Source organism: Pseudophryne corroboree, chromosome 6, assembly GCF_028390025.1.
Source record: "Pseudophryne corroboree isolate aPseCor3 chromosome 6, aPseCor3.hap2, whole genome shotgun sequence".
Lineage (NCBI taxonomy): Eukaryota > Metazoa > Chordata > Amphibia > Anura > Myobatrachidae > Pseudophryne > Pseudophryne corroboree.
The window spans coordinates 129,840,912-129,913,000 of NC_086449.1; positions in this window are offsets into that span (position 1 = coordinate 129,840,912).

The following is a 72,089-nucleotide window of genomic DNA, read 5'->3' on the forward strand; positions in this document are numbered from 1 at the left end:
TACCCTTTGAAGAAGTCTGATGAGATGAAACGCGTTGGATTTTCTGCACTAACCCCCTGCTTTTTACAAGCTAAGTTGATCTCCTTATCCTTTTATATATTTTTTGGTCCATACTCTAGTCTTTTAAAAAAAAGTTTTTTATGTCTTCTTTCATGTCCATTTTTTAATTTTCAATTTTATTTGTATAACTTTTTACTATCATATATAATTAAAGTATTTTTATAAACTAAGATTTTTATACATTTTTTGACTTCTAAAATAACCGTTTCTTAACAACACTGTGCGCCGATTCCCTATCCCTCCATATTTCCGTACGTTCAGCAGTACTATACCGGCACTGCATTTTTAGGGTTTGGCTGACACCTTTAATGAGGTTATGTGTATTTTGTTCATGGTGATTTTAAACTCTTTTTAGATTATTTTATATAAACAATTACTGAGGTCATACCTCACAAGTGGCGCTGTCCCCCCCCCCCTTTTTTGAACAATGCAGGTTTGTCAAAAACACATTTGTTTCCTACAAACATGTACAATAACATTTGCAAGCAATTTTTTTTGTTTGTTTGGTTAATGGCTTTTTGTTTAAAAGATGAGTTTTTTATGATTTAAAGCAACAATCAATTACATTAAAAAATCATACCCACTTACCCATTTAATTTTTTCCCCCCTTGACAAAGAAACATATGTTCAATAACATCACCACAATAATTGTGTTTTTGTGGACATTTTAATTATGCACTACTTTTTTTATATTTTCACATTAAACAATAACATAAGGAATGTTAATAATTATAAAGAAACATTAATATGTCATGTATGTAAACTTTCAACATAAAAAAAACTATTTTTTTTCCTTTTTCCGCCGGCATTTGTGGATTCACCAGCGGAAGTAGCTCGTCTTGTTGTTCGATGCATCCTGTCAGTAGGCATGGTTGGCTCAATGTTATGTGTGGCTGACATTAAATTGTGACATCAGAAACATTTACGTAAAAAATGCGACTAACTAAGTTTTTTTGCAAAAACTGCGGATTTTTAAATCTCATCGCAAAATTTGCAAATTTGACAAGTCCACCTTTTTTGGTAACATTAAATTAGTGTTGCAGATTTTACGTTTGGGCATGCTTTTGCAATTTTTCAATTGGTTGCAGTTTTTGAAAATTTGTACTTTTTACAATCTTTACTGAATTAACCCCTTAATTAGCACCTTAGACAATTTGATTTAATCTACTGTGCTGAGCCATGGATATACCTAAAACCTCGGCTGTTGGGGTGCCTTGAGGACTACGTCTAAGAACCTCTGGTATAGTGTGTACCTAGCTTAAATCTTTCTGTATATTTTAAATCTGCCCTACCTGCATTGCAACAAGGTTTCACAATATAGTGACATCATGTGGAAATCATATATTTACATTAATTTAAGATTTGCACTTACATGCTTAGAATTAAGTATGCTTGTTTGTAGTATTAATCATAGTCCAACTGCTATATGAATTGTCTTCCATTCATTTCATAATCTACTCTATGCAAACATGATTTTTCCACAATTTAGATGCAAAGGAAAAGCTTAATTAATATATTGCGTCAATATAACCATTAAAATACTAATTGTTCAGGTTCTGCACTAGCTTTTTAAGTGTGTTACAATAAAACATACAGTACAGGTTGAGTATCCCATATCCAAATATTCCGAAATACGGAATATTCCGAAATACGGACTTTTTTGAGTGAGAGTGAGATAGTGAAACCTTTGTTTTCTGATGGCTCAATGTACACAAACTTTGTTTAATACACAAAGTTATTAAAAATATTGTATTAAATGACCCTCAGGCTGTGTGTATAAGGTATATATGAAACATAAATGAATTGTGTGAATGTAGACATACTTTGTTTAATGCACAAAGTTAAAAAAAATATTGGCTAAAATTACCTTCAGGCTGTGTGTATAAGGTGTATATGAAACATAAATGCATTCTGTGCTTAGACTTAGGTCCCATCACCATGATATCTCATTATGGTATGCAATTATTCCAAAATACGGAAAAATCCCATATCCAAAATACCTCTGGTCCCAAGCGTTTTGGATAAGGGATACTCAACCTGTATAACATGTATGTAATCTTTGCTGGTGAAGCTACTCAGATCAATTGATGAACAGCAGTCACTACCAGATTTTATGATAAATACCCTTTAAAGTCTATGTTCATAAAGTATGAATAGGAGGACTGTCCTTATAATAGTTAAACCAATCTAACATAGCAACATAGTAACATAGTGGGTGAGGTTGAAAAATTACATTAGTCCATCAAGTTTAACCTACAGTATATTTGAGCTCCAGCGGTGCTCAGCTTATGCTTATAAATGACCTTGATAAAGTTACTTCCTATCTGTTTTAAACCAGTATTCACAATGTCCCAAATGGCCTTCCTATTTCTCTCTGGGTCCACTATTATACATACTAATTGCTATAACCCTTCATACTTTTTTCTGGTAAAAAAAATCTCCAACCCTTTTTTAAACATATCAATTGAGTCTGCCATCACAAACATCTCTGACAGAGTATTCTATATCTTAACTGCCTTTACTGTAAAGAAACCCTTCCTTTACAGTAAGGGCATGTGTTTTAACTATAAAACTCTTTGTCAAAGCTGTGACTTCATGCTAACTCTTTGATCCTTTTTTGTCTTTGGTGCCCACTTCTTCCTCTTCAGAGCTCTTCTTGCTAGATATAGTCTTAAATTCCCTAATAATGTTATGATTTTATTCTGTATTTTTATATTTTTTTAGTTCTTAATGTATTTCTACTCAATTCCTTTTCTAAGTCATTGGAAGCAGATGCAGACACAACAGGTTCCACATTACACAGTCTCTAGTGCTCATCTAGAGCATTGTTTGGAATTTAGAACTCTGAATGAGCAACTGTACCTGGGAAGCTATCAGAGGAAAACCTTTTCTGCTTGCATCATACATTTCCTGACTAGATTGTGCATGCATGGCCAAGTGACAGCATATATATATATATTTCCCAGCTCATCTCCATTCTGCTCATTTATCATCCTTCCCTCATCAAAAATTAACATTACTCTTTATGCTATTGTATTACAAAATACGTGACAATTGGATGGGGGATGGAGGTAATATGTTATTGTGGGGTAATAAATGTAAGGTGGTGTAAATGTGTAAAAGGGGAGATGAGGCATATTGTATGTGAAAAGGGATATGTGCTTGGAGCATAACAGGACAACTCTTTATTACAGATAGCTTGCATATGAGGTGGCCCCCCAGCGGAAAAGGTGGGACATAGAGGTGGGCGAAGCTCTAGATAATGTGAGTGGAGCTACAGTGGGAGAGGGACATCAATTGGTGTGTAAAAAAAGGCTTCCCTGAGGCAATAGCTGACAGGGAAAGGAAATGGGTGAAGGCAGAGGAAGAGAGTGGTAGGCAGTGCGAGAGGGTGATGGGGAGAGAGGCAGAGTGTGACAAGGAGTTGGTGACAGGGAAAGGATAAGAGTCACAGGTAAGAGGCAGAGGAAGAGGGTGACAGAGAGAGAATGACAGGGAGAGGAAGAAGGTCACTGGGAGAGGAAGATGGTGATAGGCAGAGAGTCACTGGGAGAGGCAGAGTATGACAGAAGGAGGAAGAGGATCACAATGAGAGGTATAGGGTAAAAGGAAGAAGAAAAGTGTGACAGGGAGAGGCAGAACTGACATGGAGATGATGAGGATGTTGGGATGAAGGTGACAAGCAGAGGATGATGGGGAGAGAAAGAGAGTTAAGAGGAGAAGAAGAGGGTGACAGGGAGAGGAAGAGGGTCACAAGGAGAGACAAAGGATGACTGGGAGTGGGTGTTATGGAGAAATAGAGAGGGAGAGGCAGAGAGGGACAGGGATTATTACAAATACTTCCTTGGGCCCATGGTAGAGAGGGTCTGAGAGGACAGAGTACTTTTGTATGCAGGAGTGGATGCAGGAGGTGTTGCCTGTCCCACTTTACCGGAACACCTGGCAAATGTTCAGTAAAGGCCTCTACTCTGTTAGGGAGATAGGATTAGCACTGCCAGGCCCCTCTCCAAGTTCTACTATTGGCAGCAGAAATTACCTTTTCCAAAAATAGTGGAGTAAAAACAATGTGTGAGATAGAAAATTGCAGAAAACTTGCATTTTAAAACAGTAACTGTAAATTATAGAAATAGTATATGGGCCCATTGTCAGATAGCCAACACAAAAACACAAAGGAAAGACATGTAACATGATAACTGGTCCAGAAATGTAAGGTAGAATCAGCCCTCTTCAGCTGAAACATGGTTTATACTTTTTGCCTTTATATGGTCACTAATGTATTTAATTCTAGCTATACTAATTTAATGTAGCTAAATGTAAATATATATACAATGCCTTCAGAAAACATTATTATTGCTAAGTATTCCTCCTTATAGTTTAGCAGGCTTCAGTTTATTTTAAGCAAAAATATAGTATTACAATCCCATATATAAAGCCATCATAGTACTCTTCAGAGCTGTAAATAATCCATTATAATAAATAATAGGTTCCATAGCCTTATAGTGAGAGGTATTATTATTTAGCTGTGTGAGACTACAGACAGATTTCTTGCATGCTATTTCTTCCATAACCATGCCTTGTATATGATTACTGCTTTAAAAAAAAGTCTGAGTTCATCTGGCATTCCGCACATCAGGTGAACTCGAACTTCATTACATCCCGCCCCTAGTTTGCATTCATCACAGGGTTGGAATATCACATTTGCCACCATTCTGCTATATTAATATACATATGAGAAATAAAAAGATTTTACTTACCGATAAATCTATTTCTTGTAGTCCGTAGTGGATGCTGGGGACTCCGTCAGGACCATGGGGATTAGCGGCTCCGCAGGAGACAGGGCACAAAAATAAAGCTTTAGGATCAGGTGGTGTGCACTGGCTCCTCCCCCTATGACCCTCCTCCAAGCCTCAGTTAGGATACTGTGCCCGGACGAGCGTACACAATAAGGAAGGATTTTGAATCCCGGGTAAGACTCATACCAGCCACACCAATCACACCGTACAACTTGTGATCTGAACCCAGTTAACAGTATGACAACGTAGGAGCCTCTGAACAGACGGCTCACAACAAGAACAACCCGATTTTTTTGTAACAATAACTATGTACAAGTATTGCAGACAATCCGCACTTGGGATGGGCGCCCAGCATCCACTACGGACTACGAGAAATAGATTTATCGGTAAGTAAAATCTTATTTTCTCTAACGTCCTAGTGGATGCTGGGGACTCCGTCAGGACCATGGGGATTATACCAAAGCTCCCAAACGGGCGGGAAAGTGCGGATGACTCTGCAGCACCGAATGAGAGAACTCCAGGTCCTCTTTAGCCAGGGTATCAAATTTGTAGAATTTTACAAACGTGTTCTCCCCCGACCACGTAGCTGCTCGGCAGAGTTGTAATGCCGAGACCCCTCGGGCAGCCGCCCAAGATGAGCCCACCTTCCTTGTGGAATGGGCCTTGACAGATTTAGGCTGTGGCAGGCCTGCCACAGAATGTGCAAGTTGAATTGTGCTACAAATCCAACGAGCATTCGTCTGCTTAGAAGCAGGAGCACCCAGCTTGTTGGGTGCATACAGTATAAACAGCGAGTCAGATTTTCTGACTCCAGCCGTCCTTGAAATATATATTTTCAATGCCCTGACAACGTCCAGCAACTTGGAATCCTCCAAATCGCTAGTAGCCGCAGGCACCACAATAGGCTGGTTCAGGTGAAACGCTGACACCACCTTAGGCAGAAAATGAGGACGCGTTCGCAGTTCTGCCCTGTCCGAATGGAAAATCAGATATGGGCTTTTATACGATAAAGCCGCCAATTCTGACACTCTCCTGGCTGAAGCCAGAGCCAGTAGCATGGTTACTTTCCATGTAAGATATTTCAAATCCGCCGATTTGAGTGGCTCAAACCAATGGGATTTGAGAAAATCCAAAACTACATTAAGGTCCCACAGAGCCACTGGGGGCACAACCGGGGGCTGTATATGTAGTACTCCTTTTACAAAAGTCTGGACTTCAGGAACTGAAGCCAATTCTTTCTGGAAGAAAATCGACAGGGCCGAAATTTGAACCTTAATGGACCCCAACTTGAGGCCCATAGACAATCCTGTTTGCAGGAAATGTAGGAATCGACCCAATTGAAATTCCTCCGTGGGGGCCTTCCTGGCCTCACACCACGCAACATATTTTCTCCAAATGCGGTGATAATGTTGTGCAGTCACCTCCTTCCTGGCTTTAACCAGTGTAGGAATGACCTCTTCCGGAATGCCTTTTTCCCTTAGAATTTGGCGTTCAACCGCCACGCCGTCAAACGCAGCCGCGGTAAGTCTTGGAATAGACACGGTCTCTGCTGAATCAGGTCCCGTCTTAGAGGTAGAGGCCACGGATTTTCCGTGAGCATCTCCTGAAGTTCCGGGTACCAAGTTCTTCTTGGCCAATCCGGAGCCACGAGTATCGTTCTTACTCCCCTTTGCCGTATAATTCTCAGTACTTTGGGTATGAGAGGCAGAGGAGGAAACACATACACTGACTGGAACACCCACGGTGTTACCAGAGCGTCCACAGCTATTGCCTGAGGGTCTCTTGACCTGGCGCAATACCTGTCCAGTTTTTTGTTGAGGCGAGACGCCATCATATCCACCTTTGGTTTTTCCCAACGGTTCACAATCATGTGGAAGACTTCTGGATGAAGTCCCCACTCTCCCGGGTGTAGATCGTGTCTGCTGAGGAAGTCTGCTTCCCAGTTGTCCACTCCCGGAATGAACACTGCTGACAGTGCTATCACATGATCTTCCGCCCAGCGAAGAATCCTTGCAGCTTCTGCCATTGCTCTCCTGCTTCTTGTGCCGCCCTGTCTGTTTACGTGGGCGACTGCCGTGATGTTGTCTGACTGGATCAACACCGGCTGACCCCGAAGCAGGGGTTTTGCCAGGCTTAGAGCATTGTAAATCGCTCTTAGCTCCAGTATATTTATGTGAAGAGACATCTCCAGGCTTGACCATACTCCCTGGAAGTTTCTTCCCTGTGTGACCGCTCCCCAGCCTCTCAGACTGGCATCCGTGGTCACCAGGACCCAGTCCTGTATGCCGAATCTGCGGCCTTCTAACAGATGAGCACTCTGCAACCACCACAGAAGAGACACCCTTGTCCGTGGCGATAAGGTTATCCGCTGATGCATCTGCAGATGCAATCCGGACCATTTGTCCAGCAGATCCCACTGAAAAGTTCGTGCGTGGAATCTGCCGAATGGGATTGCTTCGTAAGAAGCCACCATCTTTCCCAGGACTCTTGTGCATTGATGCACAGACACTTTTCCTGGTTTTAGGAGGTTCCTGACAAGTTCGGATAACTCCTTGGCTTTCTCCTCCGGAAGAAACACCTTTTTCTGAACTGTGTCCAGAATCATTCCCAGGAACAGCAGACGTGTTGTCGGGGTCAACTGAGATTTTGGGAAATTCAGAATCCACCCGTGTTGTTGCAGCACTACTTGGGTTAGTGCTACTCCGTCCTCCAGCTGTTCTCTGGACCTTGCCCTTATCAGGAGATCGTCCAAGTAAGGGATAATTAATACGCCTCTTCTTCGCAGAAGAATCATCATTTCGGCCATTACCTTGGTAAAGACCCGAGGTGCCGTGGACAATCCAAACGGCAGCGTCTGAAACTGATAATGACAGTTTTGCACCACGAACCTGAGGTACCCTTGATGTGAAGGGCAAATTGGGACATGCAGGTAAGCATCTTTTATGTCCAGGGACACCATAAAGTCCCCTTCTTCCAGATTCGCTATCACTGCTCTGAGTGATTCCATCTTGAACTTGAATTTTTGTATGTACAGGTTCAAAGATTTCAGATTTAGAATAGGTCTTACCGAGCCGTCCGGCTTCGGTACCACAAATAGCGTGGAGTAATACCCCTTTCCCTGTTGTAGGAGGGGTACCTTGACTATCACCTGCTGAGAAAACAGCTTGTGAATGGCTTCCAATACCGTCGCCCTGTCTGAGGGAGACGTTGGCAAAGCAGACTTTAGGAACCGGCGAGGGGGAGACTTCTCGAATTCCAACCTGTAACCCTGAGATACTACCTGCAGGATCCAGGGGTCCACCTGTGAGCAAGCCCACTGCGCGCTGAAATTCTTGAGTCGACCCCCCACCGCTCCTGAGTCCGCTTGTAAAGCCCCAGCGTCATGCTGAGGGCTTTGCAGAACCCGCGGAGGGCTTCTGTTCCTGGGAAGGGGCTGCTTGCTGCCCTCTCTTACCCTTTCCTCTGCCTCGGGGCAGATATGACTGTCCTTTTGCCCGCTTGTTCTTATAGGACCGAAAGGACTGCGGTTGAAAAGACGGTGTCTTTTTCTGTTGGGAGGGGGTCTGAGGTAAAAAGGTGGATTTCCCGGCAGTTGCCGTGGCCACCAAATCCGATAGACCGACGCCAAATAATTCCTCCCCTTTATACGGCAATACTTCCATATGCCGTTTGGAATCCGCATCACCTGACCACTGTCGTGTCCATAAACTTCTTCTGGCAGATATGGACATCGCACTTACTCTCGATGCCAGAGTGCAAATATCCCTCTGAGCATCTCGCATATAAAGAAAAGCATCCTTTAATTGCTCTAAAGTCTGTAAAATACTGTCCCTATCCAGGGTATCAATATTTTCAGTCAGGGAATCCGACCAGACCACTCCAGCACTGCACATCCAGGCTGAGGCGATGGCTGGTCGCAGTATAACACCAGTATGTGTGTATATACTTTTTAGAGTAGTTTCCAGCCTCCTATCAGCTGGATCCTTGAGGGCGGCCGTATCAGGAGACGGTAACGCCACTTGTTTTGATAAGCGTGTGAGCGCCTTATCCACCTTAGGGGGTGTTTCCCAGCGCGCCCTAACCTCTGGCGGGAAAGGGTATAATGCCAATAACTTTTTAGAAATTAGCCCTTTTCTATCTGGGTTAACCCACGCTTCATCACATACATCATTCAATTCCTCTGATTCAGGAAAAACTACAGGTAGTTTTTTCACCCCCCACATAATACCCCTTTTTGTGGTACTTGTAGTATCAGAGATATGCAAAGTCTCCTTCATTGCCGTGATCATATAATGTGTGGCCCTACTGGAAAATACGTTTGTTTCTTCACCGTCGACACTAGATTCAGTGTCCGTGTCTGGGTCTGTATCGACCGACTGAGGTAAAGGGCGTTTTACAGCCCCTGACGGTGTCTGAGACGCCTGGGCAGGTACCAACTGGTTTGACGGCCGTCTCATGTCGTCAACTGATTTTTGTAATGTGCTGACATTATCACGTAATTCCATAAACAAAGCCATCCATTCCGGTGTCGACTCCCTAGGGGGTGACATCACCATTACCGGCAATTGCTCTGCCTCCACACCAACATCGTCCTCATACATGTCGACACACACGTACCGACACACAGCAGACACACAGGGAATGCTCTATTGAAGACAGGACCCCACTAGCCCTTTGGGGAGACAGAGGGAGAGTTTGCCAGCACACACCCAAGCGCTATAATATATATGGGAACAACCCTATATAAGTGTTGTATCCTTATAGCAGCTTAAATATATTAATATCGCCAAAAAAAGTGCCCCCCCTCTCTGTTTTACCCTGTTTCTGTAGTGCAGTGCAGGGGAGAGTCCTGGGAGCCTTCCTCACAGCGGAGCTGAGCAGGAAAATGGCGCTGTGTGCTGAGGAGAATAAGCCCTGCCCCCTATTTCGGCGGGCTCTTCTCCGGAATCTGTGAGATCTGGCAGGGGTTAAATACATCCATATAGCCTCAAAGGGCTATATGTGATGTATTTTTAGCCATAAAAAGGTATTATATATTGCTGCCCAGGGCGCCCCCCCAACGCCCTGCACCCTCCGTGACCGCTGTGTGAAGTGTGCTGACAACAATGGCGCACAGCTGCAGTGCTGTGCGCTACCTCAGGAAGACTGAAGAGTCTTCTGCCGCCTGCTTCTGGACCTCTTCCATCTTCGGCATCTGCAAGGGGGTCGGCGGCGCGGCTCCGGGACGAACCCCAGGGTGAGACCTGTGTTCCGACTCCCTCTGGAGCTAATGGTGTCCAGTAGCCTAAGAAGCCAATCCATCCTGCACGCAGGTGAGTTCACTTCTCTCCCCTAAGTCCCTCGATGCAGTGAGCCTGTTGCCAGCAGGACTCACTGAAAATAAAAAACCTAAAAACTTTTTCTAAGCAGCTCTTTAGGAGAGCCACCTAGATTGCACCCTGCTCGGACGGGCACAAAAACCTAACTGAGGCTTGGAGGAGGGTCATAGGGGGAGGAGCCAGTGCACACCACCTGATCCTAAAGCTTTATTTTTGTGCCCTGTCTCCTGCGGAGCCGCTAATCCCCATGGTCCTGACGGAGTCCCCAGCATCCACTAGGACGTTAGAGAAACAAACACTGCATCATAATACTGTATGCAGAGTACACTAATTATGTTCAATGGAAGAGAATATCAACATCTTAGTTCAGTGGAACCTGGGAAAGCACTTACCCATCTTAGGTGGGCAGGCTTCAGCTTTGCTTCTGCAAGAGCTTTGCATTTGGAAGAGAGGACAGAGTGGCCCCTCCTCCCCCTCTGCGTTCCACAGCAGCAGTTGCTTCAGGGCCTGGGGGCAGTGTTAAGCTGCCATTGCTGTAGCAAATGTCGCACAAACAGGCAACAGCCATGTGCAGACAGTGGCATTTCAAATATGGCACCAGTCACAAGCCAATCGGAGCTTGCAGACTAGCAGCCAATCAGGAGCCAGTGGCTCCTGATTGGATGCCATTCTGTGACCTCTGATTGGCTTGCAAGCCACGACTGGTATCACATTTGAAATGACTTCAGTACCATCTGTCACCCCTTGATGGCGGCCCTGTGAGGGACCATACAACATGTGTAGCTGTGGGACCCAGATTACTGTCACCTTTTAAGCACTTGGAAATATTGTGTGTTGAAAGAGATTATGTGACCACTCAACGGGCCTGATTCTTAAAATAAATTAAGAAGGCTGCACATTGGTAAAACCATTTTGCTCTGCAGGTGGGGGTAGCTGTAAAATGTGAAGAGTTTTAGATGTGAGAGGGGTGTGTCCAAACAAATATAAATAAAGCTACCCAGTACTTGTGAGATACATGCAAAATCAGCCAGTACTTACTCTGCCTGTGCAAAGTATAAATATATTTACACCCATGGCATTGCATCATGGTTTGTCCAGGTGCACAGTTACTTGCACTTTCTTACATTTTTCCAAGTAAAAAAAAAGGATGTAGGGCAGGGTGGGCTGCACCTAGGGGATGCGCGACAGGGAAGACTAGGCCTAGGTGTTTGTGCAGGACAGGTAGGGATGGACCTATTAGGGTCACATGGATGACTAGTGGGAGTGTGACACAAAGCAGGGAAGGCTGGACCTTAATAGGGGGCACAGGGTAGGGAAGACTTGACCTGGTGGGTGACATAGTACAGGGAATGCTGAACCTGGGAGGGGCACAGGGCAGGATGAGCTGGACCTTGGTAGGGTGGTGAAGGGCATCCACTGAGGCACACACCTGGGACAGGAGGACCATCTGTAGGTGTGAGGAGGCTGCCACCTCTGCATGCACTGCATCAATGGCGGCAGCAAGCCAATCACAGCTTTTGAACCAGCAGCCAGTAAGTAGCCACCACAGCGGCCGCTCCTGATTGGCTGCTGGTCCACAAGCTGCTAAAGTGCTGAATTTGAAATGCTGTAGCTGTTTCTCCATAGGTGGCTGTTGTACCGTTATCTACTGTATCCAGGTCTGGTACTCCTGTCCCAGCAGCCCTAAGAGCACGCAAAGTGTAATTTACACATATACTGTAAAACAAGAACTACATTTATGTGCCTTAGCAGGGCTGTTTCTAGCCAATTTGGCTTCCAGTACGAGATTTAAAAATGCGCCCCCCCATTGACATACAAAAAAATGTGCCCCCCCATAGATATAAATAGAAAAAGGTATGTGCACGCTGAAGGCACGCGCAGCCTGGCAAAGGGGGCATGGCCTTGATAAAATGGGTGTGGTCTCTAAAATGGGCGTGGCCTCATCTGAAAAGACTATCTTACAACCTAGTTTTTGACCTTGCACCAACAGCTCATGGCGAGCACAGGAAAAAAAAAATATATATATATTATGCCATACACCGCAATGCCCTTGATACATTAAATCCCCATTTTACACATTACGGCAGGCAAGAGTCCCCATTTTTCACATTACAGCAGGCAAGTGTCCCCATTTTCCACAATACGGCAGGCAAGAGTCCCCATTTTCCACAATATGGCAGGCAAGTGTCCCCATTTTCCACATTACGGCAGGCAAGAGTCCCCATTTTCCACAATACGACAGGCAAGTGTCCCCATTTTCCACAATACGACAGGCAAGTGTCCCCATTTTCCACTATAAGGCAGGCAAGTGTCCCCATTTACCACAATACGTCAGGCAAGTGTCCCCATTTTCTACATTACGGCAGGCAAGTGTCCCTATTTTCCACAATACGGTAGGCAAGTGTCCCCATTTTACACAATACGGCAGGTGTCCCCATTTTACACATTACAGCAGGCAAGTGTCCCCATTTTACACATTACGGCAGCTAAGAGTCCCCATATTCCACAATACGGCAGGCAAGTATCCCCATTTTCCACATTACGGAGGGCAAGTGTCCCTATTTTCCACAATACGGCAGGCAAGTGTCCCCATTTTCCACAATACGGCAGGCAAGTGTCCCCATTTTACACAACGGCAGGCAAGTGTCCCCATTTTACACATTACGGCAGGCAAGTGTCCCAATTTTCCACAATACGGCAGGCAAGTGTCCCCATTTTACACATTACGGCAGGCAAGAGTCCCCATTTTACACATTACGGCAGGCAAGTGTCCCCATTTTCCACAATACGGCAGGCAAGTGTCCCCATTTTCCACAATACGGCAGGCAAGTGTCCCCATTTTCCACAATACGGCAGGCAAGAGTACCCATTTTACACAATACGGCAGGCAAGTGTCCCCATTTACCACAATACGGCAGGCAAGTGTCCCCATTTTCCACATTATGGCAGGCAAGTGTCCCCATTTTCCACATTATGGCAGGCAAGTGTCCCCATTTTCCACAATACGACAGGCAAGTGTCCCCATTTTCCACTATAATGGCAGGCAAGTGTCCCCATTTACCACAATACGTCAGGCAAGTATCCCCATTTTCCACATTACAGCAGGTAAGTGTCCCTATTTTCCACAATACGGTAGGCAAGTGTCCCCATTTTACACAATACGGCAGCAGTCCCAATTTTACACATTACAACAGGCATGTGTCCCCATTTTACACATTACGGCAGGCAAGAGTCCCCATATTCCACAATACGGCAGGCAAGTATCCCCATTTTACACATTATGGCAGGCAAGTGTCCCTATTTTCCACAATACGGCAGGCAAGTGTCCCCATTTTCCACAATACGGCAGGCAAGTTTCCCCATTTTACACATTACGGCAGGCAAGAGTCCCCATATTTCACAATACGGCAGGCAAGCATCCCCGTTTTCCACATTACGGCAGGCAAGTGTCCCTATTTTCCACAATACGGCAGGCAAGTGTCCCCATTTTCCACAATACGGCAGGCAAGTGTCCCCATTTTAAACAATATGGCAGGCAAGTGTCCCCATTTTACACAATACGGCAGGTGTCCCCATTTTACACATTATAGCAGGCAAGTGTCCCCATTTTACACATGATGGCAGGCAAGAGTCCCCATTTTACACATGATGGCAGGCAAGAGCCACCATTTTACACATTATGGCAGGCAAGAGTCCCCATTTTACACATGATGGCAGGCAAAAGTCCCCATTTTACACATGATGGCAGGCAAAAGTCCCCATTTTACACATGATGGCAGGCAAGTATCCCCATTTTACACATTACGGCAGGCAAGAGTCCCCAGTTTACACATGATGGCACGCAGGAGTCCCCATTTTACACATGATGACAGGCAAGAGTCCCCATTTTACACATTCCGGCAGGGGGGGGGGGGAGAGAGAGAGAGAGGGAGAGGCTGACTTACGTTTGAAGTGATTCTTCCCGCTCTTCGGCAGCCTCTCCCTTGTTTTCGCTGCGCCAGCTCTAACTGCAGCTTGAATCCCCCTCCTCCCGAGAACCCAACTCGGGGGCGGAGTTTCGCGGAATGACGCGATTGCATCGTGACGTCACGATGTACCCCCGTCATTCCGCAAAAGTCCGCCCCCCGAGCTGAGTACTCGGGAGGAGGGGGAATCAAAGAGCACAAGAAGTGCCGCGGCGGGCACCCCGTGCGGTTGCATGGCTCGCCCGCCGCAAGAAACAGCCCTGTGCCTTAGCAGCATTTATCTATGAATGCCCCGAATGCACTTGCATTTCAGAAGATTAGCACCTGCCAACACTACTATCTTCTAAAACAAATCAGTGTGTAACTTTCAAAAACAGGTTCATGATGTGTGCTTAGAGTTTAAATTTTTTTAAATATCTTCTGTGGATTTATGGTTAGCCATATCTGATATCAGATTTCCTATCAATTGATATGCAGTTTTATGTGTGTGATATCAGATTTATCTTGTCTTATTTCTTGACAAAATGTCAACTTTGGAAATGGAACTGAGTGAAAGAAAGCATCATTATTAATTATACAGTATATAAAATATATTGAACAATGAGAATATCTTGATTGATGTATGGAGTGATATTTTTAACTGCTTTTTAACATCATGTTGTTCATGTATGACTCTATTTTGCTAATGTATGACTATTGCTTATGCTGAGATATATTTATGTCATTTTATATGATCTCAGACAGATAGGCGCCAGCTTGAAATACAGCCCCACTTTGAATAACAAGCTGTCATTCAAATTTGACCCAGTGTGAAAAGACATTGTAAGTAGGGAGTGTAGACAGTTTTTAGGCTGGCTGATTATAATATATATATATATATATATATATATATATATATATATATATTCCTATTATCAGCATCTCAGATGGAAACTGTCTAGTAAGCTATGTTTGGGGTACTACGTTCCTACGTGTGTGAAAGGGGAACCTGTCATGCTTAAGATAAATTAACCCAAGTGAACGACTACTGCACCCAGCTTCACAGACACTGAAAGTAATATCTTTTAAGACAATGGGACAGATGTATTAAGCCTGGAGAAGTGATAAAGCAGTGATAAGTGGAAGGTGATAAAGCAGTGATAAGTGGAAGGTGATAATGCACCAGCCAATCAGCTCCTAACTGTCAATTTACATATTGGATCTAGTTAGCTGGTGCGTTATCACCTTACAGTTATCACTGCTTTATCACTTCTCCAGGCTTAATACTGTACATCTGCTCCAATGTTAGAGTGTTCCTGATGGCATGCTATAAAGACTACAGGTTTAGACATAGCAAATCAGTTCCAATTGAAGAAGTTCTGTCTGCAGCTGAATTTAGTTTCTACAAGCCTACTTCAGCTTTTGACTTGTGATGGAGTTATAAGACGGGTCCCTGGAGATTACTGAAACTTATTTCTTGAAACTACTTATAACCGATGACCATTTTCCGTAACAGTCTCTAAACATCTGAGTGAACACCTGAGTATTTAACTCATTCTTGTTATTATTGTAACTGAGTAAAACTTGTTATTACTTGTATGTTTTCATTGTTGTAATAGATAAATAAATGCTTATTCTTTTTGAAATGTCCTGTCCATAATGATACAATTGATTAATGATATATTACGATTCACCTGTTTCTAATCTGCAGGATGGAAAACAACTTTTGAGCTAATGGACAACCAGACTTACAATACTTATTTCTACATTCTGGCATTTAGCAGCTACGGTGGAGGACAAATTTTTCTTTTTGGCATATTTTTATTGTTCTACTTAATTTGTCTTTTGTGGAACATGGTAATTATTTTTTTAATTTCCATAGATTCCCATCTTCAAACTCCCATGTACTTTTTTCTGCGCAGTCTTTCCTTGGTGGATATTTTCTATATCTCTGTCACACTTCCTAAACTCCTGGAAATTTTCCTCAAAGGAGACAACTCAATTTCATTCACACATTGCTTTGCCCAATTCTATTTTTTCACAGCTATGGCTTGTACGGAAATCTTATTGCTCACTGCCATGGCCTACGATCGCTATGTGGCTATCTGTAAAGCTTTGCATTATCCACTGTTAATGAAGAAAATGAACTGTATCCTTTTTGTGGCAGGGTGCTGGGTTTCTGGTTACAGCAATTCCCTGTTTCTCACCATTGTGGCTTCCAAGATGTCATTTTGTAGCTCAAAAGAGATAGACCAACTTTACTGTGACATTAAACCAATGCTTAAAATATCGTGTGGGAACACAGCAACCATTGAAGTCATTGTATATTTGGAGACATTAATCATGGGCTTCTGCCCATTCTTATGTATAATATTGTCATATTTCAAGATAATATCCAATGTTTTAAAGGTACACTCTAGAGGAAAGAGAAAGAAAACCTTCTCCACCTGCAGCTCTCACCTTACAATTATTATTTGTTTTTATGGCACACTTTTCTTTGTGTACATGATGCCATCTTCAACAAATTTCAAGGAAGTTTCCAAGGTATTTTCTTCTCTTTTTCTGGTTGTCATTCCTACATTAAATCCTCTAATATACACTTTAAGGAACAGAGACATGAAGATTGCTTTCCAAAAATTATCCAAGTTCTGCAGAGATGGCAATAATCAATAAATGATGCGATGACCTAATTGGCTTTTTAAAAAATCATTACAATAAGAGATGTGCACTGACCCTCATGTTTTATTTTTGGTTTTGGATCTATATTAACATTGTATTCTGGATTTGGTTTTGCCAAACCCGCCCTTGTGGGTTCTGGTTTTGGATCTGTATTTTTTTTTTAAATTGATAAAAACAGCTAAAATCACATAATTTGGGCCTGTTTTGTTCCTACAGTATTATTAACATTAACAACATTCATTTCCAGTTAATTTTGACCACCTCACAGCTCACAATATTTGTAAGGCTGACCGACTAAGCAGCAAAGCAGCAGCACAAACACAAGGCAGTTATTTCTGTTAAAACCTGTTTTGCAAATTAGTAATGTATTAGCAAAAATCAATCAAGCCAACTTGCAAGTACTATCCATAGGTAACATTAAAACACAAAAATATACTAAGAATGATGTGTGGAATAAGATTACTCAAAAAGTAGTAGTGGTTAAACAGTAAAGAAAAAACCCTAAACCATGAGTAAAATAGAAACGGCAGACATGGAGGCCTTCTACGCAAGTGAACATGCCCTCAGCACAAGCCTATTCCCAGTGCCCAATTTGTGTCTCTCTACTGGGGGATCTGGGCCACTGATGACTGGCACTCTGTGTCCATGTAAAGTCCTAATTAATCAGACTTTTTGTTGAGCAGCTCTCCAAAATTTCCCTAATCAAAAATAAATAAACAAGTGTAGTGTACCTGCAGGGTACAGTGCAAAATACTTTGAGACACACAGTAAAAAAATTGAGTGGGTTACATTGTGGCACACACAGTGTGGGTCGAATACAGTGCAGGTCGTATCCAGTGTAGGTTGGATACAGTGTGGGTTGGATATAGTAAGGTTTGGATACAGTTCAGGTCAGATACAGTGCGGTTTGTAGTAGAGGTTGGGTACAGTGTAGGTCAGAGTGTGGGTTGCATACAGTACAGGTTACTGACAGTGGAGGTCGGATACAGTGCGGGTCAGATACAGTGTGAGTTGGATACAGCGCAAATTTGATACTGTGGAGGTCAGATACAGTGCAGGTTGTATACAGTATGGGCCAGATACAGTGGGGGTCGGATACAGTGTGGGTTCAATACAGTGCAGGTCAGATACAGAACAGGTTACAGCCAGTGTAGATTGGATACAGTGTGGGTTAGATACACTAATAGTGCACTTACTGTGACAGCAGGCGGGAGGTATGTCCTCGATGGTAATAGCCCTTGGTGGTGTCTGTGAGGAGGATGATGTCGTGGTTCCAGTGATATCCTCTGTGCAGGAGTGCTGGCAGTGTCGGTAGTACAAAGGTGCCGGCAGGATCCTCTATATCAGGCTGCCAGTAGTGTCGGCATTGTCGGGTGCCAGCAGTGTCTTTTGTGCTGGTGATGTCGGCAATGCAAGGGTACCAACAGTTTTGTCTGTGCAGGTGTGCCAGCAGTGTTGGCAGTGCGGATGTGCCAGTCGTATTATCTGTGCAGGGGGCCAGCAATAACCTCTGTGTCAGGATGCCGGTGGTCTCAGCAATATGGGAGTGCCAGCAGTGTTCTCTGTGCTGGTGGTGTCGGCAGAGCAAGGGTGCCAGCAGTGTTGACAGTGCTTCAGTGCCGTCTGTTTCCTTTGGGCGGTGGTACCAGCTGTGTCTGCAGTGTGGGTTGCCACCAGTGTCTTCTGTGTGGGGGATCCAGTGGTGTCGGCAGCGGGGTATTGGCAGCAGCTAGTATCTTTACCGCTGTGCCCATTGAACTCTATGGGCAAGTGCTAATTAGCCGAGAGCCATAACAGATGGCTCTCTCAGCCAATAAGTGATAAGCCCATTGGTGCCTGGGGCAGCAGTGCCAGGTGCTGCCCGATCCCACAGATGCCCTGCAGCTGCTTTTTATCTATCTCTTCCCCCTATCACTCCCCACACCATGGAATTCGGAACCCTATATAAGTCCCTATATATTCCACCCTGTCTTCACTTCTCTCTCAGCATCTTCTTTGTTACTCCCTGTTTTTTTCCCACTGTTTCTACCTCTCTCAGCCTTCTTCATCTAAGTCAATCTTTTCCATACAATTAATGTCTCCTCTTCTTCCTCAGCCTCCCTCTGTCTTAATCCCTTCTTTTTTACTCAGTGTCTTCACCTCTGTCTCAGCCCCCTTTCTCTGAGTCCCTATTTTTGCTACTGTGTCTCCACCTATTCCCCACCTTCTGTCTTTCAGTCCCTATTTTTTCCACTGTGACTCTCAGCTAACTTTCTCAGTCCTTATTTTTCTTAGTGTATCCACCTATCCCTCAGCCCCCAATCTTTCAGTCCGTATTTTTTGCTGTGTCTCAACCTCTTCCTCAGTTCCCCTGCTCTCTCTCTGAATCCCTCTTTTTTTCCATCAGTGTCTCCATGTCTCCCTCATCCCTCTTTTTCTATGAGCCCCTATATGTTTCAGTATCTCCACTTCTCCCTCAAACCCCTCTCTCAGTCCATTTTTGTTTTTCTGTGTCTTCACCTCTCACTCAGCCCCACCACTTTCTGTGTCTACTACAGAATATATGTGCAGGACCACAGGCAACACAAGCTTGACTGCACATCCAGCACCAAAGTAGTTGTGTCTGTTGGTCCACTGCCGCAACAGCTTCCCCTCTATAGTTACTGTATGTTCCAGCGGTCCCAGCTTCCCCTTCCGTATCTGCAGACTGCAGTGTTTGGGTGGGAGGAGGCTGGTGGGAGGCAGCTGGTGCTCAGGACAAAATGTAATTATAAAAAAACACACAGTCACTCACATTCACTCACTTGTAAAAGGGAACTCTACTTGCCATAATGTGTAAAAGGGAACACTAACTGCCGTAATGTGTGAAAGGGGACACTGCCTGCCATACTGTGTAAAAGGGGACTCTACCTGCCTTAGTGAGTAAAAGAATACTCTACCTGCCTTAATGTGTAAAAGGGTGCTCTACTTGCCATAATGTGTAAAAGAGTTCTCTTCCTGGTATAATGTGTGATAACAGCTCTACCTGCTGTAATGTGTGAAAGTGTCGCTACTGTGCGGCATAATTTGAATAATAAAGACTACTGTGCAGCGTAATATGAATATGAACTGGTATTATTTTATGGCCATGGCACTTCCCCATGAAGCCACACCCCTATATTTTTGTTGTGTGCACTGGCCCTGTTTTGATTATTGTGGGGCAGAATACAGCACTAAAATGTCTAGTTACAGCACTGCACTGGGTATTTGTAGATCATGGAAGTGTGTGACATTATCATTTAGAAACATCAATCTCGGAAGGCATTTTCCATCATCCTTGGGAAAGCATGGACTACTTTCTCAAGGAAGAATATTTTGAGGCTGATAAAGAGTCATGTGCACATTTTTCCTGGTTGCAGACATAGGGGGTCATTCCGAGTTGATTGTAGCTGTGCTAAATTTAGCACAGCTACGATCATTCACACTGACATGCGGGGGGAAGCCCAGCACAGGGCTAGTCCGCCCCGCATGTCAGTGCCCCCCCCCCCTGCAGAAGTACAAAGGCATCGCACAGCGGCGATGCCTTTGCACTTCAAGAGTAGCTCCGGACCAGCGCAGCTTTAGCGTGCTGGTCGGGAGCTACTCGTCGCTCCCCGGCCCGCAGCGGCTGCGTGTGATGTCACGCAGCCGCCGCGGCCCGCCCCCCCCAACGGTCCGGCCATGCCTGCATAGGCCGGACCTCGCCCCCTAAACGGCAGCTTAACGCCGCCGTCCGGCCCCCTTCCCCCCAGCGACCACCTCTGTCTCAGAGGTGATCACTAGGCAACTATGGCTGCCATGCGCCGGCGCACTGCGGCGCCGGCGCATGCGTAGTTCCGACCTGATCGATGCGCTGCGAGAAACTGCAGCAAGTGATCGGGTCGGAATGACCCCCATAGAGCGAGCTTTGTAGTAACATGTCATACCTAAATTTAGTCTTATGCAACTCAATTGCATTTCCACTTGCAATAGAAAACGCATAATAACTAGGTGGTATTTGGAAATTTACAAATAACAGCATTTAGGAAGGGTGTGAAGAGGGTTGTTAAAGGAATTGAGGGCTATGCAGAGTTATACATATGTGAAGATATGCCTGTTTTAGATATATGTCTTGCAATAAGGAAAGGGCTGGTGTGGCTTTGCATTGATAATGATGACTGCTATTATAGCAGTGCATGGCTATAGATGGTATACCATATTTCTTTTTAATGCTACATCAGCTCCAGTTGCTGAATTTGCTCTTATCGCTAAATCAACTTCTTTAATTCAGGATCATTTTTGAAGTCTAAATTTGTAAGAGATATTTACATTCATTTGAGTTGCATTTCGAGATTTCAAAAGAACTTTCAAAAAAGTAATAAATCAGTTATGACAATTTTTTTTCAATATCACAACAAAATTTAGATGTACAGAGAGAATAAATATTTTACTGCAAACATCTTAACATCATTATACATTATTCTCACAGTTTGGAACATGGGGGTAAATGTATTACCCTCTGTTATGGGGGAGAAGCAGTATCAGTGCACGTTATGTGCACTGATACTGCTTCTCCCCCATGTAAGACAGCTGCGGAGCCAGCACGGTGACAGGCACGCCCCTGTCCATATCTGCACTGCTATCTAACAGATAGCATGCCGATATGAGGGGGCAATGTATGAGCGGTCAGCTCATTTTGACAGCTGCAGGTGGCAATGCCCTATTTCCACAGCAGGGACAGAGCTGTCCCTGGCTGTGGCAGGTGCTAACTCCGGAATGCACAGGGAATCTCTCTTGAGAAGCAAGACCCCACGCATGCGAAGAGGAGTCGGCTGGGCAGGGAGACACAGTACATCAGTACTAAGCTGGTGGGCTGTGTGCTCCTGAGGCATCACCGGATGAGGGAGCTTTCACTCACCCACTTTGGTAGACAAGATCTTACATCTTGTCAATGTCCCTTGGTAAACGATCCATGATCCATGCCGCTATAATACATTTACCCCCATGTTATGAAGGCTGTTTGACAAGTCAGTTCACTACATTCTAACAAATGATTTAAATACAAAAGCTTGATGAATAGATTGTTTTCTTCTTTACTTTCCATTTTATTTTACTATAACAACATTTTAAATGCTATTTTTATTCTAATCATAGAACTATTGTCATTTTCAAATTTATGAATACAGCACTTGCAATTGTAAATGTAACTGTAATGTCCATCTGTAAACATTTACTAGAGTGAGGTGTCATTCACTGGTATTCAAGTCATAGCAAATACCTCCTCTCGAAGTAGAAGGTCCCGGGCAACTCAGCTACTCTAACAACCTTTCCTGCTCAAAATGTGCATCTTATTCATATATACTGTATACAACTACTGGTTCAACAAAACTACATTGCTCTCTTGCACTGATCAATTTAATTTGCAACATTTGTATATCTGTGTTCAACTGAATCTCTACCTGTAATCACTGCCAGATAAAGGTCCATGTGGGCCTGGAGCTGAAATTTATGAAGGGCCTATTGTGTGCCACAGGCAGTGCCAAATTAAGGACAACATGGGCCTGGAGCTGAAATTTACAAAGGGCCTAATTGTGTGCGACAACAAGGGATATGGCTAGTGATATGGGGGGCATGGGTACAGTGATCGCGCTGAGCGAAAAAAGTTGTGGGTCCCAAGGACTCCTCACTTTAAGATATTGGGTCCTACTCCACAGTTTCTGGGTCCCATCACAATTTATGCATTATAGGCAGCGCTGGGGGAAGGCAGCAGTTGGGGTAGAGCTGTGGGTTGAGGCAGGGAACACTTGGGGTAGGGAGGGGGTTAAGGGCAGGCAGTGCTGGCGGTAGTGAGGAGGTAAGAGCAGGCAACAGTTTGAGAAGTGCTGTGAGTGGGTAGCAGTTGTGGTAGAGGGAGATAAGGACATGCAGGAGAGGGTAAGGAAAGACAGCAGCTGGGGAAGTACTGGGGAAATGCTGGGGATAGATAGGGTGTAAGTGTAGGTAGGTACTGGGGGCAGTACTGGGGATAGTGGTATATTGCAGCTGGGGCAGCATTGGGGGCAAGGAGTGGGTTAGGGGCAGACAGTACAGAGGTAATGCTGGGGGTAGTGAGGGGGTAAATTTAGGGGGTTGAAAGTACACTGCTTTGTAATTATACCACTAAATCACGGTGAAAGGTAGTTTTTTTATTGCAGCAGTAATTGGCAATAGAAAACCAGAGGTAGAGTGTGATGCCTTGTGGAGACAGAGAGTGCCAGGAGAGAGGGTGATGGGGAGATAGTGATGCAGAGGGTGAGGCAGTGGGTGACAGGGAGAGGCAGAGGGTGACAGGAGATTGTGATAGTGAGAGGCATTGAGTGACGCCAGGGTGTGGGTGACATAGAGGATAACGGGGAGAGGCCATTGGTGACAGGGAAGTGAGGTGACAAGTAGATATAGGAGGAGACGGAGAGGCAGTGGGTGACAGGAAAGGGTGATGGGGATAGAGAGGGTGATGGGGAGAGATAGTGGGAGACAGAGAGGCAGTGGGTGACAGTGTCACGTCTCCTTTATGCATGCACAGACGAAGCTTGGGCGTATGCTCCAGCTGCTCCAATTGCAATGGATATGTAACAGACCTAAAAGGGGAGGTAATGAGGTAAGGGAGAATGGGGTAAGGGACCAGAGATAGTGGGGATGGAGCCATGATAGAGCAGGGGTAGGGGAGAAGGCGGGACAGAGCGAGTTGGGGCAGATGCTTGGTGATGGGCCCAATATGCTAATATGCAGAATGTCCCTAAATAATAATTAGAACACTGTCAGGATAATTATGGAACCACTGCCTGCTACAATGTCTCACCTGGGGAGTGCACCCCCGGGCCCCAGCACCTTCAGCTATTCCACTGACGCCAGATGGTGAGAATGCAGCAGTAGAGACTTCCTCCAATTCTCCTTGAGCCTGGCATTCATGCTGCCTGCCCTGAGTCCTCTCACTCCGCGTCCTGCAGAATCAGATAGAGCAGCAGCACTCCCATCCACACACACAGTGACCCGGAGCGCGCTACTGCACAGTGCACACAGTTTCTCAGTGACAGCTAGAGGGGGGCAAAGCCACTGCTGCAGTGTCGTAAATTTATTCCCATTGCCCGGAGGCAAGTTAGAGTTCGGTGCCCCCCACGACCCCCCCTCCCACACAGCTATCTACCCTATTATAGCTATCTCTTCCTCACACAGACCCCCCCTCCACACACACAGCTCACCCCCCTTAGCTCCGCAGAAACACACATATAGCGCACCACCCTCACACAATCCCCCATCACAAAGCTTCTCCCCCTTCCTGCTGCTCCTTATATACCCTCTGTCCGCTCCCTCCTGACTGGTCAGTGGACCTCCTTAGGTGACAAAATGGGATGGTGCTCACTCACCGATCCCCCTCATTTTTGTGCCACCTAGCCCCTCTCCCCCTTAGATGGCTCCAGCACCATCTTGGCATCCTTTGCCACTAATGCAGACACACAGACGCACTCCCCCCCCCACACACACACACACAGCTATCTACCCTATTATAGCTATACCTACCTCACTCCCCAAACAAACCACACACACACACACACACACACACACACACACACACACACACACACACACACACACACTGCTGTCACCCATTAGTCAGCTCCTCTGAAACACATACAGTGCACCACTCTCACACAATACCCCATCAGAAAGCTGTCCTGTCCTCACACAGACCCAACCCCCCCTTACTAAGCTCGCCTCAAACAGCGCACCACGCTCACATAGATCCCGCCCCCCTTACATTTACTGTAGGTCACCTTTCCTCATACAGATTCCCACACACAGGCACAGCTCTCCCCTGTCCCCAATCAGCTCTTTACTCCCACCACACACACACACACACACACACACACACACACACACACACACACACACACACACAGCATACACACAGCAAGCTATCTTCCCCACAGACACACAAACTCTTTAGCCTATAGCACATAAAATACACACACACATACAGTACACACACGCACACACACACACACACACACACACACGTACACCACCTCTACACACATTCACACACACACACACACACAGTATACACTGCACACACATAACATACGTACACACCACATGCACATACAGTACACACACACCACCACATATACACACAGTACACACTAAACACATACAGTAGACAGACACACACACACACTACTGTTGCATATACACACACAATACACCAACACACACCACCACATATATATATATATATATATATATATATATACACACACACATACAGTACGTATACACACACACACATACACACACTATTGCTGCTGCTTATATATACACACACACACACCACCACATATATACACACAGTAGTGTACACACTACACACATACAGTACACACACACACGCACACACACCACTGCTGACTATACACACAGCACAACACACACACACCACTGCTGCATATACACACACCACCACATATAAACACACACACAAAACAGTACACGCTAAATACACCTTCAGTACCAGGCTTCCTGCAGCAGCTGCAGCTCCTCGTGTAGTCTGGGGGCAGAGCTTGTGACAGCCTCAGTCAGGACCCTGGAGAAGGAGAGACTGGAGGGGAGGGGCGGCCACCACACTGCCTGCATGGCTCTCTGTGGCTAATCTCAGAGACAGCTTGAGCTGGAGGAGGCGAGGTAGGAGAGATAGGGCAGCCACTTCTGCTGGCAGTGTGTGACAGGAAAAAGTTTTTTTTCCTGTCAACGCTGTCAGTGAGTTTCCTGTGGGCCTATTTTCAATGGGGGGCCTGGAGCTGCAGCTCCATCTGCCCCATTGTTAATCCGGCCCTGGCCACAGGAGGTGTGTCCTGCACCACAGGGATGTTGCTAGTAATGTGGGACATATGACCACTGTTGTAGTGGTGTGATCTGCACAGGGGTATATTAATAATGCAATGTCCAGTGGCAAAAGCAGGATGTCTAGAGGGGGGTTTCCAAATGCAATCCATAATTTCCCACTCTGCAGAACATTGGAGCAAGTGCGGGAGTCTGGGGGAGCAGTAGAACAACCTAGTAACAACCCTGTATAACAATGTAAACAATGGTCTTTTAACACCCTGGATGCTGTATGGAATACAGTATTAATATTTAACACTATAGATGGTCTATAGCAGGCATGACCAAACTGCGGCCCTCCAGCTGTTGTGAAACTACATATCCCAGCATGCCCTGACACAGTTTTGCTGTCAAGAGAATGCTAAAGCTGTGTCAGGGCATGCTGGGATGTGTAGTTTCTCAACAGCTGGACGGCCGCAGTTTGGACATGACTGGTTATAGTATAGGCTGTATCAAACATATTGAAATAATATAATTAAGTGGTCAGGAAAATGTTAAACTTACAATAAATAAATAAATAAATAAATAAATACAGAAACATAATAGAACCAGTACTGCACTTTCTAAGCACACATTCTCCTACCTCATGGAAAAGGCTTTTGTCTCTTATTCTGGGTATCTACTCTCTGGTTCAATGCACTGATTGAGGACTCAGCTCAACACACACGGAAACTTGGTAGAAAAAGCTGCTACCACTGGGTATGTGCAGCAGCTCTTCTCTGTCCCTTAAACTGCATGATGTGGCGGCAGCTGGAATCACAGAACTGTGCCGCCAGAGACCTTAATGCAAGTATTTCAAATCTGGCACAACTGGTTAGACAGCAACTGGAAGCACACACCAGCAGCTCAGTGGGTACGATACCCCAAAACATGTGAATGACCTCACCTCAAAGGCAGTCCATACATACCTGTACACCCAGATCCAGAAGACACACCAGTTCCATGGGTGTGAGGGAAGGCAGTCTAGGGGGGAGATTCAATTCTTTTTATACCCATTCTGTTTCTGCCCTCAGGGGCGTGGTATCATTATTTCAGCTTGCTACCTCCGGAGTAGGGAGGCACCCAACCCTTTACACAGCTAAACCTGATCACTATGGGCGCAATATGCGTGATAACAGAGATCATTTTAGAAGGAAATTGGGCGTGATATGTCATTTGTATCTCACCCTATGGGTGGGATTCAATTATTTTCACCTCTTTCCACACTCGTTCTGTTTCTGCCCTCAGGGACGTTGTATCATGATTTCAGCTCACCACCCCCGGAGTAGCGAGGCATCCAACCCTTTACACAGTAACCCTGATTACTATGGGCGCAATATGCGTGATAACAGAGATCATTTTAGAAAGGAAATTGGGCGTGATATAGCATTTGAATCTCACCCTATGTGATTACCTACAGTAGAGTCTACTGGGGTGAGGGGGAACGTGTTAATGTTTATTTATTTTATTGTTTTTGTTGGTTTGTACAAATGTACACATATTTCATTTCCTTTAAAATGTTAGAAATGTTAGAAGTGGTCCAAAAGAAACAGATTTCTATAACCACAATTCACATAAACATTATGTACTGTTATTTATTATTTTTTACATAAAAAAAATGTTGTTTGTTAAGGACAACGACTCAAAAAAGTACAATGCACAATTGAAAGTGTATGCACAACATTAGCCATTGTATAATATGTTTGTGGAACATATACAGTACTTACCACATATTTAAGAGGATATTCTATGGACTGTAAACAACATTTTGGGCAATAAACTAAAGGCTATGGATGATTTTGTGAAGCAAAAAACATAATTGCTTGGACTGAAGACACCACATTTAACAACACAATTCCATTTTTATAGCACATAACATTTTAAAAATGTATGTTTTTATGGTATGAGCACATTACTATAGCAATATATTTGGTGATGTTATTAAAGGGAATAGAGGTAGGTATATACTTACCACTGAAGTATTCATCAATGACTTGTAGTTCTGCCTGCCTAATTCTGTGCTCAATTTGTCGAGACATGGAACTCCACTACTTGCTCACTGTCTTCTTCATAATGATTTGGCAGATGTTGTTGCCAACACGATATAAAGAAAACCGCAGCTGAACACAATATTAGTCACGTTTAAGAAACTGTACAACAAAGGGCCAGCTGATTCATCCAGGCAGCGAAACTGAGTTTTCAGCACCCTAAAACATCTTTCTATCAATGACCGAGTGACCTTATGTACATGATTATATTTGTGTTCAGCAGGGAAATTATGAAACAACAATGGAGTCAGAAGCCAGGAAAAGCAGCCATACCCACATTACCTGAAACAGATAATAGAGTGAGACATGAGCAAGGGTAACCCTCCACAACCCTCATGATTTTGAGGTTAGCATCACAAGTCACCTGAACATTAGTAGAGTGTATATAATGTCTACTGAGGTAGATGTTTTACCTGGCCATAGGTGGTCTCAGCCCAATATGTGTGCAATCAATTGCAACCAGAACATTGGGCAAGCCTGCAAAGCAAAAATAAGCTACCCTGGATGACACTGTGACTTCTGGCTAGGGCAGCAAGTATTGTAGAGGCATCTATGCGCGGCTAAAAAGCCTGCAGAACCTGCATGAGGTAACAGGATAGGGTGGACGGTAAGATCCCAATAACTCTGCCAGGGACAGACTGAAAAGTGTCAGTAGCCAGAAAGTGCAACAAAGCCAGGCGTTTATGCAGACCTGAGGCAGAGCATACTGTCTCATGGTTTAGGTCCAGTTTGACTAGGACATACAGACGGATTATGTTGTTATGACTGAGCCGGAACATCCGCATAACCTCGCCATCGGCCAATGTGTTCAAATTCAAATGCCCACTAAAAAAATGAGGCCTGCACAGCCTATGCAGTGTTGTACCCCCTGCTAACCATGGGGGTCATTCCGAGTTGATTGTAGCTGTGTGAAATTTAGCACAGCTACGATCAGGCACTCAGACATGCAGGGGGACGCCCAGCACAGGGATAGTCCGCCCCGCATGTCAGTGCTGCCCTTTTCCCCGCAGAAGTGCAAAAGCATCACACAGTGGCAATGATTTTGCATTTCAGTAGTACCTCCCAGCCAGCGCAGCTCCTGCGGCTGACCAAGAGAACCTCTTTGCTGCCTGGGTCACAGCGGCTGCATGTGACGTCATGCAGCCGCCAAGGCCCACCTCCCCTACCAAACGGCCATGCCTGCATTTGCCGGACCACGCCCCCTCCCGCCCATTAACCGTCTCTGCCTGTCAATCAGGCAGAGGCAATTGCTAGGCAATGATGGCCTTCAGATGTCTGGCATGCCCCGGCACACTGCAGTGCAGGTACATGCGCAGTACTGACTTGATCGCACTGCTGCGATAAACTGCAGCGTGCAATCAGGTCAGAATGACCCCTCATGTTCTGTTTTCTGACCCTGGGTCCTTCCAGCCTGATGGCAGAGTCTCAAGAATCCCACAGCACGCAGCACATTTCCAAAAGCAAAATGCTCAACCATTCTGACATTAAAAAATTAGATGCAGGTGCTAAGACCCCATTTATAGTCATCATAATTGAGTTGTAAGCAGTGTCGGACTGGGGCATGAAGGGCCCACTGGGGGAATGCAGTAATAGGAGCCCATGTTTAGGGGTGTGGCCAATTTCCAGAGGGGGTTAGACTAGCCACCACACTGGTTTGCCTAACCATTATAGAGTGCATGGTTTGGGCCCTTTGATATATATAATGTAACATATGTATAATGTATCATTCAAGTGCACAGTCTGAAACCTGATCCCTAGAGCAGGGGTACGGACAGTGGGGCCCACCTGGGGTTTTCCCCTTTGGGTCAGTCCGACACTGGTTGTAAGTGATGGTTAAGTGCACACATGTCAAACAGGGTTGGGATTGATATGTCGGCATTTGAGATTGTGCGGGTCAGAATACAAACCACGGCATCCCGATGCCCAGAATCCTGACAGGGGAATGTAAATATACTTACCTTACCCCAAAGGCCCCTAACCATCCCTTGAAGCAGCTTAAATCTAATGTACCCTCCACTGTGTTACCTAAACCTTCTCCCAACAGCCTAAACCTACCCCCCGCAGCCTATCCCTATCCCTTCCCAGGGGTGCCTAAACCTAATCCCCCCTCCATGCAACCTAAGCCAAACCCCCCCACCCCACAGTCTAACCCTAACCCTACAGCCTTAACCTAACCCCCCTCTGCAGCTTACTTCTTCTGTGGGCCGGTACCTGATCATTTGGAATTCAGGTAGTCGGGATTCTGGCACCAGGATTGTGACCCTATTTGGGATGTCAGTGACAACATTCCAAGTAGTGTTGGGATTCCGATATTGATATTTTGACTGTCAGTTTCCTGTCTGCTGGGATCCTCACTGGACCTGTCAAACATGCTGCCCAAAAGGTGATTTATTTGAAACTTCTATTTTGGTACAACTTTCCTTAATTTACACCTGTGATTGTATAATTCACACACATTTTTGAAAATAAGATTCTTAGTAAAATTCTGTGTTGTATTATTATCTATGGAGAATCCAGCCGAGTTTGACCGATGGTGTATTTGGTCAAATATTCATGTTCACCCATGTTTTGTACTTCTATTTGCCTAAACGCTCCCATGTGTGGTGTTTAATAAATTTCCAAGATTGAAACTACTCCAGTGTTTGCCAACTCGGGCAAACACAGAGCTTAGTAAGTTTACTCCTAAGAGAGGGGTGGCGTGGATGTGTAGAAATGACAGATGCAGAATGGAGAAAAGGTGGATTTAGGAGTGTGGAGTTGCTAATGGATGCCAATCTAGTGTTTGAGGTCACTAAGAAAGTATAGAGAAACAAGAGCAGAGAGAACAGAGCCTATAGGAACTCAAATATGGAAAGGAAAAGGAGGGGAGCAGGAATCAAAAGCAGAGATACCAAAGGAGCCATCAGAAATGTAGAAGGCAAACCAAAAGAGCACAGTTCTGCAATGGAAAAAAGGAGTATATGGTGTTAATGAGAAGAGATTATAAGAATTGACAATATGTTGCAGAAGCAAAAGGAACAGAGGAATGGGTGGTAATGAAAGGTGGAGGGGGGAAATTTTGATAGGGAGTAATAGATTAGAGAGGTGAGCTAGATGCTGGTATGTGATAGAAGAAAGGAAGTAGAGACATTGGGAATAGGTAATATAGTGAAAAGGCTATGTTGAGGAAGAAAAGGAAGAGAGAGATAATCTTTACTTGGTTACAGAAGGGAAGGAGCTGAGGGCATCAAGGTCAGTGGAAAGGTTATGCGTGATTAGACGTGATAAGGCAAGAGGAGATTTCATAGGAGTAGTCTATTTTGCTTCAAAGTATATGGTGAAGTCATGAGTATAGAGGGAAGAAGAGGTGGCAGGACGACATAGAATCTTGTAATTGGGCATGAGGTACAGTGGATTAGCAATTTGAAGTAGGTTTATTTGGTGAGAGCAATGTTCAGTAGGAGGACAGGATAATTTTAAATTGGGGGCATCATAGCAGTGGTATTCCCACCACTTTCTCTATAAAGAACGGGGACACTTTTGAAATGCTCCTTTAGGGCCATTATCTGACTGACATTTATTTTAAGCTCAATTTTGTGACTGACCCTCCTATGCCTTGACCTACCTCTGTATAACTGTTTGGGTCACACAATGGGACTGGTGCAGGACAACAGGGTGCAAAGCAAGTGGTTACAATGGGACCTTGGGACCAAAGGGCCCAGACCACATGCCCAACGTCCATACATTATGCGTAACTATCTTCCTGAGCCACAGAAATCACTGGGAAAATGGTGCAACCTTCTACCAGATCCTACCAGGTTTGGACACTCTTTGATAGTCTATTTATATCCTTATTTGCAAAATTGCACCAGGTTGTTAGGGTTGGTTGGATGATGCTTGTGAATTGCAATTTTGTAATGCCACAGATTCTCAATTGGATTGACAACTGAACTTTGATGTGGCCATTTGTAGAACATTCACCCTTTTTGTTGTTTAATCATGCCACTGTCACTTAAGCCTTTGGACGGGATCATTGTCTTGAAAGTTGAACTTTCTCGCAAGCTTTAGTTATGTAGTTGACTGACAAAGGTTGTATTGCAGTGTCTGCCTGTATTTTGCAATGTCCATCAGTCCTTCAATTTCAACATATTACCCAGTCCCCTCTGAGAAAAGCATCCCCCCATGCTGCCACATAAAAGCTTCAATGTTGGAATGGTGTTTGATGAGGAATGTCAGTGTTCCACTTATAAGCTACAACTGCAGAAAACGCATAAATAATAGACTCAAACATGCAGGTCAATAGAGGACGCATTCAATGGTTTTGTAGCATTTTTTCTTTAAATGTTCTTCATGGAAGCTTGAAAAATGCAGCTTTTGATATTGAGAAGATAACCTTTTTTACTATTTCCTTAACAGTAGTGTATAAATGATTCCCACATGATAAAATGCTCTGGAGTTAGGTAATTTAGGAAACACTCCCTAATGGTTTAGAATATCATAAAATGGAAACTTCTCTCTTATCTACCTTTATTTTAATACAAATCAACACCTCTGCATGTGGAGAGCATTGAATCAGGTATGAATCAAACATAATTGCTGTAACATCTTAAACACTGTATGTGGGAATGATGTCTGTACTGTAGCTCATCTCACAACAGAAATAAACTTAGACATGGGGAACCATTGGGTCTATTACAAGTATACCATAAGTGGTTATGCTAGTGAAAATTACGGTATCTGCCTGCCTTATAACATTATTCAGTAAAGGATTGCTGATCTGCTCAATAATTAAGCACTAGAATTCCACTTTTTCAGGTTAGATTCATACACAATTTGTTTTCTTTTTTTTAATCTTTTTACTATCATACTACAATTTAAAATGTACAATGTGAGTCAGAAAGAACATTAATATTAATTACAACTGCAAGGGTTTTTTTTTGTATTTGATACTATTACACAGTGTGTGTCATATATTAAATAACAATTGAATTATAATCTCATTTAAAAATCTGCAAACATAGGTTTATATCTTTACAGTTTTACCTGAACGGAGAGAACATAGTTTTTTTGCTAACTGAAATACAGTAAAGGTATATATATATATATATATATATATATGCACATATATATACACACATGCACTGGGAGTGCTGAATAATAGTATATAAAGAAACAGTTTAATATAAACTAATATTATAATGACAATGTTAATATACTGGGTTAAAATACATACTGTAGGTATCTAAAAATGATGGATAATGTCCAATATATAAAAATTCCCCAGTGGTGCGATCCACCGCTATAAACTGATACAACAATAAATTATACAGCTGTATTAGATTCAGTGAGAAATGGAGTAGGGAGCTCACACGCTATGATGACACCTCTTATCACTCACCGCTCCATACAGTAGTTGAATTGACTGGGTCTGCAGCACAGGTGTCTGGTGTGGCTGCAGCAGCGGTGATCAGACCTCGGTGGGAGGAGAGGGAAAGCGTGACAGATACCGCTCCGTATATGATCTCCCTTATGTGGCTCTTACAAGCGGTCATGTCCCAGATACTGTACCCAGCAAGGATGATGACAAGGGAACGTGGCTAATGCGGCTCCGTGCAGCAGCTCCAGGAAACAGCTGCACCAGGTGATATCTCTCTCCAGAGCCGGCCTTAGGCATAGGCAAACTAGGCAATTGCCTATATTCTGTGTGCAGCATTTTGTATGCAGATACAGTCACAGTCGCACACAGTATATAGGCATGCCGCATATTATTTTAATCAGCAGAAGCTGCTTGTGCATCCTAGCCACATAGCAATGCAAATAAGATGCATTTTCATAAAAAAATAGGCACCCGACGTTAGCAAAGCTGCAAGATGACTCACGCCAGGTACTATACTGTATGTGTCATTAGGTGTATAAGGGCATTAATAATGTGTAACATATGTGTAAGGGGCACTATGTGTCATTATGTGTATAAGGGCACTAATAATGTGTGGCATATGTGTAAGGGACATTATGTGTGTCATTATGTGTATAAATGCATTACCAATGTGTGGCATTATGTGTATAAGGTGCTCTACTGTGTGGCGTAACGTATAGAAAGGGCACTAATGTGTGGTCTAATGTGAATAAAGAGCAATATAGTGGGGTGTAATGATTATAAAGAGCAATATGGTGTGGTGTAATGTGAATAAGGAGCAATTCAGTATGATGTTATGCGAATAAGGGGCACTACTGTGAGGAGTAACGTATATAAGGTAAAGTGGTACTACTGTGTGATGTAATGTGAATAAGGGACACTATCGTATGATGAATTGTGAATAAAGTTACACTACTGTGAGGCATAAGTTGAATTGGGGGTATTATTGTGTGGCCATGCCCCTTGCCAGCAAAAACACTTATCTTTTTGGCCTGGTGCTGGGAAAGGGGTGCATGGTCAGAGGTGGAACTAGCGGTGGTGCTAGGGGGCACCAGCCAAAATCTTGCCTAGGGCATCATATTGGTTAGGGCCGGCTCTGTCTCTCTCCCGGACTCTATACCCAGCAAGGGCGATGTTGATTAGAGAGCCGGGTGGCTCACACGGTCAGTGTCCCAGAAGTATAGTGGTATTTTCAGTATATGTCAGTTTGTTAACCCGAATGGGCTAGTGGTTTGGGTCGGGATCCGGTCTGAAGATCGACAGTGTCTAGGTCGACAATGTTTAGGTCGACCACTATAGGTCGACAGTCACTAGGTCGACATGGATGGAAGGTCGACAGGGTTTCTAGGTCGACATGTGCTAGGTCGACAGGTCTAAAGGTCGACATGAGTTTTTCACATTTTTTTGGGGGGGATTTTTTCATACTTAACGATCCACGTGGACTACGATTGGAACGGTAAAGTGTGTCGAGCGAAGCGGTAGCGGAGCGAAGGCACCATGCGAGGGGACGCGGTGCACTAATTTGGGATCCCGGTCACTTTACGAAGAAAACGACACCAAAAAAAAAAATCCTCATGTCGACCTTTAGACCTGTCGACCTAGCACATGTCGACCTAGAAACCCTGTCGACCTTCCATCCATGTCGACCTAGTGACTGTCGACCTATAGTGGTTGACCTAAACATTGTCGACCTAGACACTGTCGATAAAACGAACCACACCCGTTTGGGTCAGCTCTACAGGGTCAGGTTAATGATCCTTGACGCGTTTCTGTGCTATAGAGGGGGTTGCGGTTTCATCAGAAGGTATACTGAGTGTTCATATTGATAGGTATTTATATAGGAGTCATTCAATCAAAAAATGTTTCTCGTTAAACAACAGGTGTAAAATAAACAGGTAATTAAATCAATTCCTTATCCAGGTATTCAAAAAGAGCCAGTATAAATCAAACAACAATTTATATAATTAGTTCTAATTCTCCTTACATTGAGCTTTTTAATAAAAGTGCATAATTAATCTGAATTAATAAAAAGAATACATTTAGACGTGCTCTATAAGCGGCATCAGTCTGGAACATTGCACAGTATGTATTACAAGATAACCTAATACGCTCACTTGGACACAGTAGCTCCAATAGTCTAGTGGGTTAATGCTGTAGAGCAACAGAACAGAGAACTCATCCTAAGGCATGGGTAAAATTAAATAATTATTGCCCTTATATATTTCACAGAACTTAGATGATATTTATAGTAAGAAAACACAAGAACGGACTTCTGATTGCTGCACCAATCTGTACCCTGGTGCCAAAGTATTTTTAAATAAATACTTATAAAAGGGTAATTTTATGTTAGATTGAAAGAGACAGTAACACATCTGCAAAAGTAGTTAATCAATGAATTATCCCTAATGGCCTGCATGCAGGTCAATCTAGCACCAGCGATAGCGATGCGTGGGGCTGCGCATCGCTATCGCTGTGAGGGGTACACACGGAGTGATCGCTTCTTAAAATCTAAGCAATCTAGTCAGATTGCTTAGATTTTAAGCAGCGATCGCTCCGTGAGTACCCCCCTTAGCAGAGGCACGGCTAATTATAACCAATTTAAAAATCTGCATACATAGGTTTATATCTTTACAGTTTTACCTGCACAGAGAGAACAGAGTTTTTTGACAACTACTGGTGTGGTTAGCTGTAACTGCCTAGGACAGAGGTTCTCAAACACGGTCCTCAAGGCACCCCAATGGTTCAGGTGTTAGGTATATCCATGGCTCAGCACAGATGGTTAAACCAAATTGACTGAGGTGCTAATTAAGTCACCTGTGGCCAAGCATGGATAAACTTAAAACCTGGACCGTTGGGGACCTTGAGGACTGCGTTTGAGAGCCTCTGGCCTAGGAGGTTAAAAACATAGTAATCAATAGTGTCAATTATTGGAACAACTTGAATATATAGTAACAGTTTTTAGAAGATGGGTAAGATGATAGACTGTAGGGTTGGGGTTTCTGATGTGACTACAGTACACATAATCTAATTGATAGCTTGTGTAGGTGAAGGTCTTCATATCTATTTTAAAGATTGGTGATATTATATTCTGGGGTTAAATAATACTCTCCGTTGACTTCCGGTTCCGGCTTCATGGAGACCTGAGCTCCGTTTTGAGCTCCGTCCCCCGCTCCCCATCAGACACCTTTTAATAGGCTTTTAAAGCCTCGTTTGGAGCCCGGAGTCCTCCTGCAGTGACCTTGCACCCCCATAGCCGATATGGACCGATTTTTAGCGCCGCTGACGCCGCAACCCCAAACGGACCAGCAGCAGCAGCAGACGCAGCCTCCACGCCAGGAGAAGCGCCGGGCCGCAGGGACCATGCAGGCAGACTCTGCAGTGGAGAGTGCACCCCCTCTGCATAAAAAATCCGCGGCCGAAGGACCTGGGGGACACGTGAGTGCGGGCTGCGATGCCCCTGTGACCTACTCAGAGGTGGTGGCAGCCATTACAGCTACCATGACTCCCCTTCTATCCAAAGCAGTAGCTGATATCACTAGTCAGCTACAACATTTGACCCACAGGGTTTCTAACACGGAACAACAGATCAGCGTAGTATCCCATGACATAGGAGACTTGCAACACACCGTGAAACGTCTCACTAACGATTCCTATCAGATGTGTAACAAGATAGACGATATTGAGAACAGATCGCGTCGAAATAATATTAGGCTGGTCGGCCTCCCTGAATCTATCAAGGGGCCCGCTTTGGCCCATTTTGTCCGCAACACTCTACCCTCGCTTTTAGGCATAGAGGCGGTTTGCCAGGACATGGTAATAGAGAGGGTCCATAGGGTAGGACCGACTCCGACCCCCAACAGGCCGAGACCCCGCGTTACCCTGTTCCGCTGCTTAAATTACCTACACAAAATGGAGATATGGTCGGCCTCTCGCAAAGCTAAATCTTTGTCATGGGAAGGACATAAGCTTCATATTTTTCAAGACTACTCCGCTTAATTGTCACGGGCCAGGAAATCCTTTTCCCCTGTTTGCTCTCAATTAGTCGCTGAAGGGCGCAAATTTGGCCTGTTATATCCTGCCAGGCTTCGCATTTATGACGGGTCTTCATTTAAGGACTTTTCCACCCCGCCTGACGCTGTGGCTTACCTCCAGGAGCTGTCCCAGGCCAAGGATGCAAACATCTCTGATTCAGCTAAATGAAGGACTGTGCTCCTTGTTCTAAATTGCGTTATTAAGTTCTCCCTGTTTTGCATGATTCCATGTCTGTTTAGTGATTTCAGAGTTTAAACCGCTATTTTTTTTTCTCTCTCCACATTCAGTGGCTCATTTTCTCTACATTATATGTTATCTCAATGTTCTTAGGTGTAACGCGCTGCCAGGACCTACGGGCCCCAGTTATACAGTTTTACATCAGTATTTTGTAATACGTTAGGGATCGGGGGCGGACACGCCCCTCCGTGCTGGATGTGTGTCTTTTTTGATATGTTACTCTATGTGCTTTTACTTGGAAGTCTGGCATCAAATGCTGGCATTTGTATGCCTCTTTTCATTTATGCTCCCTATCTCCCCTCCCGCACACCCCTCCCCTCCTTCACTGCCTGGTATCCCCCTCCAATCCCTGGGGGCGCTGTCCTACCCTATATAACTTGGCGAGATTGTATGATATCCTTCGACATCGTTATACTAAAAGTTCCCCTCTGTGTTTTTTTATGCTTTAAGATGATGTTTCTTTTTTTCCCTGTTCCATGCAGGGATGCCTAGTCTACGCTATGCAACCTGGAACGTTGGAGGAATTAATTCTCCGGCGAAACGCAGGAAAATATTGATTTTCTTACAAAAGTCTGGCGTGGACGTGGCATTCCTCCAGGAAACTCATCTGACTCCCGCTGAATCTGCAAAACTGGGAATGCTAGGTTGGTCTGTATTGGCGTCTTCTTCCTACAGTTCCAAGGCAAGAGGAGTGGTTATTCTGGTAAAACGCAATCTGGCTCATGAGGTACACCGCGTTGTTACTGACGATACAGGTAGATATGTGGTGATCTCGGTGGATATATTGGGCAGGAGGCTCACGCTGGCTAATGTATATATCCCCCCTCCCTATTCTAAGTCATATTTCCAGAGCTTGATTACCCTTCTGACCCCCTTCATGGGTGACAATTTGATCATTGGTGGAGATTTTAACCTGATTTCTTCCTCCCTATTAGACAGATCAAACACCCGCGGGACCCCTCCTCCACTCCCTAAGGTTGGCATCCCCCTCTTCACCTCCACCTTACAGGTTATTGACCTGTGGAGAGCCCTGTACCCAACAGAACGAGAATACACCTGTCTCTCGGCGGCGCATGGCTCTCTCTCTCGCATCGACTATTTCTTCATCTCTCATGCTCTTTTCCCTCAGGTCACAGACTGCTCTATTGCCCCCATCTCACTGTCAGACCATGCTATGATTTCTTTGACTATCCACTTTCCAGATGACAGAGACACGACTAGGTTATGGAAATTTCCAAATAGATTCTGTCGTTCTGATACTTTCAAGTCCTTCTTGGAGGCTGCTTGGGACGACTATTACTCTACCAATTCTGAACATCTTCAGACGAATCCCTTTCTGTTCTGGATGTCAACGAAAGCAGTTCTGAGAGGGGCGATTATGTCCTTTACCGCAGCCTCCAACAAGAATTTTTCAAAGCAGTATCTGGCGTTCCAGAACGCTCTCACTGCGGCCTTTCAGGCATACAAACAAACGCCTTCACCAGCCACTAAGCAAACATATCTGCTCACAAAAACCCACTTTGACGAACACATTTCCGAATTGGGAAATAAATACCTTTTTTCTGTCCACTACAAGTTCCACAAATTCGGGAACAAGTCTGGCCGCTTACTCTCTAACTTACTTCGTGGCACATTTTCACCTGCAGTGGTTCACCCTCTCCGCACACAGCAAGGCACACTGACTTCCACAAACAAACAGATTGCACATATTATGCAGTCTTACTTCTCCCAATTATACTCATCCACCATTCCAAATACCCCGCAACCGCCTTCGCCAGCTTCACATCCCTCGACATCCTGCTCTCAACCGCCACACCCACCCCCCATCCCCGCTGACAAGTCTCCCAACCCCCCTTTCTCTTGGGAAGCCCTACCTTACCCTGCTCTTACAGATGATATGGCCACTCAACTTCTATCCCCGATCACTATCACTGAAGTCCGATCAGCGATCAAACAATTAAAACCCAATAAGGCCCCTGGCCCTGACGGCTATAGTGGAGAATTCTATAGACTCCTCTCCCATAAATTTGACTCCATTCTGGTAGACATTTTCAACTCCTTATTACTAGCTCAGACTCCCCCACCTCACTTTAATTCGGCACTCCTCAAATTGCTCCCTAAACCAGGCAGAGATTTATCCCTCCCAGGCTCCTATCGACCAATATCTTTGCTAAACTTAGATTATAAGTTGTTCGCCAAGATACTGGCTGACCGTCTGAAACTCATACTCCCCCACATTGTTCACCCCGATCAGACAGGCTTTATTGCAGGAAGACACTCGGTGGTCAATGTGAGAAGGGTGATAGCAGCCTTACACTCCTGCCACGGTGACATGTCCTCTTCAGGATATGCCATCATATCCTTGGACGCGGAAAAGGCCTTCGATCTCGTCGAATGGCCTCACCTCTACGCAACCCTGACACAATTTAAATTCCCTGATGCGTTTATAAAGGCTATCCGCGCATTATATTCATCCCCGGCCACTCAAATTTCGTGCAACGGTTTCCTTTCCAACCCCTTCTATATAGAAAAAGGCACTAGACAGGGGTGCCCTCTCTCCCCACTCCTCTTTGCCATCGCTCTAGAACCTCTAGCATTAGCTCTTAGGCTTTCCCCTTCCCTTACTGGCATCTCTGTCGGCAACACTGAGCTTAAAGTTGCCCTGTTCGCTGACGACATGTTGTTATTTGTCTCAAACCCTCTCACGTCAGTCCCGGAAATCCTGCGTTTGATTTCAGACTTTGGTGAAACGGCTGGCTATAAGATCAATGTCACAAAATCAGAATTACTTCCTATACACGTCCCCCCTGCCACACTATCCTCTCTCACTCAAGCATCACCCTTCACGATCACTCAGTCCCATTTTAAATACCTTGGGGTAAATATTACACGTGATATTGCACGGATCTACGAAATCAATTTCACACCGGCCATTAAGGCCATGCTTTCTAAGCTAGAGGGTTGGGCTACCCTTCCGCTCTCATTGCTTGGGAGGATTGCAGTCCTTAAATCTGTAATATTTCCCAAAATCTTTTATATTATGCAATCTCTTCCATTCAGTCTCAGAGAAGCGGATGGCGCTGTATTGCGCAAAGCTATGACCCGATTTATATGGCATGGGAAGAAACCAAAAGTGGCCTTTGCAAAACTAGTAATGGACAAGTCAATGGGCGGACTGGGTGTCCCGGACTTTCTTTCTTACTCTCTTACAATCTTTCTCCGATATGCAGCTGATTGGCTTTTAGGAAAAAGCACATACACTGACTTGGCTCTAGATACTGATGCTTTTCGACCCTATTCCCCATGTGCCCTCCTACACACCAAAAAAGCTGACATACCTTCTTCAATCCTGAAACACCCTCTATTCCGAGACACGTACTTAAGCTGGGTGAAATTACACAGAAAACTCAAATCTGACCACACTGTTTCCTCTTATATATCCCTTTGGGGAAACCCTTCTTTTCCTCCTTCCCTTCACAATGCTCTTTTTGTCCGATGGCGGGAGAGGGGGCTGTGCGCTGCTTCACAGGTCTTCGACCCGGGTGGCCACATTGCTCAATTTACAACACTGAGAGACAGGTACTCTATTCCGTCCTCCCACTTCTATATGTATCTACAAGTGAGACACTACCTCCATTCATTGCGCATCGACTCTATCCTCTCGTCTCCCTCTTCCCCTCTAGCAAAAGTTCTAAAGCACTGGGAATCCCATCCCTACAAACTAAAGCAAATTTACTCACTCATTGTAAATATCCCAGCCTTGCCATACATTCCCAGACTGGTTGCCTCCTGGCAAGCAGACATTCCAAGCGTGACCTCCTGTGACCTCCTCTTAGACCACCACCACCGGACCATGTCAATCCTTAGTTCTGCGTACCTACAAGAGGTACATGTAAAATCCATCCATAGAGCATACTTGCCTCCCTTTGAACAGATACACATTGATCCTGCAATCCCTAATAGGTGCCCTAAATGTAAAGGAGCTAAAGCCTCTTTCTACCACTGCCTTTGGAGCTGTATCAGAATCCAACGCTTCTGGAATAAATTATTTGTGTTTATAAATACCCATTTCCACATGGCATTGAGACCTGACCCGCTGGCTTGTCTTTGCATAAATTTCTCTATATGGAGATCGGAAAAAGGGATTAGCCTACTTTTCCCTATGTTGACCATGTTGTTTACAATAACCAAAAAAGCAATTCTGAAACACTGGGTTGTTAGATCGACCCCCTCCTTAGCTGAAGTTCTGAAAACCATGCTACAATATTTATATTTTGATCGAAGGTCCACTCTTCTTACGGGTCCCTCTGGCCTTGCCGGGTTCAACAAAAAATGGGGCCCCTATATGGCTACTCAAGACCAGACCACTCAATCCACGATAATTGCAGCCTTTGAAAATTCTCAGTGGAAAATGTCCAGATAACCTAGCTTCTTTCTTCTCCTACTCCTATTCTTCTCTTTCTCTCCTCGTCAATCTTATAGAATCTTATAGATCCCTTCTTCTCTCTTGTCTTTTATATATTCTACATGCCTAGCTTGTCATCATACTTAATAATGTAATATTATACCAGCTCAGTTACAATTAACTGATTAGGAACTATGTGTAATGATGTATGGTTGTATGTTCATAACTCCACCCTAACAGGGTTCTTCTGCCTTTGATGGGCTGACAGCTCCCCGACCTTCCATCCCCCCCCCCTCCCATGCTTGATTGTATTTCCATATTTTTCCTACTGCATATTGTTGTTTGGCTTAAATATTCTTGTATTGATCCATTCTTCATGCGTTCCTTATGTTCTAGAGATCGTCACATTATGATGTTGATGTTTTATTGTCAAACGCATATTTCTCATATATGAAAAACCTCAATAAAAATCAGTTCTTTAAAAAAAATAAAAAAAAAATAATACTGTCCGTTAATGCATCCTTTAAATGTCAACTGTAATAGTCTCAGAATAATGCTCAGCTGGTGTTTTGTTTCCATAATTCTAACTGTACTAATATTTTAATATATCACAACTCACTTGTCCTGAACACTTCATACAGTAGTACTTGGAAAATATTTTTAGTTGCTATACTCTATTATGTTATACATTAAATAGACTTAGCACAGCATCCAGTTAGTCATTTCCATATCTCTGCTTATAGTTTCTACTTATAGTCTTTGTATTTGAACTGTTGACTTCTATGACTTGATAGTAGAAAATAATAAGTTATGTTTTTGTTTTTTAAATCAGCTGGTTTCATAGAGCTGAGGAGAGCAACTCAGCAACTTAAAATGCATTGTAAATAATAAAGGTGAAATGAATAACTTAGAGTAAATCAATTTTAGTTTAAATAATTAATTTAGTAATTAATTTGCGCCAATACTCACATTTCTATTGGTAACATTATGTTTTTATTAAATGGACATTATATAGAGAAAAATGGAAAGATTAAGAATTTTATTTGACTTCTTTTAATTTACCAGTTACAATTTTACTCCAAAAGTAGGTCTGATGCTGTTATAGGGCCTGGAAATAAAAGGATACTTTTTATAGGTGAATATTGCAAGTGCACATGAATATGAAGCATAAATTCTTAGGGGCGGAGCATGTGTGCATGGGATGGATCATGGTAGGATTGAAAATTGGTGATGCCAAATTTTTGGGTAGTATTGTAAGAATGTGTGACACTGAGCCAAATATATCAGTGTCACAAATAGTATAAATTATGATGGGGTGAGGAATCTAGGGCAGAGATATGGACCATTTTGAAATCTATTTGTATATACTATACTGTATTTGTACTTTTTATTGATTTAAGTTGCCCTTTTCTTTTATGTTGATTAGTTTCATAAATCTAGAGTTTCACTACTTGCTAATGGCATTGTTAGTTATAATGGTGTAGCAATGTCATATCAATATATTGTGATATCACAATGGAGGTTGGTTGTTTGTGAATGCACACTAAAAACAGCTTTGATTTGTCACTAGTGCACATGTATGGGATTACCAGCTCACTTTAAGGTGAATAATTAATTTTCACTCTCATTAGATACCTCAGATACCTGGAAGTGCAACTTTAATGTGATCAAAATTATTCTGCTTTAACTTGTTTACAAACATTGGGGGTCATTCCGAGTTGATCGTAGCTGTGCAAAATTTTGCACAGCTACGATCAACTTTCCTGACATGCGGGGGGACGCCCAGCACGGGGCTAGTCCGCCCCGCATGTCAGTCCGGCCCCCCTCGCAGAAGTGCAAAGGCATCACACAGCAGCGATACCTTTGCACTTCAGGAGTAACTTCCGGCCAGCGCAGCTTTAGCGTGCTGGCCGGGTGCTACTCCTCGCTCCCTGGCCCGCAGCGGCTGCGTATGATGTCATGCAGCCGCTGCGGCCCGCCCACATTCGGTTCGCCCCCTCACGCCCATCGTTCGCCTCTGCCTGTCAATGAGGCAGAGGCGATCAGTGTCCTGCTACGGCAGTCGGCCGTCCCACATGCGGAGGCGCACAAAGGCGTCCGCGCATGGGCAGCAGGGACCCATTCGCTCTGCTGCGTGAAAACGCAGCAAGCGAACGGGTCAGAATGACCCCCATAGTCCAATGCAGCTCGAGTGTTAAAGGGCTGATTTTAAGTTGCTGTTGCTGCAACTGCGGAAGCATTTTTTTCCTTTTTCGTATCTGGGACTTTATGCTGATACTAGTGTTATCCCTGCCCTGGTGTACAAGTGTTCACCTGGATGTGCAATGACTGGAATGGCAACTTTAGACACAACCATCAGTTGCACCATTGAACATAGGTGTAGTATCTCTGTGTAAGTATGGCCTCCAATGTGAGTGATTAAGCATCTGAGTTTGCAACCATCTCAGTGACATGCTCGCAACTTTTCCAAAACATGCCCATAAGAGGATGCATATATCTGCATTCGAACAGCCAACTCCCAGACACTGCCTAGGAATGCCCACACAGTGTAATGCATGTGCCGTACTAGTCTTTAGGGACTATTGGCATACGACTCAGAATCAGGCCCATAATATTCAGGCCCACAATATTCAGTGGGCTAGTTTGTGAATTACCTACACTGGATGATCAGTATTATATGTCACTACAGCTGACCCTCTTCATTTACATGTCATTCAGAGGTACCATATGCAGTTTCTGTACCCAAGGCTCCATTTAAATGTTTGCGCCAAGTTTCCACTACAGATTCTAAAGCCTTTTTCCTCTACTCTCTGTCGCACATCAATTCCATTGTGAACTACAGTATATTTCCCAATGTAAAATATAGCAAGAACGATATGTGATTGAGGTCACCCTGAAATTCCATGTGATATTTTTTGGAAGACACCCTATTATGGTATTAATCTTGAATTAGCAAGTTTTGCAGTTTGAACACAGTGAGGTTGGATTTACGGGATGCGGTTGATAGACATTTAAAACATAGACAGTAATTAGGTTGACACCATATGGTCGACAGTAAAAAGTCCAACAAGGTCAAAGGTCCAACAGTCAAAAGGTCGACATGGTCAAAAGGTCAACATATGGTTTTTTAAGGTTTTTCATGCTATTATTATTATTATTATTATTATTATTAATAATAATAATAATAATAACAGTTTCTTATATAGCGCTGCAAATTCTGTTGCACTTTACAATTGAAAACAAAAGTGATAGAACAAAACTGAGAAATAACAGACAGTCATAGAGGTAAGAAGACCTTGCTCTCAAGCTTACACTCTATAGGGAAATAGGCATTGATACAGAAGGATACAAGGGCGTAGCTACCATAGGTGCAGGCAGTGCAGCTGCTATGGGCCCAGAGCTGAGAGGGGCCCACCTTCCCTGTCAAAGTTACATGTGTTATATACATTTTTCGCCATTAGGTGGTATGTAGGGGTCCTTTCAAACTTTTTACTTGGGGCCTGCAATATATCTAGGTATGCCCTGGAACTGACTATTGTAGTGTGGTATAAAATGAACTGGAGGGCATTTTAATGTTATATAATATGAACCGGGGCACTGTAATGAGGCACAATATGAACAGGGGGCACTACATATCATAATATGAATTGGGGGAACTGTGCGGCATAATGTGTACTGGAAGCTCTGAAATGTGACATAGGGTGAACTTAAGCACTACTACTATTCATAAAAGAAACTAGGGCACTACTGTGGGGCATAACATTAAGTAAGGATCTACTATGGTTCAGAAAATTAACTAGGGCACTATTATGGGACATAAAATTAACAACTGCTGCAGAGAAGTGTCTCTCTATAAGCAGTGAGATGGGGGCCCCTTCAAAATGTTTCTGTGGGGCCCACAAAGTTCTGGCTATGCCCCTGCAAGAATAGGTGTTATTTGTTGCATAATGATCCATTTCATGCATTAATTATGATACCCTAATGCAATATTATTTAAAATGTGTTTTCTTAAAATTCAGGGTGAATAAAAACATACAGTATAAAATGGACATAAAACATTGCCCTATTTATATATATAAATATTTGTAAAGAAAAATTGTTTTGTTTTTCAATCATTGGAACATCATTTCTCACCATTGGAACACTGTGAACATTGCAGCGTTGATTTTCCAAGTGAATGCTCATCTAAGCAACCACCAGGTACACAATGATGGGGATGGGGTTAGGGGTCATTTACATTTCCCCAGTGCGCTAATGTCTAAAGCTCCTGGGAGGGGGGATCCCGTTGTGCTGACCAATCAGCGGTGATCAGCAGCATAGAAGATACTCAGAGAGGGTGCAGGGAGACCGGGATGTCCCTCTGATAACAGCAGCTGCAGGAAGATTCTTCTCCTGCAGACACCCACACTGTGTATCTGAATGGTTGCATCATTTGTGAAAAGATCAGATAACACACTGCCTGGTGTGGTCCCAACACAAACAATGGGACCATGCTAGACAAGCGGTTAACCAAGAAAGTTTTTTTGGTTTGCAAAAAAGTAAGTTATAAAACAAAAATAAATGTGTGGTATGGTTCCAATTTGTTCTTATTATGTTGCTCACTGTATTTTTTCTCAAGAAACAAAAAATCCTCTAAGTTGACAATATTAAATTTTTATTCCTAATTATGGATATATTCATCTAGAAACAAAATGTCCTCAGTATTTATAACACAAATGTTTTCATTTAATTCTGAGTTTGCTTCATACCTAGAAAGTTATCCTTCTTTCGTGTACTGAATTTGACTGATGTTAACACTTGGTGTGAAAGTTGGAGAAGCACCCTGGACACAAAGCCTCAAAAAACTGCATTCAGATGTATCCCAACTGGTCTTCAACGTTGCTCCATAAAGTCAGCGTTGATGCAACTTGATCAATGGTTGCATTGAAATCACTCTCATTAGATACCTCAGATACCTGGAAGTGCAACTTTAATGTGATCAAAATGACTCTGCTTTAACTTGGTTACAAACATTGGGGGTCATTCCGAGTTGATTGTAGCTGTGCAAAATTTTGCACAGCTACGATCAATTTTCCTGACATGCGGGGGGATGCCCAGCACGGGCTAGTCCGCCCCGCATGTCAGTCCGGCCCCCCTCGCAGAAGTGCAAAGGCATCACACAGCAGCGATGCCTTTGCACTTCAGGAGTAACTCCCGGCCAGCGCAGCTTTAGCATGCTGGCCGGGAGCTACTCCTCGCTCCCTGGCCCGCAGCAGCTGCGTATGATGTCATGCAGCCGCTGCGGCCCGTCCACATTCGGTTCGCCCCCTCACGCCCATCGATCTCCTCTGCCTGTCAATCAGGCAGAGGCGATCACTGTCCTGCTACGGCAGTCGACCGTCCCACATACGGAGGCGCGCAAAGGCGTCGGCGCATGCGCAGCAGGGACCTGTTCGCTCTGCTGCGTGAAAACTAGAGATGAGCGCCTGAAATTTTTCGGGTTTTGTGTTTTGGTTTTGGGTTCGGTTCCGCGGCCGTGTTTTGGGTTCGAACGCGTTTTGGCAAAACCTCACCGAATTTTTTTTGTCGGATTCGGGTGTGTTTTGGATTCGGGTGTTTTTTTCAAAAAACACTAAAAAACAGCTTAAATCATAGAATTTGGGGGTCATTTTGATCCCAAAGTATTATTAACCTCAAAAACCATAATTTACACTCATTTTCAGTCTATTCTGAATACCTCACACCTCACAATATTATTTTTTGTCCTAAAATTTGCACCGAGGTCGCTGTGTGAGTAAGATAAGCGACCCTAGTGGCCGACACAAACACCGGGCCCATCTAGGAGTGGCACTGCAGTGTCACGCAGGATGTCCCTTCCAAAAAACCCTCCCCAAACAGCACATGACGCAAAGAAAAAAAGAGGCGCAATGAGGTAGCTGTGTGAGTAAGATTAGCGACCCTAGTGGCCGACACAAACACCGGGCCCATCTAGGAGTGGCACTGCAGTGTCACGCAGGATGGCCCTTCCAAAAAACCCTCCCCAAACAGCACATGACGCAAAGAAAAAAAGAGGCGCAATGAGGTAGCTGTGTGAGTAAGATTAGCGACCCTAGTGGCCGACACAAACACCGGGCCCATCTAGGAGTGGCACTGCAGTGTCACGCAGGATGTCCCTTCCAAAAAACCCTCCCCAAACAGCACATGACGCAAAGAAAAAAAGAGGCGCAATGAGGTAGCTGTGTGAGTAAGATTAGCGACCCTAGTGGCCGACACAAACACCGGGCCCATCTAGGAGTGGCACTGCAGTGTCACGCAGGATGTCCCTTCCAAAAAACCCTCCCCAAACAGCACATGACGCAAAGAAAAAAAGAGGCGCAATGAGGTAGCTGACTGTGTGAGTAAGATTAGCGACCCTAGTGGCCGACACAAACACCGGGCCCATCTAGGAGTGGCACTGCAGTGTCACGCAGGATGTCCCTTCCAAAAAACCCTCCCCAATCAGCACATGATGCAAAGAAAAAGAAAAGAAAAAAGAGGTGCAAGATGGAATTGTCCTTGGGCCCTCCCACCCACCCTTATGTTGTATAAACAAAACAGGACATGCACACTTTAACCAACCCATCATTTCAGTGACAGGGTCTGCCACACGACTGTGACTGATATGACGGGTTGGTTTGGACCCCCCCCAAAAAAGAAGCAATTAATCTCTCCTTGCACAAACTGGCTCTACAGAGGCAAGATGTCCACCTCATCTTCACCCTCCGATATATCACCGTGTACATCCCCCTCCTCACAGATTATCAATTCGTCCCCACTGGAATCCACCATCTCAGCTCCCTGTGTACTTTGTGGAGGCAATTGCTGCTGGTCAATGTCTCCGCGGAGGAATTGATTATAATTCATTTTAATGAACATCATCTTCTCCACATTTTCTGGATGTAACCTCGTACGCCGATTGCTGACAAGGTGAGCGGCGGCACTAAACACTCTTTCGGAGTACACACTTGTGGGAGGGCAACTTAGGTAGAATAAAGCCAGTTTGTGCAAGGGCCTCCAAATTGCCTCTTTTTCCTGCCAGTATAAGTACGGACTGTGTGACGTGCCTACTTGGATGCGGTCACTCATATAATCCTCCACCATTCTATCAATGTTGAGAGAATCATATGCAGTGACAGTAGACGACATGTCCGTAATCGTTGTCAGGTCCTTCAGTCCGGACCAGATGTCAGCATCAGCAGTCGCTCCAGACTGCCCTGCATCACCGCCAGCGGGTGGGCTCGGAATTCTGAGCCTTTTCCTCGCACCCCCAGTTGCGGGAGAATGTGAAGGAGGAGATGTAGACAGGTCGCGTTCCGCTTGACTTGACAATTTTGTCACCAGCAGGTCTTTCAACCCCAGCATACTTGTGTCTGCCGGAAAGAGAGATCCAAGGTAGGCTTTAAATCTAGGATCGAGCACGGTGGCCAAAATGTAGTGCTCTGATTTCAACAGATTGACCACCCGTGAATCCTTGTTAAGCGAATTAAGGGCTGCATCCACAAGTCCCACATGCCTAGCGGAATCGCTCCCTTTTAGCTCCTTCTTCAATGCCTCCAGCTTCTTCTGCAAAAGCCTGATGAGGGGAATGACCTGACTCAGGCTGGCAGTGTCTGAACTGACTTCACGTGTGGCAAGTTCAAAGGGCATCAGAACCTTGCACAACGTTGAAATCATTCTCCACTGCACTTGAGACAGGTGCATTCCACCTCCTATATCGTGCTCAATTGTATAGGCTTGAATGGCCTTTTGCTGCTCCTCCAACCTCTGAAGCATATAGAGGGTTGAATTCCACCTCGTTACCACTTCTTGCTTCAGATGATGGCAGGGCAGGTTCAGTAGTTTTTGGTGGTGCTCCAGTCTTCTGTACGTGGTGCCTGTACGCCGAAAGTGTCCCGCAATTCTTCTGGCCACCGACAGCATCTCTTGCACGCCCCTGTCGTTTTTTAAAAAATTCTGCACCACCAAATTCAAGGTATGTGCAAAACATGGGACGTGCTGGAATTTGCCCATATTTAATGCACACACAATATTGCTGGCGTTGTCCGATGCCACAAATCCACAGGAGAGTCCAATTGGGGTAAGCCATTCCGCGATGATCTTCCTCAGTTGCCGTAAGAGGTTTTCAGCTGTGTGCGTATTCTGGAAAGCGGTGATACAAAGCGTAGCCTGCCTAGGAAAGAGTTGGCGTTTGCGAGATGCTGCTACTGGTGCCGCCGCTGCTGTTCTTGCGGCGGGAGTCCATACATCTACCCAGTGGGCTGTCACAGTCATATAGTCCTGACCCTGCCCTGCTCCACTTGTCCACATGTCCGTGGTTAAGTGGACATTGGGTACAACTGCATTTTTTAGGACACTGGTGAGTCTTTTTCTGACGTCCGTGTACATTCTCGGTATCGCCTGCCTAGAGAAGTGGAACCTAGATGGTATTTGGTAACGGGGGCACACTGCCTCAATAAATTGTCTAGTTCCCTGTGAACTAACGGCGGATACCGGACGCACGTCTAACACCAACATAGTTGTCAAGGCCTCAGTTATCCGCTTTGCAGTAGGATGACTGCTGTGATATTTCATCTTCCTCGCAAAGGACTGTTGAACAGTCAATTGCTTACTGGAAGTAGTACAAGTGGGCTTACGACTTCCCCTCTGGGATGACCATCGACTCCCAGCGGCAACAACAGCAGCGCCAGCAGCAGTAGGCGTTACACGCAAGGATGCATCGGAGGAATCCCAGGCAGGAGAGGACTCGTCAGAATTGCCAGTGACATGGCCTGCAGGACTATTGGCATTCCTGGGGAAGGAGGAAATTGACACTGAGGGAGTTGGTGGGGTGGTTTGCGTGAGCTTGGTTACAAGAGGAAGGGATTTACTGGTCAGTGGACTGCTTCCGCTGTCACCCAAAGTTTTTGAACTTGTCACTGACTTATTATGAATGCGCTGCAGGTGACGTATAAGGGAGGATGTTCCGAGGTGGTTAACGTCCTTACCCCTACTTATTACAGCTTGACAAAGGGAACACACGGCTTGACACCTGTTGTCCGCATTTCTGGTGAAATACCTCCACACCGAAGAGCTGATTTTTTTGGTATTTTCACCTGGCATGTCAACGGCCATATTCCTCCCACGGACAACAGGTGTCTCCCCGGGTGCCTGACTTAAACAAACCACCTCACCATCAGAATCCTCCTGGTCAATTTCCTCCCCAGCGCCAGCAACACCCATATCCTCCTCATCCTGGTGTACTTCAACACTGACATCTTCAATCTGACTATCAGGAACTGGACTGCGGGTGCTCCTTCCAGCACTTGCAGGGGGCGTGCAAATGGTGGAAGGCGCATGCTCTTCGCGTCCAGTGTTGGGAAGGTCAGGCATCGCAACCGACACAATTGGACTCTCCTTGTGGATTTGGGATTTCGAAGAATGCACAGTTCTTTGCTGTGCTGCTTTTGCCAGCTTGAGTCTTTTCATTTTTCTAGCGAGAGGCTGAGTGCTTCCATCCTCATGTGAAGCTGAACCACTAGCCATGAACATAGGCCAGGGCCTCAGCCGTTCCTTGCCACTCCGTGTGGTAAATGGCATATTGGCAAGTTTACGCTTCTCCTCCGACAATTTTATTTTAGGTTTTGGAGTCCTTTTTTTTCTGATATTTGGTGTTTTGGATTTGACATGCTCTGTACTATGACATTGGGCATCGGCCTTGGCAGACGACGTTGCTGGCATTTCATCGTCTCGGCCATGACTAGTGGCAGCAGCTTCAGCACGAGGTGGAAGTGGATCTTGATCTTTCCCTAATTTTGGAACCTCAACATTTTTGTTCTCCATATTTTAATAGGCACAACTAAAAGGCACCTCAGGTAAACAATGGAGATGGATACTAGTATACAATTATGGACTGCCTGCCGACTGCAGACACAGAGGTAGCCACAGCCGTGAACTACCGTACTGTACTGTGTCTGCAGCTAATATAGACTGGTTGATAAAGAGAAGATGTCTATGTAACTATGTATGTATAAAGAAGACTGAAAAAAATCCACGGTTAGGTGGTATACAATTATGGACGGACTGCCTGCCGAGTGCAGACACAGAGGTAGCCACAGCCGTGAACTACCGTACTGTACTGTGTCTGCAGCTAATATAGACTGGTTGATAAAGAGAAGATGTCTATGTAACTATGTATGTATAAAGAAGAATGAAAAAAAACCACGGTTAGGTGGTATACAATTATGGACGGACTGCCTGCCGAGTGCAGACACAGAGGTAGCCACAGCCGTGAACTACCGTACTGTACTGTGTCTGCAGCTAATATAGACTGGTTGATAAAGAGAAGATGTCTATGTAACTATGTATGTATAAAGAAGAATGAAAAAAATCCACGGTTAGGTGGTATTACAATTATGGACGGACTGCCTGCCGAGTGCAGAGACACAGAGGTAGACACAGCCGTGAACTACCGTACTGTGTCTGCTGCGACTGGATGATAAATGATATAAAAAATATATATATATCACTACTGCAGCCGGACAGGTATATATTATATATTATATAATGACGGACCTGCTGGACACTGTCTGTCAGCAGAATGAGTTTTATTTTTATAGAATAAAAAAAAAAAAAACACACAAGTGAAGTCACACGACGAGTGTTTAACTTTTTCAGGCAATCACAATATAAGTATACTACTAACTATACTGGTGGTCAGTGTGGTCAGGTCACTGGTCAGTCACACTGGCAGTGGCACTCCTGCAGCAAAAGTGTGCACTGTTTAATTTTAATATAATATGTACTCCTGGCTCCTGCTATAACCTATAACTGGCACTGCAGTAGTGCTCCCCAGTCTCCCCCACAATTATAAGCTGTGTGAGCTGAGCAGTCAGACAGATATATAATATATATAGATGATGCAGCACACTGGCCTGAGCCTGAGCAGTGCACACAGATATGGTATGTGACTGACTGAGTCACTGTGTGTATCGCTTTTTTCAGGCAGAGAACGGATATATTAAATAAACTGCACTGTGTGTCTGGTGGTCACTCACTATATAATATATTATGTACTCCTGGCTCCTGCTATAACCTATAACTGGCACTGCAGTAGTGCTCCCCAGTCTCCCCCACAATTATAAGCTGTGTGAGCTGAGCAGTCAGACAGATATATATAATATTATATATAGATAATAGATGATGCAGCACACTGGCCTGAGCCTGAGCAGTGCACACAGATATGGTATGTGACTGACTGAGTCACTGTGTGTATCGCTTTTTTCAGGCAGAGAACGGATATATTAAATAAACTGCACTGTGTGTCTGGTGGTCACTCACTATATAATATATTATGTACTCCTGGCTCCTGCTATAACCTATAACTGGCACTGCAGTAGTGCTCCCCAGTCTCCCCCACAATTATAAGCCGCTCATAACTTTATTGTGATTACATAAACCTTTTACTTAAGCTAGCTTATCACTAAATAAAACCACACCACACACTGAAATAAAGACACGGACACAGTAGCTGGAGTTAAAGGTCAGACGATGTTTATTAATCGCTGACCAACTCTTTAAACTAATAATTGAGGCCGAATTAGAATTGAATTGAATATATATTAACTTTAGTTTGGAGGATGGCAAACAGAAAACCGCTGCCAAACACCAGCACCCGTCACCTAGATGACAAACCACCAAACCAAGGAGGGGAGTACACATACCCCGCCTCCTTCCCGCATAACCCGCATTGTGCTGGCCTTACCCCTCTTTCTCTGGCAAACGTTCGGTTCCCGCAGGGGAACGTCTAAATGTCCAACCGCAAGAAAAGGACACACCTGCCGTCCATTTAAAGAGGGAGCCCCACAATGACCACTTATGCCTGTGTGACAGCTGGTTGGCAGCGATTTCCCGCCAATCTGGCTTTCAATAGCCCACAGCAAGAACAAAAAATGTAGACGCATTCTGGGAGGGCGGGCGGGCATAAACTGAAAGGCAAGAGGGAGTCTAGCAAGATGGCCACCCCCTATATACTAACCTAAGACCCTCCTCTTCATCCTGATGCACAACCCCTTAAACCAATAGGAAAAAACCAACCGGGAAAACTGATCTGCCTAGCAACTGCTTAGTCATTTAACAACCAATCACAAAAAGTTGATCGCTTATATGGCCTCAGGCTTATGCAGCCTTCAGCTTATCTAAGCTGTGTGAGCTGAGCAGTCAGACAGATATATATAATATTATATATAGATAATAGATGATGCAGCACACTGGCCTGAGCCTGAGCAGTGCACACAGATATGGTATGTGACTGAGTCACTGTGTGCTGTGTATCGCTTTTTTCAGGCAGAGAACGGATTATAAAGTAAACTGCACTGTCCTCACTAGTAAACTCTCTCCACTCAGTCTCTACACTTCTACAGTAACAGTACTCCTCCTAGTCAGCTCCAGTAAATCTCTCTCAGTCTCTTATAATCTAAATGGAGAGGACGCCAGCCACGTCCTCTCCCTATCAATCTCAATGCACGTGTGAAAATGGCGGCGACGCGCGGCTCCTTATATAGAATCCGAGTCTCGCGATAGAATCCGAGCCTCGCGAGAATCCGACAGCGTCATGATGACGTTCGGGCGCGCTCGGGTTAACCGAGCAAGGCGGGAAGATCCGAGTCGCTCGGACCCGTGAAAAAAAACATGAAGTTCTGGCGGGTTCGGATTCAGAGAAACCGAACCCGCTCATCTCTAGTGAAAACGCAGCAAGCGAACGGGTCAGAATGACCCCCATAGTCCAATGCAGCTCGAGTGTTAAAGGGCTGATTTTAAGTTGCTGTTGCTGCAACTGCGGAAGCATTTTTTTCCTTTTTCGTATCTGGGACTTTATGCTGATACTAGTGTTATCCCTGCCCTGGTGTACAAGTGTTCACCTGAATGTGCAATGACTGGAATGGCAACTTTAGACACAACCATCAGTTGCACCATTGAACATAGGTGTAGTATCTCTGTGTAAGTATGGCCTCCAATGTGAGTGATTAAGCATCTGAGTTTGCAACCATCTCAGTGACATGCTCGCAACTTTTCCAAAACATGCCCATAAGATGATGCATATATCTGCATTCGAACAGCCAACTCCCAGACACTGCCTAGGAATGCCCACACAGTGTAATGCATGTGCCGTACTAGTCTTTAGGGACTATTGGCATACGACTCAGAATCAGGCCCATAATGTTCAGGCCCACAATATTCAGTGGGCTAGTTTGTGAATTACCTACACTGGATGATCAGTATTATATGTCACTACAGCTGACCCTCTTCATTTACATGTCATTCAGAGGTACCATATGCAGTTTCTGTACCCAAGGCTCCATTTAAATGTTTGCGCCAAGTTTCCACTACAGATTCTAAAGCCTTTGTCCTCTACTCTCTGTCGCACATCAATTCCATTGTGAACTACAGTATATTTCCCAATGTAAAATATAGCAAGAACGATATGTGATTGAGGTCACCCTGAAATTCCATGTGATATTTTTTGGAAGACACCCTATTATGGTATTAATCTTGAATTAGCAAGTTTTGCAGTTTGAACACAGTGAGGTTGGATTTACGGGATGCGGTTGATAGACATTTAAAACATAGACAGTAATTAGGTTGACACCATATGGTCGACAGTAAAAAGTCCAACAAGGTCAAAGGTCCTACAGTCAAAAGGTCAACATATGGTTTTTTAAGGTTTTTCATGCTATTATTATTATTATTATTATTATTATTAATAATAATAATAATAATAACAGTTTCTTATATAGCGCAGCAAATTCTGTTGCACTTTACAATTGAAAACAAAAGTGATAGAACAAAACTGAGAAATAACAGACAGTCATAGAGGTAAGAAGACCTTGCTCTCAAGCTTACACTCTATAGGGAAATAGGCATTGATACAGAAGGATACAAGGGCGTAGCTACCATAGGTGCAGGCAGTGCAGCTGCTATGGGCCCAGAGCTGAGAGGGGCCCACCTTCCCTGTCAAAGTTACATGTGTTATATACATTTTTCGCCATTAGGTGGTATGTAGGGGTCCTTTCAAACTTTTTACTTGGGGCCTGCAATATATCTAGGTATGCCCTGGAACTGACTATTGTAGTGTGGTATAAAATGAACTGGAGGGCATTTTAATGTTATATAATATGAACCGGGGCACTGTAATGAGGCACAATATGAACAGGGGGCACTACATATCATAATATGAATTGGGGGAACTGTGCGGCATAATGTGTACTGGAAGCTCTGAAATGTGACATAGGGTGAACTTAAGCACTACTACTATTCATAAAAGAAACTAGGGCACTACTGTGGGGCATAACATTAAGAAAGGATCTACTATGGTTCAGAAAATTAACTAGGGCACTATTATGGGACATAAAATTAACAACTGCTGCAGAGAAGTGTCTCTCTATAAGCAGTGAGATGGGGGCCTCTTCAAAATGTTTCTGTGGGGCCCACAAAGTTCTGGCTATGCCCCTGCAAGGATAGGTGTTATTTGTTGCATAATGATCCATTTCATGCATGAATTATGATACCCTAATGCAATATTATTTAAAATGTGTTTTCTTAAAATTCAGGCTGAATAAAAACATACAGTATAAAATGGACATAAAACATTGCCCTATTTATATATATAAATATTTGTAAAGAAAAATTGTTTTGTTTTTCAATCATTGGAACATCATTTCTCACCATTGGAACACTGTGAACAATGCAGCGTTGATTTTCCAAGTGAATGCTCATCTAAGCAACCACCAGGTACACAATGATGGGGATGGGGTTAGGGGTCATTTACATTTCCCCAGTGCGCTAATGTCTAAAGCTCCTGGGAGGGGGGATCCCGTTGTGCTGACCAATCAGAAGTGATCAGCAGCATGGAAGATACTCAGAGAGGGTGCAGGGAGACAGAGAGACCGGGATGTCCCTCTGATAACAGCAGCTGCAGGAAGATTCTTCTCCTGCAGACACCCACACTGTGTATCTGAATGGTTGCATCATTTGTGAAAAGATCAGATAACACACTGCCTGGTGTGGTCCCAACACAAACAATGGGACCATGCTAGACAAGCGGTTAACCAAGAAAGTTTTTTTGGTTTGCAAAAAAGTAAGTTATAAAACAAAAATAAATGTGTGGTATGGTTCCAATTTGTTCTTATTATGTTGCTCACTGTATTTTTTCTCAAGAAACAAAAAATCCTCTAAGTTGACAATATTAAATTTTTATTCCTAATTATGGATATATTCATCTAGAAACAAAATGTCCTCAGTATTTATAACACAAATGTTTTCATTTAATTCTGAGTTTGCTTCATACCTAGAAAGTTATCCTTCTTTCGTGTACTGAATTTGACTGATGTTAACACTTGGTGTGAAAGTTGGAGAAGCACCCTGGACACAAAGCATCAAAAAACTGCATTCAGATGTATCCCAACTGGTCTTCAACGTTGCTCCATAAAGTCAGCGTTGATGCAACTTGATCAATGGTTGCATTGAAATCACTCTCATTAGATACCTCAGATACCTGGAAGTGCAACTTTAATGTGATCAAAATGACTCTGCTTTAACTTGGTTACAAACATTGGGGGTCATTCCGAGTTGATTGTAGCTGTGCAAAATTTTGCACAGCTACGATCAATTTTCCTGACATGCGGGGGGATGCCCAGCACGGGCTAGTCCGCCCCGCATGTCAGTCCGGCCCCCCTCGCAGAAGTGCAAAGGCATCACACAGCAGCGATGCCTTTGCACTTCAGGAGTAACTCCCGGCCAGCGCAGCTTTAGCATGCTGGCCGGGAGCTACTCCTCGCTCCCTGGCCCGCAGCAGCTGCGTATGATGTCATGCAGCCGCTGCGGCCCGCCCACATTTGGTTCGCCCCCTCACGCCCATCGATCGCCTCTGCCTGTCAATCCCACATGCGGAGGCGCACAAAGGCGTCGGCGCATGCGCAGCAGGGACCTGTTCGCTCTGCTGCGTGAAAACGCAGCAAGCGAACGGGTCGGAATGACCCCCATAGTCCAATGCAGCTCGAGTGTTAAAGGGCTGATTTTAAGTTGCTGTTGCTGCAACTGCGGAAGCATTTTTTTCCTTTTTCGTATCTGGGACTTTATGCTGATACTAGTGTTATCCCTGCCCTGGTGTACAAGTGTTCACCTGGATGTGCAATGACTGGAATGGCAACTTTAGACACAACCATCAGTTGCACCATTGAACATAGGTGTAGTATCTCTGTGTAAGTATGGCCTCCAATGTGAGTGATTAAGCATCTGAGTTTGCAACCATCTCAGTGACATGCTCGCAACTTTTCCAAAACATGCCCATAAGAGGATGCATATATCTGCATTCGAACAGCCAACTCCCAGACACTGCCTAGGAATGCCCACACAGTGTAATGCATGTGCCGTACTAGTCTTTAGGGACTATTGACATGCGACTCAGAATCAGGCCCATAATATTCAGGCCCACAATATTCAGTGGGCTAGTTTGTGAATTACCTACACTGGATGATCAGTATTATATGTCACTACAGCTGACCCTCTTCATTTACATGTCATTCAGAGGTACCATATGCAGTTTCTGTACCCAAGGCTCCATTTAAATGTTTGCGCCAAGTTTCCACTACAGATTCTAAAGCCTTTGTCCTCTACTCTCTGTCGCACATCAATTCCATTGTGAACTACAGTATATTTCCCAATGTAAAATATAGCAAGAACGATATGTGATTGAGGTCACCCTGAAATTCCATGTGATATTTTTTGGAAGACACCCTATTATGGTATTAATCTTGAATTAGCAAGTTTTGCAGTTTGAACACAGTGAGGTTGGATTTACGGGAGGCGGTTGATAGACATTTAAAACATAGACAGTAATTAGGTTGACACCATATGGTCGACAGTAAAAAGTCCAACAAGGTCAAAGGTCCTAGTCAAAAGGTCAACATATGGTTTTTTAAGGTTTTTCATGCTATTATTATTATTATTATTATTATTATTAATAACAATAATAATAATAATAATAATAACAGTTTCTTATATAGCGCAGCAAATTCTGTTGCACTTTACAATTGAAAACAAAAGTGATAGAACAAAACTGAGAAATAACAGACAGTCATAGAGGTAAGAAGACCTTGCTCTCAAGCTTACACTCTATAGGGAAATAGGCATTGATACAGAAGGATACAAGGGCGTAGCTACCATAGGTGCAGGCAGTGCAGCTGCTATGGGCCCAGAGCTGAGAGGGGCCCACCTTCCCTGTCAAAGTTACATGTGTTATATACATTTTTCGCCATTAGGTGGTATGTAGGGGTCCTTTCAAACGTTTTACTTGGGGCCTGCAATATATCTAGGTATGCCCTGGAACTGACTATTGTAGTGTGGTATAAAATGAACTGGAGGGCATTTTAATGTTATATAATATGAACCGGGGCACTGTAATGAGGCACAATATGAACAGGGGGCACTACATATCATAATATGAATTGGGGGAACTGTGCGGCATAATGTGTACTGGAAGCTCTGAAATGTGACATAGGGTGAACTTAAGCACTACTACTATTCATAAAAGAAACTAGGGCACTACTGTGGGGCATAACATTAAGAAAGGATCTACTATGGTTCAGAAAATTAACTAGGGCACTATTATGGGACATAAAATTAACAACTGCTGCAGAGAAGTGTCTCTCTATAAGCAGTGAGATGGGGGCCCCTTCAAAATGTTTCTGTGGGGCCCACAAAGTTCTGGCTATGCCCCTGCAAGGATAGGTGTTATTTGTTGCATAATGATCCATTTCATGCATGAATTATGATACCCTAATGCAATATTATTTAAAATGTGTTTTCTTAAAATTCAGGGTGAATAAAAACATACAGTATAAAATGGACATAAAACATTGCCCTATTTATATATATAAATATTTGTAAAGAAAAATTGTTTTGTTTTTCAATCATTGGAACATCATTTCTCACCATTGGAACACTGTGAACATTGCAGCGTTGATTTTCCAAGTGAATGCTCATCTAAGCAACCACCAGGTACACAATGATGGGGATGGGGTTAGGGGTCATTTACATTTCCCCAGTGCGCTAATGTCTAAAGCTCCTGGGAGGGGGGATCCCGTTGTGCTGACCAATCAGAAGTGATCAGCAGCATGGAAGATACTCAGAGAGGGTGCAGGGAGACAGAGAGACCGGGATGTCCCTCTGATAACAGCAGCTGCAGGAAGATTCTTCTCCTGCAGACACCCACACTGTGTATCTGAATGGTTGCATCATTTGTGAAAAGATCAGATAACACACTGCCTGGTGTGGTCCCAACACAAACAATGGGACCATGCTAGACAAGCGGTTAACCAAGAAAGTTTTTTTGGTTTGCAAAAAATTAAGTTATAAAACAAAAATAAATGTGTGGTATGGTTCCAATTTGTTCTTATTATGTTGCTCACTGTATTTTTTCTCAAGAAACAAAAAATCCTCTAAGTTGACAATATTAAATTTTTATTCCTAATTATGGATATATTCATCTAGAAACAAAATGTCCTCAGTATTTATAACACAAATGTTTTCATTTAATTTCTGAGTTTGCTTCATACCTAGAAAGTTATCCTTCTTTCGTGTACTGAATTTGACTGATGTTAACACTTGGTGTGAAAGTTGGAGAAGCACCCTGGACACAAAGCATCAAAAAACTGCATTCAGATGTATCCCAACTGGTCTTCAACGTTGCTCCATAAAGTCAGCGTTGATGCAACTTGATCAATGGTTGCATTGAAATCACTCTCATTAGATACCTCAGATACCTGGAAGTGCAACTTTAATGTGATCAAAATGACTCTGCTTTAACTTGGTTACAAACATTGGGGGTCATTCCGAGTTGGTCGTAGCTGTGCAAAATTTTGCACAGCTACGATCAACTTTCCTGACATGCGGGGGGATGCCCAGCACGGGCTAGTCCGCCCCGCATGTCAGTCCGGCCCCCCTCGCAGAAGTGCAAAGGCATCACACAGCAGCGATACCTTTGCACTTCAGGAGTAACTCCCGGCCAGCGCAGCTTTAGCGTGCTGGCCGGGTGCTACTCCTCGCTCCCTGGCCCGCAGCAGCTGCGTATGATGTCATGCAGCCGCTGCGGCCCGTCCACATTCGGTTCGCCCCCTCACGCCCATCGATCGCCTCTGCCTGTCAATCCCACATGCGGAGGCGCACAAAGGCGCCGGCGCATGTGCAGCAGGGACCCGTTCGCTCTGCTGCGTGTAAACACAGCAAGCGAATGAGTCGGAATGACCCCCATAGTCCAATGCAGCTCGAGTGTTAAAGGGCTGATTTTAAGTTGCTGTTGCTGCAACTGCGGAAGCATTTTTTTCCTTTTTCGTATCTGGGACTTTATGCTGATAATAGTGTTATCCCTGCCCTGGTGTACAAGTGTTCACCTGAATGTGCAATGACTGGAATGGCAACTTTAGACACAACCATCAGTTGCACCATTGAACATAGGTGTAGTATCTCTGTGTAAGTATGGCCTCCAATGTGAGTGATTAAGCATCTGAGTTTGCAACCATCTCAGTGACATGCTCGCAACTTTTCCAAAACATGCCCATAAGATGATGCATATATCTGCATTCGAACAGCCAACTCCCAGACACTGCCTAGGAATGCCCACACAGTGTAATGCATGTGCCGTACTAGTCTTTAGGGACTATTGACATGCGACTCAGAATCAGGCCCATAATGTTGATTTGAAGTGTCAGTGCGAGCTATGAAAATACAATATTCAGTGGGCTAGTTTGTGAATTGCCTACACTGGATGATCAGTATTATATGTCACTACAGCTGACCCCCTTCATTTACATGTCATTCAGAGGTACCATATGTAGTTTCTGTACCCAAGGCTCCATTTAAATGTTTGCGCCAAGTTTCGACTACAGATTCTAAAGCCTTTGTCCTCTTCTCTCTGTCGCACATCAATTCCATTGTGTACTACAGTATATTTCCCAATGTAAAATATAGCAAGATCGATATGTGATTGAGGACACCCTGAAATTCCATGTGATATTTTTTGGAAGACACCCTATTATGGTATTAATCTTGAATTAGCAAGTTTTGCAGTTTGAACACAGTGAGGTTGGATTTACGGGAGGCGGTTGATAGACATTTAAAACATAGACAGTAATTAGGTTGACACCATATGGTCGACAGTAAAAAGTCCAACAGTCAAAAGGTCGACATGGTCAAAAGGTCAACATATGGTTTTTTAAGGTTTTTCATGCTATTATTATTATTATTATTATTATTATTAATAATAATAATAATAATAATAATAACAACAGTTTCTTATATAGCGCAGCAAATTCTGTTGCATTTTACAATTGGAAACAAAAGTGATAGAACAAAACTGAGAAATAACAGACAGTCATAGAGGTAAGAAGACCTTGCTCTCAAGCTTACACTCTATAGGGATATAGGTATTGATACAGAAGGATACAAGGGCGTAGCTACCATAGGTGCAGGCAATGCAGCTGCTATGGGCCCAGAGCTGAGAGGGGCCCACCGTCCCTGTCAAAGTTACATGTGTTATATACATTTTTCGCCATTAGGTGGTATGTAGGGGTCCTTTCAAACTTTTTACTTGGGGCCTGCAATATATCTAGGTATGCCCCTGTAACTGACTATGGTAGTGTGGTATAAAATGAACTGGAGGGCATTTTAATGTTATATAATATGAACCGGGACACTGTAATGAGGCACAATATGAACAGGGGGCACTATATATCATAATATGAATTGGGGGAACTGTGCGGCATAATGTGTACTGGAAGCTCTGAAATGTGACATAGGGTGAACTTAAGCACTACTACTATTCATAAAAGAAACTAGGGCACTACTGTGGGGCATAACATTAAGTAAGGATCTATTATGGTTCAGAAATGAACTAGGGCACTATTATGGGACATAAAATTAACAACTGCTGTAGAGAAGTGTATCTCTAGAAGCAGTGAGATGGTGGCCCCTTCAAAATGTTTCTGTAGGGCCCACAAAGTTCTGGCTATGCCCCTGCAAGAATAGGTGTTATTTGTTGCATAATGATCCATTTCATGCATGAATTATGATACCCTAATGCAATATTATTTAAAATGTGTTTTCTTAGTATTCAGGGTGAATAAAAACATACAGTATAAAATGGACATAAAACATTGCCCTATTTAACCATTTAACTAACAAATTTGTTTTCTAAAAACTTCTCAGAAATTGTTGAGTTTGAGTCAATTAGGTAAAGAACATGGATTTAAACTTTTACTTAAAAAAATAAGATTAATGTATGTATATATATATATATATATATATGTCCAGCCCCCTCCCACCTATTGACCATCTCTGCCTGTCAATCAGGCAGAGGCAATCGCTAGGCAACGACGGCCTTCAGCTGTCTGGCATGCCCCGGCACACTGCAGCGCAGTTTGACAGATGGTGTATTTGGTCAAATATTCATGTTCACCCGTGTTTTGTACTTCTATTTGCCTAAACACTCCCATGTTTGGTGTTTAATAAATTTCCAAGATTTAAAATACTCCAGTATTTGCCAACTGGGGCAAACACAGAGCTTAGTAAGTTTACTCCTAAGAGAGGGGTAGCGTTGATGTGTAGAAATGACAGATGCAGAATGGAGAAAAGGTGGATTTAGGAGTGTAGCATTGCTAATGAATGTCAATCTAGTGTTTGAGGCCACTAAGAAAGTATAGAGAAACAAGAGCAGAGAGAACAGAGCCTAAAGGACCTCAAATATGGAAAGGAATATACCAAAGGAGCCATCAGAAATGTAGAAGGCAAACCACAAGAGCACAGTTCTGCAATGGAAAAAAGGAGTATATGGTGTTAATGAGAAGAGATTATAATAATTGACAATTTGTTGCAGAAGCAAAAGGAACAGAGGAATGGGGTGGTAATGAAAGGTGGAGGGGGAAAATTTTGATAGGTAGTAATAGATTAGAGAGGTGAGCTAGATGCTGGTATGTGATAGAAGAAAGGAAGTAGAGACATTGGGAATAAGTAATATAGTGAAAAGACCATGTTGAGGAAGAAAAGGAAGAGAGAGATAATCTTTACTTGGTTACAGAAGGGAAGGAGCTGAGGGCATCAAAGTCAGTGGAAAGGTTATGCATGATTAGACATGATAAGGCAAGAGGAGATTTCATAGGAGTTGTCTATATTTGCTTCAAAGTAAGTGGTGAAGCCATGAGTATAGAGTGAAGAAGAGGTGGCAGGATGACATAGAATCTTGTAAATGGGCATGATGTACAGTGGATTAGCAATTTAAAGTACTGTAGGTTTATTTGGTGAGAGTAATGTTCAGTAGGAGGACAGGATGATTTTAAATTGGGTGCATCATAGCAGTGGTATTTCCACCACTTGCTCTATAAAGAACGGGAACACTTTTTAAATGCTCCTTTAGGGCCCTTATCGGACTGACATTTATTTTAAGCTCAATTATGTGACTGACCCTTCTATACCTTGACCTACCTCTGTATAACTGTTTGGTTCGCACAATGGGACTGGTGCAGGGCAACAGGGTGCAAGGCAAGTGGTTAAAATGGGACCTTGGGACCAAAGGGCCCAGAACACATGCCCAACGTCCATACATTATGCTTACCTATCTTTCTGAGCCACAGAAATCACCAGGAAAATGGTGCAACCTTCTACCAGGTCCTACCAGGTTTGGACACTCTTTGACAGTTTATTTAGATCCTTATTTGCAAAATTGCACCAGGTTGTTAAGGTTGGTTAGATGATGCTTGTGAATTGCAATTTTGTAAAGCCACAGATTCTCAATTGGATTGACAACTGAACTTTGATGTGGCCATTTGTATAACATTCACCCTTTTTGTTGTTTAATCATGCCAATGTCACTTAAGCCTTTGAATGGGATCATTGTCTTGAAAGTTGAACTTTCTCGCAAGCTTTAGTAATGTAGTTGACTGACAAAGGCTGTATTGCTGTGTCTCCCTGCATTTTGCAGTGTCCATCAGTCCTTCAATTTCAACATGTTACACAGTCCCCTCTGAGAAAAGCATCCCCCCATGCTGCCACATAAAGGCTTCAATGTTGGAATGGTGTTTGGGAGAAATGTCAGTGTTCCACTTATAAGCTACAACTTCAGAAAACTCATAAACAATAGACTCAAACATACAGGTCAATAGAGGACACATTCAATGGTTTTGTAGCATTTTTTTCTTTCAATGGTCTTAATGGAAGCTTGAAAAATGCAGCTTTTGATATTGAGAAGATAACCTTTTTACTATTTCCTTAACAGTAGTGTATAAATGATTCCCACATGATAAAATGCTCTGGAGTTAGGTAATTTAGGAAACACTCCCTAATGGTTTAGAAGATCATAAAATGGAAACTTCTCTCTTATCTACCTTTATTTTACTACAAAGCAACACCTCTGCATGTGGAGAGCATTGCATCAGGTATGGATCAAACATAATTGCTGTAACACCTTAAACACTGTATGTGGGAATAAATCTAAGCAATCTAGTCAGATTGCTTAGATTTTAAGCAGCGATCGCTCTGTGAATACCCCCCTTAACAGAGGCAAGGCTAATTATAATCAATTTAAAAATCTGCATACATAGGTTTATATCTTTACCGTTTTACCTGCACGGAGAGAACAGAGTTTTTTTGCCAACTACTGGTGTGGTTAGCTGTAACTGCCTAGGACAGAGGTTCTCAAACACGGTCCTCAAGGCACCCCAATGGTTCAGGTGTTAGGTATATCCATGGCTCAGCACAGATGGTTAAACCAAATTGAGGTGCTAATTAAGTCACCTGTGGCCAAGCATGGATAAACTTAAAACCTGGACCGTTGGGGTCCTTGAGGACTGCGTTTGAGAGCCTCTGGCCTAGGAGATTAAAAACATAGTAATCAATAGTGTCAATTATTGGAACAACTTGTATAGTAACAGTTTTTAGAAGATGGGTAAGATGATAGACTGTAGGGTTGGGGTTTCTGATGTGACTACAGTATACATAATCTAATTGATAGCTTGTGTAGGTGAAGGTCTTCATATCTATTTTAAAGATTTGTGATATTATATTCTGGGGTTAAATAATACTGTCCGTTAATGCATCCTTTAACTGTCACCTGTAATAGTCTCGGAATAATGCTCAGTTGGTGTTTTGTTTCCATAATTCTAACTGTACTAATATTTCAATATATCACAACTCACTTGTCCTGAACACTTCATAGTACTTGGAAAATATTTTTAGTTGCTATACTCTATTATGTTATACATTAAATAGGCTTGGCACAGCATCCATTTAGTCATTTCCATATCTCTGCTTATAGTTTCTACTTATAGTCTTTGTATTTGAACAGTTGACTTCTATGACTTGATAGTAGAAAATAATAAGTTATGTTTTTGTTTTTTAAAACAGCTGGTTTCATAGAGCTGAGGAGAGCAACTCAGCAACTTAAAATGCATTTTAAATAATAAAGGTGAAATTAATAACAACTTAGAGTAAATAAATTTTAGTTTAAATAATTCATTTAGTAATTAATTTGCGCCAATATTCACATTTCTATTGGTAACAAATTGGAAATGTTTTTATTAAATGGGCATTATATAGAGTAAAATAAAAAGATTAAGAATGTAATTTGACTTCTTTTAATTTACCAGTTACAATTTTACTCCAAAAGTAGTTCTGATGCTGTTATAGGGCCTGGAAATTAAAGGATACTTTTTATAGGTGAATATTGCAAGTGCACATGAATGCGAAGCACAAATTCTTAGGGTCGGAACATTTGTGCATGGGATGGATCATGGTAGGATTGAAACTTGGTGATGCCAAATTTTTGGGTAGTATTGTAAGAATGTGTGACACTGAGCCATATATATCAGTGTCACAAATAGTATAAATTATGATGGGGTGAGGAACCTAGGGCAGTGATATGGACCGTTTTGAAATATATTTGTGTATAATATACTGTATTTGTACTCTTTATTGACTTAAGTTGCCCTTTTCTTTTATGTTGATTAGTTTCATAAATCTAGAGTTTCACTACTTGCTAATGGCATTGTTAGTTATAATGGTGTAGCAATGTCATATCAATATATTGTGATATCACAATGGAGGTTGGTTGTTTGTGAATGCACACTAAAAACAGCTTTGATTTGTCACTAGTGCACATGTATGGGATTACCAGCTCACTTTAAGGTGAATAATTAATTTTCACTCTCATTAGATACCTCAGATACCTGGAAGTGCATCTTTAATGTGATCAAAATTACTCTGCTTTAACTTGTTTACAAACATAGTCCAATGCAGCTCGAGTGTTAAAGGGCTGATTTTAAGTTGCTGTTGCTGCAACTGCGGAAGCATTTTTTTCCTTTTTCGTATCTGGGACTTTATGCTGATACTAGTGTTATCCCTGCCCTGGTGTACAAGTGTTCACCTGGATGTGCAATGACTGGAATGGCAACTTTAGACACAACCATCAGTTGCACCATTGAAACGTGCACCAGCATAATGATAGGTGTAGTATCTCTGTGTAAGTATGGCCTCCAATGTGAGTGATTAAGCATCTGAGTTTGCAACCATCTCAGTGACATGCTCGGCGTATTGCTCGCAACGTTTCCAAAACATGCCCATAAGAGGATGCATATATCTGCATTCGAACAGCCAACTCCCAGACACTGCCTAGGAATGCCCACACAGTGTAATGCATGTGCCGTACTAGTCTTTAGGGACTATTGACATGCGACTCAGAATCAGGCCCATAATGTTGATTTGAAGTGTCAGTGCGAGCTATGAAAATACAATATTCAGTGGGCTAGTTTGTGAATTGCCTACACTGGATGATCAGTATTATATGTCACTACAGCTGACCCCTACATGTCATTCAGAGGTACCATATGTAGTTTCTGTACCCAAGGCTCCATTTAAATGTTTGCGCCAAGTTTCCACTACAGATTCTAAAGCCTTTGTCCTCTACTCTCTGTCGCACATCAATTCCATTGTGAACTACAGTATATTTCCCAATGTAAAATATAGCAAGATCGATATGTGATTGAGGTCACCCTGAAATTCCATGTGATATTTTTTGGAAGACACCCTATTATGGTATTAACCTTGAATTAGCAAGTTTTGCAGTTTGAACACAGTGAGGTTGGATTTACGGGAGGCGGTTGATAGACATTTAAAACATAGACAGTAATTAGGTTGACACCATATGGTCGACAATAAAAAGTCCAACAGGGTCAAAGGTCCAACAGTCAAAAGGTCGACATGGTCAAAAGGTCAACATATGGTTTTTTAAGGTTTTTCATGCTATTATTATTATTATTATTATTATTATTATTGTTAATAATAATAATAATAATAATAATAATAATAATAATAACAGTTTCTTATATAGCGCAGCAAATTCTGTTGCACTTTACAACTGGAAACAAAAGTGATAGAACAAAACTGAGAAATAAAAGACAGTCATAGAGGTAAGAAGACCTTGCTCGCAAGCTTACACTCTATAGGGAAATAGGCATTGATACAGAAGGATACAAGGGCGTAGCTACCATAGGTGCAGGCAGTGCAGCTGCTATGGGCCCAGAGCTGAGAGGGGCCCACCGTCCCTGTCAAAGTTACATGTGTTATATACATTTTTCGCCATTAGGTGGTATGTAGGGGTCCTTTCAAACTTTTTACTTGGGGCCTGCAATATTTCTAGGTATGCCCCTGTAACTGACTATGGTAGTGTGGTATAAAATGAACTGGAGGGCATTTTAATGTTATATAATATGAACCGGGGCACTGTAATGAGGCACAATATGAACAGGGGGCACTATATATCATAATATGAATTGGGGGAACTGTGCGGCATAATGTGTACTGGAAGCTCTGAAATGTGACATAGGGTGAACTTAAGCACCACTACTACTACAGGTTGAGTATCCCATATCCAAATATTCCGAAATACGGAATATTCCGAAATACGGACTTTTTTGAGGGAGAGTGAGATAGTGAAACCTTTGTTTTTTGATGGCTCAATGTATACAAACTTTGTTTAATACACAAAGTTATTAAAAATATTGTATTAAATGACCTTCAGGCTGTGTGTATAAGGTGTATATGAAACATAAATGAATTGTGTGAATGTAGACACACTTTGTTTAATGCACAAAGTTATAAAAAATATTGGCTAAAATTACCTTCAGGCTGTGTGTATAAGGTGTATATGTAACATAAATGCATTCTGTGCTTAGATTTAGGTCCCATCACCATGATATCTCATTATGGTATACAATTATTCCAAAATACGGAAAATTCCCATATCCAAAATGCCTCTGGTCCCAAGCATTTTGGATAAGGGAGACTCAACCTGTATTCATAAAAGAAACTAGGGCACTACTGTGGGGCATAACATTAAGTAAGGATCTACTATGGTTCAGAAAATTAACTAGGGCACTATTATGGGACATAAAATTAACAACTGCTGCAGAGAAGTGTATCTCTAGAAGCAGTGAGATGGTGGCCCCTTCAAAATGTTTCTGTAGGGCCCACAAACTTCTGGCTATGCCCCTGCAAGGATAGGTGTTATTTGTTGCATAATGATCCATTTCATGCATGAATTATGATACCCTAATGCAATATTATTTAAAATGTGTTTTCTTAGTATTCAGGGTGAATAAAAACATACAGTATAAAATGGACATAAAACATTGCCCTATTTAACCATTTAACTAACAAATTTGTTACACACTGCCACATAAAACATTGCCCTATTTAACCATTTATCTAACAAATTTGTTTTCTAAAAACTTCTCAGAAATTGTTGAGTTTGAGTCAATTAGGTAAAGAACATGGATTTAAACTTTTACTTAAAAAAATAAGATTACTGTATATATATATATATATATATATATATATATATATAAATATTTGTAACGAAAAATTGTTTTGTTTTTCAGTCATTGGAACATAATTTCTCTCCATTGGTACACTGTAAACATTGCAGCTTTGATTTTCCAGGTGAATGCTCATCTAAGCAACCACCAGGTACAAAATGATGGGGATGGGGTTAGGGGTCATTTACATTTCCCCATGCACTAATGTCTAAAGCTCCTGGGAGGTGGGATCCTGTTGTGCTGACCAATCAGCAGTGATCAGCAGCATGGAAGACACCCAGAAAGGGTGCAGGGAGACAGAGAGACCGGGAGGTCCCTCTGATAACAGCAGCTGCAGGAAGAGTCTTCTCCTGCAGACACCCACACCGTGTATCTGAATGGTTGCATTATTTGTGAAAAGATCAGATAACACACTGCCTGGTGTGGTCACAACACAAACAATGGGACCATGCTAGGCAAGTGGTTAACCAAGAAAGTTTTTTTGGTTTGCAAAGAAGTAAGTTATAAAACAAAAACAAATTTGTGGTATGGTTCCAATTTGTTCTTATTATGTTGCTCACTGTATTTTTTCTCAAGAAACAAATAATTCCTCTAAGTTGACAATAATAATTTTTTATGCCTAATTATGGATATATTCATCTAGAAACAAAATGTCCACAGCATTTATAACACAAATGTTTTCATTTATTTCTGAGTTTGCTTCATACCTAGAAAGTTGTCTTTCTTTCGTGTACTGAATTTGACTGATGTTAACACTTGGTGTGAAAGTTGGAGAAGCACCCTTGACACAAAGCCTCAAAAAACTGCATTCAGATATATCCCAACTGGTCTTCAATGTTGCTCCATAAAGCCAGCATTGATGCAACTTGATCAATGGTTGCATTGAAATCCAACTGATTATTGTCCTTGAATCCAGACATTTGCATTATACAAGTCACCCCAATAAAGTGAAAGAACACCCAAATGTACCATCCCCTGTTTTTGAATCTGTGAGGGTACATCACCACACACTGATCCATGAGATCCACTCCTCCCATTTGCGTGTTATACCACTCTGTGCCAAACCCTTTTGGCTAAATGCTCTTTATGTCAGGATGAAATAAAAACAATACTACTAAAGAATCTCCCACTACTACCACAGCAGCTGCTAATGGTAATAATTTGCAATCATCATTTGCAATTTAAATAAGTTAAGATAACATAAAATTATAGATGTAATGCTATCAGCTGTCAAAACTGGCATACTGTATATGTTTATTATATGAGAAAAATATTTAGGTTAGGCCTATATGCCATGATAAGCCTAGCATACCATATGGATCTTTATTTTGTATGATGTCCACAGAAGTGGACATATGATTTAATTCAACTGTGAAAAAAATTATTTGAGCATTTAATTAAAACGTCTACCATATTATGCCTCAAACATTACTTTCCTTGAATGTCTTTTTTGTACCTGCTATGCTCAGTGCTGGTGACCTTTTCTCAGCTATTTCATTTTAATCTTATAGTTTTTATAGTGATTAAAAGCTGCCACTAAATGGAATACCTTCTAATTTTGGTAGAGCTCCTAAGAAGAGAAAACAATGCACTAGTGATGCCAAAAGATAGTTTATATAGGAGATAGTGACTTACAAGCAGCTGTCCACTGTAGTGGAATCTACTGTATGCATGAAAGGGGTTAGTTTGGTTTTGGAAAAATTAAGTGTAAGGAGATGAGATGCCAACCAATATAAAAAGGCAGAAAGACATTCAGTAACATGGACCAACACAAATGGTGACAAATCTGTAGAGGATTGGTATATTTAAATATCATCAGTATACAAATGATACAAACATTGGTGGTCATTCCGAGTTGATCGATCATTATTTTTTTTCCGCAATGGAGCGATTAATCGCTAATGCGCATGCGCAATGTCCGCAGTGCGACTGCGCCAAGTAAATTTGCTATGCAGTTAGGTATTTTACTCACGGCATTACGAGGTTTTTTCTTCGTTCTGGTGATCGTAATGTGATTGACAGGAAGTGGGTGTTTCTGGGTGGAAACTGGCCGTTTTATGGGTGTGTGTGAAAAAACGCTGCAGTTTCTGGGAAAAACGCGGGAGTGTCTGAGGAAACGGGGGAGTGTCTGGGCGAATGCTGGGAGTGTTTGTGACGTCAAACCAGGAACGAAACTGACTGAACTGATCGCAGTTGCTGAGTAAGTCTGGAGCTACTCAGAAACTGCTAAGAAGTGTCTATTCGCAATTCTGCTAATCTTTCGATCGCAATTTTACTATGCTAAGATTCACTCCCAGTAGGCGGCGGCTTAGCGTGTGCAAAGCTGCTAAAAGCAGCTAGCGAGCGAACAACTCGGAATGAGGGTCATTGTAAAGAGCTGGTAAATTTGCCAATAA